Source organism: Monodon monoceros, unplaced genomic scaffold (genome assembly GCF_005190385.1).
Source record: "Monodon monoceros isolate NGI ecotype Baffin Bay Population unplaced genomic scaffold, NGI_Narwhal_1 Super_Scaffold_9, whole genome shotgun sequence".
In the NCBI taxonomy this organism is placed as follows: domain Eukaryota; kingdom Metazoa; phylum Chordata; class Mammalia; order Artiodactyla; family Monodontidae; genus Monodon; species Monodon monoceros.
Genome location: NW_021703786.1, coordinates 17,051,889 through 17,121,693, shown reverse-complemented (window position 1 = coordinate 17,121,693; position 69,805 = coordinate 17,051,889). Strand labels below are relative to the sequence as shown.

Here is a 69,805-nt window from a genome sequence, read left to right as displayed (position 1 = left end):
ACTTTGTTCTTTATCTCCTGCTGCTGGCAGCAGCCTGTGGTGCCTCAGGAAGACTAGATGGCCGTGGGATGCCGCCACAGAGGCAGAGTTAGAGAGATGAGGACTGCGGCCCCAGGCTCAAGATTCAGACGGCACAGGTGCCAGTGCATCAGGGGCCAGTGCAATCGAGAAGCCTGGGAGTGCCTCAAGAGATCAAACACACACACACACACGCACACACGCACACACAGCACAAAGGTGGGAGGTAAGGAGCATTGGGAGATGACCAGGAATCCAGTGGTACCACGTGGGCACACATTCTGGGGCTGGCACTGAGAGCCCACAGCAAGATCAAAGATACCCCCACTCCCAACCCCTCAGAATGAAATCTCAGCCCCAACCCCCAGTCAGGAATCTAGGCAGTCAGAGCTGTGGAATGTGTTGGAGAGCTTACCCCCTTTCCCTAGCTTCAGGGCAGTACCTCCCCTCACTAAATCGATAAATCAAATCCAGACGCAAACCCAGTCTGCCTGATGCCCTAGGAAATGCCCCCGCTTCACACACCAGCTGATCCCGGAAATGGCTCTGGCCCAGCAGGGCTGGCCCAGCTTGCTCCCTCCCTTCAGAAGCCATTACTGGCCCACCAGGAGTCTGAACACAGCACAGACTCTGGGGACAGAGAGGCTCCCCAGGAAGAAGCTGCAAGGAAGAGGAGGGTGAATTGGCTGACCCTTTGCAGTCCTTTTACCATGTAAGACAGTTCTCCCCACCCCTGGTGCATCCCTGTCTCTTAATTGTAAATAAATCAACCAAACACCATTGTCTACGGTTTTTTTGGTTTTGTTCTGTTTTGTTAAAAAAAAAAAAAAAAAAAAAAAAAAAAAAAAAAAAACAAAAAAAGACAAGACATCATGGCCAACTGGTAGGTTCCTAAGTCTCTTTCCATCCAGTCAAGCCAGAAAATGCCCAGTGGGTAGGGAAATATCGGGGAGGAAGGTCCAGGGAAGGAGGTGTGGGGAGGGAGGCAGAGCCACAGACAGCCACTGAAGGATGGAGTCATCCTGGTGACTTCCTGGCTGTGACCACAAATGGCGGAGGAAGCAGGACCCCAGGTAAGTCCCTCACCTCCCAGCATGTGGTTTCCTTTCTCCATCAGGCACATGCAGTCCAGCTGTGCATTCTTTCCTCCTCCCCAGTCACTGCTCAGAGATGGGCCCCACCTCCCCAGCCCTCTGTCCTGCAGGCCTTCCGCCTACCTCTTCCCTCCCCCAAAGCAGGGTCTCAGTTGCCAGGCAACAAAGCTAAGGTGGGCTTGTCCCTGCAGGTCCTTCCCCCTGGAGGGACCCGGGGAGGAAGTAAAGGGGAGCCTGGCAGCCTTTAGCTTTGGAATTGGGTCTCAGTCGGTCTCCTAACCACTGAGTCATCTGCTACCCCACACTTTCCCTATGGCCTCCACCCTCTGACTAGTTTGAGGGGAGGGACAACGGTCAAGGTACATGTCTATTTTCCTCCCCTCACTATGGGACTGGGACTTTTCTTCTCCTACAGACTTGTGCTCACCTTATAGGAGGTGGCCTCACATGTCTAAATCAGAGGGAGTCAAAATAAGAGCCCGCAGGGCTGAACACTAGAGCTGACATGTAGTATGTGGTCAAGAAGTGTTTATAGATGGCTGAAGGGCTGAATGAATCCAGGATCAATTTGGAAACATACCAGGGCTCTCTCAGGCTATCTAAGCCCAAAGGACACCCCTAGGCTTCGGCTCACCCCAAGGGCACACCCATGCTCATAAGCACACACGCACACACACAAACACACCCCAAGGGAAACTTCTGGGCCAGAAGCAGGGCCAGGACTCAGACCCAGGCTCCAGGTCAGCTCTGCAGCCTCCAGGGGAGGGGGCAGCAGGGGGCAGTGAGCCCCCCGCCTGCTGACAGGCCTCACTCGCGGAAGCTGTCAGCCAATTGATGGCAGTCCAGCTCCCCCTTCGGCTCCAGGCCCCCCGGAAGCTTCACTCCCGTCTTCCGGTCCACACACCAGCACTTGCCGCGCTGCCCATCCAGGGCCGGGTGGCACTGCCAAGACAAGGGTGTGAGAGGTCAGATCTCAGGCAGCTGGCCCCGGTCCCAGCCCAGCCCCCAAGTCAGACAGTGGCTCCAAGATGGACTCTTGAGGGCACAGGCTTTCTTGAACATGGGTCCTCTGAGCTCACTGGAGTAAAGCTGGCCAAGAAGGAAAGGTCCAGACAGTTTTGGTGCAGAAGGTCCCGAAGCCAGGGTCCTGAGGAAGTTCTGTAGCCTCTACCTGGAGGGGAGACTGGATCCATGGAGCTGAAAGGTGCAGGTGGATTTGAAAGGCTAGGGTTCAGGTTGGAGAAGTCTTTAATTTGTGTTCTGATTGTGTTTTACTTTGGGTTCTGATTGTGTTGGGACTCTAAGAATAGGATTATGGTTAAGACTGTGATTATCCACATTGAAGTTAGTGTAGGATCAGCATGGGAGTTGCAGTTGAACTGGGAATTATGACTCAAACTTGAGTGGGGTGAGGCTTAGAGCCCAGGTCAGAAATGGAATTGGGATAGAGACAGAGGTCAAGGTCAGAACAATGAAAGCAGTTGGGCTAAAGTTTGGGTCGGGATTAGACGGGGGAAGAGGAAAAGTAGGGGGTAAAGGTGTATTTCAGAGTCAGGGTTAGAGTTGGAGTGAAGGTTGTCTCAAGGGTCAGAACTGGCCTGAAGATAAAGGGTCAAGTGTCAGAATTTTCAGTGGGATAAAAACCGGGGGGAAGGAAACACATAAACGTGTATACACAAAGAGTGAACCCTAACGTAAACTATGGACTTTAGTTAATAACTAATGATCAATTTTAGTTCCTCAGTTGTAACAAATGTACCACACTCATGTTAATAGGAGAGGCTGGGGGTGGGAAAGTAGATGGGAACTCCGTACTTCCTGCTCGGTTTTTCTGTAAACTTAAAACTGCTCTAAAAAATAAAGTCTATTGATTTTTTTAACGGGGAGGGGGGACAGTTTTTAAAAATTGGAACAAGGGGGAATTCCCTGGAGGTCCAGTGGTTAGGACTCTGCTTTCACTGCCGGAGGGCCCAGGTTGGGGAACTGAGATCCCACAAGCCGCACGGCGTGGTCAAAAAAAAGGAAAAAGAAAAATTGGGACAAGGATAAAATTGGTATTGGGATAAAGGCTGGAGGGAGGTTTGGCGTTGGTTTGGCGGGGAGACCTTTGTGGTCCTCCTCCATTGCACACCTCTTCATAACCTCCTCATGCCATCCTGGGGTGTGCAGACTCGGGGGCAGCCTTTCTTCTCCTAGCTAGGCCCCTCCTGGCTGAGTGGTGGTCCACCTTGTGGATTCGTCTGTAGAGCACGGAGTGGGAGGACGTGTGTGCCTACACCCACAAGGGCTGGAGGAGATCCAGGCCACACCCAGCACGAGGCACCCCACCCAGTGTCCTGCCCAGATATGCCACCCTTCTGAGTGAGCCCGACTGAGACAGGCCAGAGATGGGGCTGGAGCAGGCCAACCTCGTTGACCATCCCAGCGTCCTGGGGGCTTGTCAGAAGAGCCCATGTTCTAAGGGAGTAAGGAGGTACAGAGGTTTCTGCATTCCTGTCTTGTCTCCTGCCTTGTCCTTCCTCTGCGGCACCCAAAGTTCCCATCTCCAGCTGTCAGGTCTGGCTTCACCTCCAGCCTGGCTGAACCCCAGGTGGTTTGGCGGCTCAGCTTGGGGGAAGGGGCAGGCTGAGTTTCCTCCTCAACTCTTCAAGACCTAGCCCCTCCATTCCCAGATGAAACCTCAGCCATCAGGAGTTCCCTGGCAGTCCGGTGGTTAGGACTTCACGCTTTCACTGCGAGGGCCTGGGCTCGATCCCTGGCCAGGGAACTAAGATCCCACAGGCCACACGTGGAAACCTCAGACATCCAGGGACAAAGGAGAACTCACAGGAGTGGAGGAAGGAGAGTGAGAGAGGGCTGGAGGCAGAGGTTGGCAGGAGTGCCAGGTCTGCATCACAGATGGTGACTACACAGGTCATAGAAATAAGCCTGGACGGGGAGGCAGGGTAACTGGTCTACCTTTAACTCGCTCCGTGGCTCTGGGCCGGCCTCTACCCCTCCCTGGGCCTCAGTCTCCTCACCTGCAAAATGAGCTGAGGTCCTGAGGTTGGGGGAGGGTTTGGGGAGGGTCCAAGGGGTTAGGTTTGGGTTGAGGCGCTCCCCCCTTCCTGAGACCTCCATCCTGGACATCCTGGAGCTGAGGCCGGGCCAAGTCGGCGGAGATGGAGACCCACCTGCTTGGGGTGGAAGTTGCCGTTGCGGTCGCAGTTGGGAATGGGGATGATGTAGAGGTCCTCGTGGGTGCGGCTCTGCGAGGCGGCCAGCCGCTCCAGGGCCCGGTGCAGCTCACTCTGGCAGGAGCCCTGGGGCTGGAGGAGGGGGGAGGATGAAACTGCTCAGCAGAAGGGAGAGAGGCAGGAGGACCGGGGCTGGGGGTCAAATCAGGACTGAGGGCTCTGAAAGGAGGGTTAAGGCCTGGAAGCTGAGCAGGGCCCAACGAGGTAAAAGGAGGAGCTCGGGCTCAGGGGACACTGGCGAGCAGAACAGAGGGACATTGAAGAGAGGACCTTGAGCCAAAGGGCTTCTAAAAAGGAGGGCTATGATGTGAAGGGAACTTGTGGGGAAAGGAAATCTATGGTGAAGGACAGGAAGGGGATAATTTCTAAACAGGAGTGACGGATGAAATCATATAATTAACAACTTGTAAGACCCAGGCATGGATCCATCAGAAACACCCATCAGAAAGGACATTAGCCAGACCCTGGAGCAGGGTCCCAAGGCTCCCTGCTATGGCCAGCATGAACCCTTTAGCTCCTGAGAAGCTCTGGGGTGGGGAATCCCTGGGAAGGGCCAAGAAACATCAGGAGGCTTGGGGCCGCTGCTGTTCACCAACCAGTACGGAAGTGTCTCAGTGTTTAACAATAACTTCAGCTACCCCAGTGTCTAGAACTGGTGAGCAGGAAAGGAATTTCAAGAGGAGGAGTGAGGACTTTCTGGGCCCTGATGATGCATACTAGGTGCCTCCTGCACACAGCAGACACCTAAAGAATGTTTGCTGAATGGACATTGTCCAGATCTGGTGATGGTGGTGCTGTGTGTGTGCCTATGCACATGCGCGTTTGGTCAGAGATCCTCACCACAGGCCGGGCTTCCTCCCGAGGGACCCCGATGACCTTCATCTTGCCCCCACTGGTGCTCCGGTCTCGAATTTTGGCGAAGTGCTTCTGCAGGCACCTGCGGTCATGGGCGCTGCAGGGGCTGAAGCTGTTATTGGGGTGATCACCCTCGTCCTTGTCTGCAATCAGGCCAAGATGGGGAAAGGTCAGCGATGGGAAAGGACAAGGCAGCACAGCAACCCAGCCTCCCACCTGCTTTCTCCTTCTTAGGGATTCTCCAGCCTGGCGCTGGGGAAGAGCAGGGGCTCTGGGGGTTGCAAAGAAATGAAAGCAGCACCCCGGTTTCTTCCCCACTCCCCAGGATCTCCTCAGGAGAATATTCCTCTTGAAGTCCTTGATTTGTCCCTCACTCCACCCAGTCCAGCCCTCAGATGAGTCACCAGCTGCAGCTGCCCAGACAGCAGGAGGGTCCCCTGGGCCCTGCAGGGAGGTCTCAGGCAGGCAGGGGGCCCCACACCGAATCTCATCCCGCTTGCATTCAGCTCTTCCTACCATCCCCCTCTCGGTCTGCTCTTTCTTCCTCTCTCCTTTCCTACTCTTTTCAGCATCTCGCTGAGCCAGCCAGGGGATCCCCAGGGCTGTCGGCTCTGCTGACCCTCTTCCAAATGGCCAGAATCAAAGTTTCCATGAGTGATGAGAAATCTGGCCCAAAAACTCTCTCCATTGGCTGCACAGGAGAAGTGGGAGTGGGTGTGTATGCCTGCATATGTGTGTGTGTGTGTGTGTGTGTGTGTGTGTGCGTGTGTCTGAGACACTGTGTGGCTCCAGGACCAAGAGAACACCCTCACACATCCCTTCAGCCCCCACCCCCACCCCAAAGTCTCCCATCCTTACATTTCAGACCCCATCCAAAGTGCATATCTGTTGCCCAGAGCCAGGGCACTGGGGACGCGGAGATGGGGGTGGTGAGGCTGAACCGCCACACTTTCCCTGGGCTCTCCTAAAGGCTCTATCCGAACTCCAGAAAGACCCCATCCAGAAGTCCCAGAATTGTAACCGCTGCTCCTCCATCCAGGCGGCCAAAACCAGAACACAGGGCTGAGCTGGACAAAGAGATCGCAAGATCCCTCTGCAGATCAGAGCCACCTCTGAAATGCTCGGGTTTGGCAACTTGCTGCCGGCCTGAGTGCAGAGCCCCTGCCAGCATTCCAGATGTTGGCAGCAGGACAGAAGGTTACATCTGGTTTGCATCAGGATTTTTTTTCCTGAGGAGTTAGCAGGTTCCTCCATGCATGGCAGCAGTCCCAGAGCTGCCTCTGGGTTAAATGGTATTTTTCTGCAGAGCCAAAGTTAGTTGGGGGGTTAGTTCTCTTTTTATTCTTCTAGTTCTGGGGGTCCAGGGGGAAGCACGTGGATAAAGGGAAACCAGGCAAGGAGGAATCTAGACCCCCAGAAAGTCTTTGTCAAGATTCCACACCAAAGGTTATGTATAAAATTCAGTCACCGAGGATGGGAAGAGGTTTTGTCACTGATGCAGGGCTGGCTTAGAAAAAAGCAACAGAGGGAAGGAATAAATGAAGCAGATAGATATAATCCCTCCTTCTGCCTATTTAACATCCCAAGAAGGACAGTCTGGAGGGGACTTCTGTCCCAAATGATCAAGTTCCCGAAGGTCAACCAAGGAGAAGCCACTACAGCAAGATTTCCCGGCTGGTGTGGGCAGCAAAAGAAGGGGCAGATCAATTTCAGAAGACCAGGATTGTGCAAAGCGGGCCATAGGAAGATAGACCCCAAGCCCCCAGGCAGGAACCAGAGAGAAGACCTGAGATCCAAGCTCTTCCCTGAAGACCTTCCCAAGGAAGCTTCTGGCTAAGAAGGCCCAGGCTGGCCAGTGACCACCCCCCGCCATCACCACGTCCGCCTTGCCCAAAGCCACAAGACTAGTGGATGGGGTCACAGCACTGCAGGTGTGTAGGCTGGAGCTGGGGATTGGAGAGAAAGGAAATAGAAGACCTAAAAGAATTGATAGATTTGTCTTGGAACCACAGAAGCGGAGCGAGCTTAGAACAAAGGGGGCCACCATTCTACCTGGAAAGGCTCTAAGGATCCCAGGGGCTCATTTGACAAAACCCACGACACTACCTTGAGGGCCCCCTTCAACCGGAAAGGTTTTGTTGTTCTTCCTTCGAGTTTGCTTTCTTTTCATGACCATAAAGGAAAGCACGGCTGTGCACAGTGACACTTGTCCCTCTTGGTAAGTGGCCAGATGTTCTTAGGTTCCCTAGGAAGAGTTTTCTAATGCATGGGGCTGCATCAGGAGATAGAGTTCTGCCCTGGAGGTGTGGCACGTCAGGGTGGCAGAGGTCTCAAGGACCCGGAGAGATATGCCGTAGAAATTCGACTACTTTCCAACATTGTGTTTCTATGAGTCAAGTTCACAAAAACACTCGGGGGAGGGATTTTTTTTTTTTTTAACATCTTTATTGGAGTATAATTGCTTTACAATGGTGTGTTAGTTTCTGCTCTATAACAAAGTGAATCAGCTATACATAAACATATATCCCCATATCTCCTCCCTCTTGCCTCTCCCTCTCACCCTCCCTATCCCACCCCTCTAGGTGGACACAAAGCACTGAGCTGATCTCCCTGTGCTACACGGGGGATTATTAAAGGATATTTGGAAAGATCATCCCTTAATTTAGGAAGTGCCATGAAGGAAGACAACTGGGTCCACTCACTGAACCCCGGGGACGCGTAGGGCATAGGGCGAGCTTGGAAACATAGCTCATGTTCTTGTATCAGGAAGGCTCCCGTCACATGGGACATTATCAGCAGGCAGCCTGCCCGGCCTCCCCCACCTTGGTTTCCCCACCAGCTTGTGTCTCAGCTTAGAGTAGAACACGGCAGGCAGGGAGAGTGGCTCCGTACTGCCTCTCTCAGGGGCAGGGGTACACAGACTATGTCCCTATCTGCCAGCTCAGACACAGACAGGCTGGGACTCAAGGATCACAACCATACACAAACAATCACGTGTCCAGACACACACTGGTCCACGCGTGCACACCCACATGCACCCAGGCGCCCTGACCCTGCCCTGGCCACAGCACAGTGACTGTACCCCGGCTGTTGACTTTCCACTTAATCTGTAACTTCTTTTTGCCCAGTCTTGTTTAACTGGCAGACTGAGACCCCACCCCAGGATCCACCCTAGGCACTAGGCTTGGGAGGGTGAGGGTCATAGCCCTGAGTCTCTAAAAAAACCGTTCACCTCCCCATCTCTAAAACTGGCTAAATTCTTGCTACTTCCCTGCTCATGCAGGGGGTCCATCCTTCTCGTGCTGCTCACCCAGGTGGCGCCCTCTGGAAAAATCGCAATCCTGGTGGGTTCCCCTCTGCGCGGGAGCCGAGTCAAACCTGCCCGCCCCCCACCAAAGGTCGGACCTCCCGTCATCTGAAAGGCTTGTTTGGGAGGCGGGGCTTCCAAGGTAGGCCAGGTCACCTCCTCTTGCCCCGCTGGAGCTAGGCCAATGACATCCAGCCACAGGGGAAAGCTTGGTCTTTGCTCCAGCCACAGAGGAAGGGCAGGGACCCAGAGAAAGAAGAGGTTTCACAGCTTTGCCACAAATGGCTGCAAAGTTCATGGTCAAAGCTAGAAGATTTCCTCTTCCTTGCTGCCTGATTTCATCCTCATGATTTCCCTTCAACTCCAGCCCCCACTCCCCTCAAGACGCCCAGGGTGAGGCTGTGAGGTAGGTGGGCCCAGCCAACCAGACACGATCTGGAGGGTCACCCACCTGCCCTACAACAAAGGCCTTTTCCTCCTTCCCCTGCACTCTGGCTGGAGAAGCCAAGACCACCCATGCTGGGTACCAGGCTTCTCTTTGAGGTCTGGCTCAAGGGGTGTCCCCCTCACCCTTGTGCCATGCTGCTGGCCTCAGACTAAAGAGTCAGAGAAGGACAGCTGGCCCTTCCACCCTACCCCCTCCGCTCCTCTGCATGTCCCCCCAGCTTTGCTCACTTGCCCTGCTGTCCCCCAAAGCCCCAGCATCAGAGGAGAAGTTAAGCTTCAACTTAAATCCATTCGGCTTCCTCTTCATCACCATCCTCATCACTGCTCCAGTACTGAACTCTTCCTCCACGCCAGATGCCCCAGCCCTGCAAGATAGGTCCCACTGTCCCCCCTTTTTATAGATGAGGAAAAGAAGCAGTCTGGCTAGAGGAAAGGAGAAGAACTTATCTCTGCAGCTCCTATGTCTTTAAATGGAAAGACTCCTGATACCCGAGGCACCAATAATTCTGGCTTTGCCAAAACTAAAGAAAAAATGTTAAGCAGCCATGCCCCCCCTTCCCCCCTCCCCCAAGGCACAGAATTTCTGGGAAGGCCCTGTTCCCATGACATGACTGGATTCCCAGTACTGAAGTAGGGGGGACAATATTTGCTGTGTTGACTAAAAATTAACCCAGGCTGCATGTTCCCTAACCCTGTCCCAGAGGGACCCAGAGCACAGTTTAGGATCTCCCCAGTCCAAACGCTAATCTTCCCACTGTCCACTCCCCCAGATTCCACAAGTCGAGGGTCAGTACACTGAATCAGGATTGTGGACTTCTGACACACGAGTCCCACCCCGCCCCCACCTCTGGCAGCCTGAGCTGTGTTAATCCACAACCTTTTCTGGCTTGGAAAGCTGGGACAGGGGGTCACGGCAGAGGGCACAGGGGAGGGCGTTAGCCAGGAGAGGGATGGGGGAGACCTGCCCCAGGAGCAAAGAGTGGGCCTCTGGACCATAGCAGGCCAAGGCAGGGGGCAAGGTGAGTAACTGCTCTCCCCAGTCTCCTGCTGAAGCTCAGCCCCAAGAGGAAAAGGCAGGAAGAAGAGCGTGATTGACCTCTCTGCCCAACTATTCCCCAGGCAAGAAGGCCCTTGGGCTTCCCTGGTGGCGCAGTGGTTGAGAGTCCGCCTGCCGATGCAGGGGACACGGGTTCGTGCCCCGGTCCGGGAGGATCCCACATGCCGCGGAGCGGCTGGGCCCGTGAGCCACGGCCGCTGAGCCTGCGCGTCCGGAGCCTGTGCTCCGCAACAGGAGAGGCTGCGGCGGTGAGAGGCCCGCGTACAGCAAAAAAAAAAAAAAGAAGGCCCAAGCTTTGGGACGCAGGAGGGACAGTAGCCTATCGACAGCGGAAGGCTCAGGAGGACAGCCGGGAGAGGGGCCGAGCCCTGGCCGCCTGGTCTCACCAGACACCCTGCAGGGCTACTGCACAACTCTAGGAGGCGCCTTTCACGTGGTGCAGTGTGGCCCGGGCCGTGGCAGGGGTACTTCTGAGATGACTGGGAGGTAAGAGGGCATGGACACAGCTTGCTGAGTAGGTACCTAGTTTCCCCAGGGCCCCCCAGACCTCCCCTTCCCCTCTCCCGATATCTGCCTGCACTGCAAGGGTGGAGGCCAAGGCAAGGAGACCTTGGGCCCTGTAATCCAAAAGGAGCCTAAAGCTGCCTTTCGAGGCTGGTGTACACGATGTTCACAGGACACTCACAAACTGTTCACACCATGCCTCCCCAGCTCCTAGGGGAACAGTTCCTTCCACTTCAGGACGGGGTGTTCCTACCCAGCCAGGGAAGAAGGGGCTCCCAAGACCCACTGAGGGCTCTTCTGTCCCACGTCCAAGTTGGTGAGAGAGGAGGGGCTCACCAGCCATCCTAATCTGGTGCCAGATACCCGCTGGCCGGTGGAGGGTGGAGGCACGAAGCCAACGGCACCCGTTATACCCGGGGAGCCCAAGGGCTCAGCCCTCACTCCCAGTCTGGTCCTGTACCAGTACCCCTCCTCTCCCACTAGCACTGGCATCTCTGCTCCAGGATCAGTGACTTACACCCTCAGAAACCCCCCACCCCCGCTTCCCAGATGTGCTGGGTGTCAGGCTGGCATTTCTCCTAGAATGTTTTCTGCTGACCTATCTCTCGCTGCCCAGGGGCAGGAAGGGCAGAGAGGCCCGAGGCCCAGACCCCTGGGGTCCACCTCCTTCCTGTTTTCCCTGCATCCTGCTCTCCTCTGGCTAACAAGCTGCAGAGCGTTGAGGAAGTGGAGCGGTCTGGGACCCAGGGCAGGAAGCTTGGGGCCGGAGTCCCAGCATCCGGACTGCAACAATGGAAGCTTCAAGCACCAGGAAAAGAGACAGAAACAGACAGAGGCACAGGGAGAGCAAAACAGAGTCGGAGAGGGAACAAGAAACAGAGGCAGAGGTAGAGAAAGGCAGACAGAGATTCTGAAAGCAACAGAGAAAGACAGGAACAAAGACAGAAAGAGAAACGGTGACAGAGTCAAGAGAATGAGCAACGGAAAGAGACTGAGACGAAAGTGAGCAAAGCAGGGCAACAAAAACAGGAAAAGGAATAGAATAAAGAGAAAGAAACTGATAACGGGCAGGAGATATTGAGGAAAGGAGAATCTGAGAATGTTGTTAGTGAAACTAGAGATTGAGAGATGCAGCAGGAAAGAACAAAAGAATAAAGAGAAAGAAGGAGAGAGACAGAAAGACTATAAGGGAGAAACTGAAAGTCTCCCTGAGAAATAGAGAAAGTGTAAGAATGAGTTTAGGGCCAGAGACCTTCTAAACCTCTCTCTCCCTTTCTCTCTCACCCCACCCCCACCCCCCGCCCATCCCTCCGCTCTCTACTGCCTGTCCCGTTAGGTTTCTGCAGCTCTGGGCTGGGAGCCAAGACTTGCTTCTCTTCTGCCACCTCAAATGGCACCTGCCAGGAGAAAGGAGCAGGGTGCCTGTGTACCAGGGCAGGAGGAGGTGCCCAGGCCTGGCAGAGAGACCCCTGTCTTCCCAATACCTCTCAAAAAGCTAGGTGAGCCGGCCTGGGGCTTTGAGGAAGGGCCACTCTGATGCCCCTCACCACCAAAGCCACTCTAATTTACATGTCCCACTCCACCCCACCTCAGTGTCAAAAGCTCGAGCCCTGGCTTCGCAGACCCCTGGGGCCTCCACTTGTGTCCAGGGTGAGGGGAGGTCCCTGGATCAGGAACAGAAAGCCTCCACTGCCACCAACCCCATCCTCCAGGTATATGGCCCTAGACTGCTCACTTGCAGGCTGTGGGCTGGGCCAGGTCACTTAATTTTCCACTCTTGCCCCAGCAGCCAGGACTACCATTGAGACCTCTCTTCCCAAATAGGCACCCTTGAGATGGAGGGATGGGACAGAGTCCTCTTTGATGGTGGCAACAGGCTACTAGGGACTTGACAGCAGTTTCCTTGGCTGACCCTGTCCCGTGCCAGTCGGGCCCTGCCACATACCTGCCTTCTGCTCAGCTCACAGGGGATTTTCAAGAGCCTTTCAGGCCAACCCGAATGGGGAAGGGGCTTCTGGGAGGGGAGGACCCCAGGGAGGGCGTGCAAGGGCTGGGGCACCTTACCAGAGGGCTGCAGGCTTTCCTGGATAGCCTCGATCTCTGCCAGTTCCATACACACGCCTTGCCCGTGCACCAGCGTGTGCAGGGGCTTCTCCACGCCCCGGGGCGGGTAGCAGCGCAGGCCGGAGCCGCAGCGGGGGGTGTACACCCCGCAGGGCATCCCCTTGCCCAGGGCGCAAGTGGCGCAACAGCCGCAGCCCGGCTCTCGCACCAGCTCCTCGCAGCCCACGGGGGGGCGGCAGCGCGCCAGCTTCTCCTCGGAGCAGGGCGGGCAGTGGATGGCTTCGTCGCCCAGGCTCGGCCCGGGCCCGGCGGCCAGCAGCAGCGCGGCCACGAGGCACAGGGGCAGCATGACCGGGCGAGGACGGGGCACGGGCGGACAGCGGGGGACACGGAGGCAGCTCCCGGCGCGCCTGGAGGACCCGACCCGGAGGGCGCGGGGACACGGGGCGGCTCCGCTGGCGGACAAGGACGAAGCCGAGGAAGTCAGCAAGCGGGCCGGAGGGGAGCGAGCCTGGCGCTGCGCCGCATCCTCGGCCCGGCCCAGGCGGCTGGCTGTAGGGGGGCAGGGGGCTGAGCTGCTGCCCGGGACCGGCTCCCCCGGACTTTATACCGGCCCCTGGCCACACCCCCAGCGCCTTCCCGGGGGGGGAGGGGGGAGGGAGCAGGGGGGAGGGGAGGGGGCCCAGGGAGAGGGAGGAGGAGGGGCGGCGGTTAGGGGGAGGGGGCCCTGTCCTAAGTCGTCGCTGCTGCCGCCGCCGCCGCTACTACATCTGAAAGTCCTTTTCTGCCGCAGGAGAAGGCGGCGCAGTTTGGAAGCCACGGCAGGCGCCGAGAGCGCTTCTGAACCGGAGCCCGGGAGGGCAGCGAAGGGCGAGCGAAAGCGAAGGGGCGGCTCCGTGGCCCCCTCCCCCGACCTGGGAAGATTCTCCCCGGACTCCACTGAGATGGCCCCGCAGTCCCCCCGCACTGAGAGCGCGGCGACCTCCTAGCCTGGACTCCCAGCTCCGGGGATTCAGTCTCCCTGGCCAGAGTCCTTCCCACCCCACTCCAGTGCTTCCAGTCCCAGCCGCTGGAGACCAAGTCTGGTGAGGAGGGGAAAGGGGGCCCAGAAGGGCCTAATGGCCCTAAGAGGTTGAAAGGCTCTCTCCCCACTTGCCCCTTCCAACCTGCCCCTGCCCCCAATCTCCCCAGGGTTCATTTGGGCCCCTGTCCCCTCTGCCTTACACAGGATGGCATCAGCAGAACTCGCACCGGGAGAGGGAGGTGCCAAGACGCTTGCTCCTTCCTGGATGTTTGCTTCTACTGCCCAGACCCACTCCCAGAGGGATATCAGCTGAGGAGATTGCCACTCTCAAGTGCACATTGCGCATTGCACACCTCCAGGGGGCACCATTTCTCCGGTAGTCATCGTAGACTTGTATAGCTGTTGTGACTGCTTTCCAGCAGATGGCACTCAAGCGTTTTGAGAAAGGGATGCCTTTTTCTAATGCACCCAGCAGTGCTATTGGGCTAGTGTCAGGGGTGGCTAGGCCCTCTGTGAGATCCTGTTGGTGCCTGTATCCCCTACCCTTTGCCTCAGTCTTGCTGGGATTAGGAGGGGTTCTAGAGTAGCACGTGGAGAGGGGACTCCTCTCCTAGGTGGTCTCTCAGGTCCCCCAGGGTTTACCCATCCTCCCCCACAAAACCTTCTGCTATCCTGGAGCTGATTTCAGGGTAACGGCGCCTGTCCAGGCATACCTGGTGACCTACTGTGGATTTGTTTGGCTTGGCCTAGAAAGCTGCAGGGCGGCCAAGCTGAAGTGCATATCAGAGACCCTCTTCCTGCTTCCTCTCCCAGCGCAGGGGTTTTTTCAATCTCACAGGGATTGGGCCCTCTCCTACTTTCTGCAAGTACAAACTGTCCAGGTGAGAGGAGGAAGAGGGGCTAGAAGCTGGACCTGCAGGGGCAGAACCAAAAGTTGCAAACTGACGGCACCTACTGGCAACCATAAAGACTGCAGGAGGGCTGGGGAGTCATGGCCGAAGACAAGATTCTGGGATTCTCTCCGCGCCGTCTCATGGACTACTGGGGTCTCTTCTGCCCCATCTGCCTTGGAGAAGGGTAAAGAGAACCAGGATCCTCAAGTCCCTGGGGAAAGCCTGGCCTGTCCCTGATTCAGAAAACTGCCCCCAGCCCCCTCCCCGTCCTTCACCATCAATGGACCCAGTTCTGCCACAAATTTATTGTGTGAACTTGGACACCACCCCTTGGAGCTCGAATGTCCCTAACTGCAATGGAGGTAGGTCATCTCCACCTAGCCTAGCTTTTGAAGCTCTTGTGAGAATAAAATGGGACCAGGAAGAATAGTTCTGATCCCAATGCCAGACTTGTCTTCTAGAAACCGCAGACCTGGGAGGCATAAAGGTACTGGGACATGGAGGAAGGAGGGCAGAACTGGCGAAGAAGCATGAATGCAGGTGAGTGTAGGCAATCTGGACAGATTTCCAGGTGAGACAGATGCCCACACTGCTACCCCAGCAGCCCCCCCAATCCATCCTCGGGCTCACCCCCATCACCATCTAGGATAATTCCTGGGAGGCAGGAAAATGAACACGAGGAGGCCTCCCCACCATTCATGCAACCCACCTTTACTGAGCACCTGTTGTGTGCAGGCTTTGTGCTACATCCAGGGGATCCAGACACAGCCGAGACCACTGTCCGCCCTCAGGGAGCTTACTGCCTAGTGAGGGGAGACAGACATATGAATAAAATAAGTGCAGGTGCCCTGGGGGTGTTTATAGGGGGCAGGGTGGGCCAGAGGCACAAATGGTCAGTTCGACGTCCAGAGCGTGGAAAGACTTCATGGAGGAGGTGACCCTTGAGCCAACAACGGTCTTCCATGCTAGAGGAACAAACACAGGTAGCATCAGGCTAACCTGGATTCTATCCCAGTTTTGCCACCAAGGTCACCGGGGAACCTGAAACAAGTTACTGTCTGAGCTTCACTGAGCTTCACTTTTTTTTTCTTTTTTTTTTTAAACATCTTTATTGGAGTATAATTGCTTTGCAGTGGTGTGTTAGTTTCTGCTTTATAACAAAGTGAATCAGCTATACGTATACATATATCCCCATATCTCCTCCCTGTGGCATCTCCCTCCCCCCCTCCCTATCCCACCTCTCTAGGTGGTCACAAAGTACCGAGCTGATCTCCCCGTGCTACACGGCTGCTTCCCACTAGCTATCTATCTTACATTTGGTAGTATATATAAGTCCATGTCACTGTCTCACTTCGTCCCAGCTTACCCTTCCCCCTCCCTGTGTCCTCAAGTCCATTCTCTACGTCTGCGTCTTTATTCCTGTCCTTACCTGGAAAATGGTAAGAAAGAAAAACGGGTTGGGAGGGAAGAGAGAGAAAGAAAGAGTGGCGCGTGCAGTACCCAGCAAACAGTAGGCACCAAATGTTTGCTCCCTCCTGTCCCTCCCTGGTGGAAACTAACTTCTCCACGTGGCTGGAGATCCCTCGGTGGCAGGATCTGTGTATCCCCCACCAGACCAGAAGTTCCCAGTGGACTGGGTTTAGTATCTCCTCCTCCTCTGGCTTGCTGGTGTCTGCGAGAGGCTGTATATAAAGGGCATGGGATTTGGAGTCCCTGGACCTGGGTTCATGTAGCAGCACAGCCACTTAAGAGCTTTGTTACACTAGAAACTAACATAACATTGTAAATTAACTATACTTCAATTTTTTTAAAAAAAGAGTTTTGTGACTTTGGACACACACTTAACGTCTTGAAGGGTCATTTTCATCCTCTGTTAAAAGAGGGAGAGAGAGAATAATTGGGCTTGCCCCACAGGATGATCGCAAGAAAAAGTGAGATAATGGAAGAGAAAGGGCTTTGGAACCCGAGGAGTGAGAAGCAGGTGCTGCGTATTGGCTTTCTCCACCTGACCGCTGTCTATTTGACGACAGGGAGCCCCCCAGAGGCAGAAACCTGGTTCTGCCTCTCTGTGGTCCTCCCCAGCCCAGGGCTCTACGGGTAAAAGAAACTCTTCCTTCCCCTCAGCATCCCTGTCTGTCCCTCACCTCCTGGACACCCAGGGGGGCCAGGAAGATGCTCCTAATGGAGGGGTGAAAAGCCTCGCTCCCTTCAGCCTCTCCCACCCCACACCCTCACTGGCTTGTTGCTTAGAAAGAGTCTCACTAGCTCCCTTGTTAGGTCAGTATCAAATGTCTACTGGGCTCCAGCTGGGCTTCTTAGATAATCAATAAGAAAAAGAGCTCTATTCCCAAGGGAAAGACACAGTCCTGTCCTCAGGGAAACACCCGATCTGATGGGCTTGCCCCAGGGAGCATCTCATAGGATGGGGTAGGCAAAATGTACATAATAATGAAGATTAACATTTAATGAGCGTGGACCTCACACTGGACATGTTCTAAGTGCTTCACTATGTCCCCTTCACAACAACCTCATGAAGTAGTTAGTCACTATCATTATCCTCTTTTTAAGATAGGGAAAGTGAGGCACAGAGAGGTATGCAACTTACTCAAGATCACACAGCAAGTAAGTGGAAGATCAGGGATGTGAACCCAGGCAGCCTGGCTCCAGGGTCTGTATGATTAACCCTTATGTTTTACTGCCTTCCAAAACAGCTGGTCGGAAGCATTGTAAACAAATGCCAAGAGCAAAAGACTATGGTGCAGCATGCAAGCTGATCAGAGCAGAGGGGACATTGACGTGGGATGGGGCCCCAGGCCTCCCCATAACTTTGGCTTCCCAGCCCCTGTCTGGCTGCCCTGGACTGTGCACTGTGCCCACACCAAATAGGGAGCTCAGCTTCCCTCCATGTTGGCTGATGTCCAAGCCCCCGATACAACATCCTTCGTAGTCGCCCCAGGTGTGGGCTGAGCAATGGCACCTCAGTATGGCTGCCTCCTTGCCCACCAGTGCTCCACACTTGGCGAGACCAGATCAGGAGAGCAAGGATCTCCACAAAGACTCCACAGCACAGAGGGAGGTCTGGTCCAGAGGACAGAGCCTGAGTCCTTCCCACAGGTCATGCAGCTCCAGAAGTGAACACCCAGGCAGGGGAGAGAGTGCGGAAAGGAGAGCCCATCTGCCGTTGGGCTGGCCGGGATCCAGTTTCATATCTCCAGTCCACCCTGCTCTGCTGCTTGCAAGCTTTGTGGCCACTTGCCCTTCCTCGGCTTCAGTTTTACCATCTGTAAAATGGGGGGAGGGGAACTCATTGAATTGTGAAGTCCTTTCCAGCTGGAGCAGTCTAGGAATCTAGAACCTCTGGAGTTCTTTTACATGGTCCTAGGCCCGGTGTTGGCATGGCTTCCAACCCTCCAGAGTTTGCACTGTTTCCAGGCTTACTGGCACTGGCAGAATCTCTGTCTCATTGCTCAAAGCCTGCACAGCAGATGAGCCAAGTGAATGATGCTGGGCTCTTTGAGAGCTCTGTCACCACCCAGAGAGGTGATAAGGCTCACCCAAAGGCACACGGCGAGTAAGTAATCCGGCCAAGGCTTAAGCGAGATACAGTTACTGCCTGCTACAGACTTAACCACCTGCGCCATGCTACCCCTGCTGCCAGAGCATCGCCAGCAAGCCATGGGTTCAAGACTCAGGGAAGGTGGAGATGGGGGCAGTGGGCGGGGGAGAAAAAGCACATGCTACCTGGGCGAATCTATTCAGAAGACACTTGCAAAAGTAGAGACACAGAGGCAACTCCGGGCCAAGAGAGACAGATGTTAGGGTGGGAAAATCATCCTCCCTGCCTCCCCTGACACCTGTTAAGAGCAAGGTGTCTGCTTGCCAGGTGCCTCTTGGCCTGATAGCTCAGAAGCTCAGAATCAGAGCAGACCCCGAGTCCTTTCCGCACACTCCCTGGAAGACTCCAAGCCCTGCCTCTTACTCCCCTGGCCCTGGAGAAAGAGTGCTACCTACCCCTTAGAAAATCCCAAAGAGACTCTACCAAGGGACTGGTGACCCCACAGAATCGCCCCCAAAAGAGCTCTAGGATTAGAGACCCCACAGAGGAGTCCTCAGATTCAGTAAAACCCAAGAGACAGGGCCTGGGTTCCAGAGAGATCCCAACACTCACACACACAGGGGCCCGATTCCCCAGCTGCATGCGTCGCCCTCTCCCTACCAGCACTAGGAGTTCACAAATAGCCCCAGTCGCACCTTCTGCTTAGTCCCAGACCTCTCTTCTGGCCCCATCACCCCACGTCCAGAGCCAAGAGCTCTGGTCCCTCACATCAGGCTTGATGTCTCACCCTTTCTTTCCTCCCCACCCCTGCCCACTTCACCCCAGCCTTCCTCTTCTCCCCAACCAGGAGAACATCCTGGTCAGAGGAGCTTCCCAAGCTTGGTAACCAACATCCCAACACCACTGGGGAAAAGTGAGGAAGACACACACCCCCCCCCAGGACAAGTGAGTAGACTGCAAGAAAGGAAGGGGGAAAGGAGTAACTATGACCTCCATTCCCTCATCTGCAAAATAGGGATGATAACCATACCAGCCTCGTAAGGTTGTTACAAGACGCTGTACAGAGTGCTTCCTTCTGGTTATACCTCATTTAATAAATACATATGGAGGGCTTCCCTGGTAGCGCAGTGGTTGGGAGTCCGCCTGCCGATGCAGGGGACGCGGGTTCGTGCCCCGGTCCGGGAAGATCCCACATGGCGTGAAGCGGCTGGGCCCGTGAGCCATGGCCGCTGAGCCTGCGCGTCCGGAGCCTGTGCTCCGCAATGGGAGAGGCTACAACAGTGAGAGGCCTACGTACCGCAAAAAAGAATAAAATTAAAATAAATAAATACGTATGGAAAAACATAATGGAATACTACTACATATCCTCCACCAGACTTGGTAACGATTTTAAATATTGACAGTACCAGAATGTGGAGTAAGGGGATTCTCGTACAATGCTGGCAAGAAAACAAACTTGTACAACCACTTGGAAGCAACCAACAATCCCACCCTGAGAATACACCCAATAGAAAAGTCTGTGTGTGTTTATTTGTGTGTATTCCAAAACACACGTATAAGAGTATTCATAGCGGCATTATTCAGCCAAACGTTGGAATCAATAGTAGAATAGATAAATCTATAATTGAATAAACTATCGCTACATCCAACAACATAGAGGAATCACACATTAAACAGATTAATACTGTATGATTCTCTTACTCAGAAGCAGGCAAAGCTAGTCTATGGTTTTAGAAATCAGGTTACTTTTGGTGAGAAGGGTGGGAATAATCGCCGGAAGGGGTCTCATGGGGTACAGGTAATGTTCATTATTTAGTTACATAGTGTATTAACTATGTGAATGTTCACTGAGCTAAACGTTTCTTGTTCCTGCACTTTTCTGTATGTTACACTTTAATGTTTTTAAGAAAAAACTTTTTTGTTTATTTTTTTAAAGAGCCCTAGCTCTCAAGTCATCCTGCCTGGACTGGATTTCTGGCAGTAGATTTAGAATAAGGTAGCACATCTCTCTGTGCCTGGGTGCCCTCATCTTTCATATTAATCACCCGTCATGTTATATAGGGTGGCTATAGTGATTAAATGAATGAATCTGTGTCAAATGCTTACAATGATGCCTGCTCCTTATTAAGTGTCCAATGAGTGTTAGTTATTAGCCATGACCAGCCAGGTTAGTGAGGTGAAGAGCCTGAAACCAAAGCGCCGGCACTGAACTCTGGATTTGCCATTTCCTGGCCCTGTGACTTCAGCCAAATGACATCCTCCCTCTTATCCTTAAACGCTCTCTGTTGTAAAAGAGGAATAACACCAGCCCAGCCTGATAGAGAGCTGTGCGGGAACCTACAGAGACTATCTATGTAAAGCAGTCAGCGCAGTGCCAGGCACAGATACATATTAGCCATGATGATGACTGATCACCATGGCAACCCTATAAACCCATTTTATAGATGGGGCTCCAGGTAGTCAAAAGACTGGATTAAGGTCTCATGGAACTAAACGTGATTTAAATCCTTTTGGGGGATGATAGAGCTCCACCTGGCACCCCCGCCACATCCCCTCTTTCACATAACCCCCATCCTCTTCTCTCCTAAAGCCTGTATTCCTCCCACTCTCACCCCTCAGCCCTCACTGTTCCCAGAGGCTTGATATTTGGAGCCAGTAATCCTCAATACCTGTGCAGTCTGTTCCTCACCCTTACCCAGTCACGATGATCTAAAGAGCAGCAGAAGCTGGTCCCAAAGCCAGGGGAAAACCAGACAGCCCGTAATGGAGACGAGCTTTGCCCTCAGGTTGGGGTGCACAAGCTATAGGTCAGAGAGCTCTCGCAGTCAGAGCTAGGGGTTCAAATCCCAGCTGCGCCCTGATTAACCGTGCACTGTGGGCTTGTCTCTTCACTATGATGGTCCTCAGTTTCCTCATCTGTAAAATGAGGATGCCAGTCCCTACTTCACTCTGTAGGGCTATCAGGAGTATCAAATGAGGCTATCCGTATAAGTGAAAGGACATATATCCCAGAACACAGGTTACAAATTAGTAGCTCAATGTTTTGTCAAATCACGCTGACATTCAGCCTCTACTCAGGCTCCCCCCACCAGCAAACAAACAAGCAAGTATGCATTAGGAGAGGGAGGGAAGGGCCTGGAGCCCAGAGAGATGAGATGGATGCGGGTAGAGGTACACAGCACCACACCCCAGCCTACTCCTCCCTTTCAGGGTCCCACCCCAATGCCCCCTGCAATTCTGACACCTAGTCCGATGTGTGGGTTTTCCAACACCATCAAGACATTCTACAACACTAGCTTGGTGTCCTACAATTTAACTCAATTCTCACTGTCTACCTGGAGATGGCATCAGATCCCACAGGTTAAGGCCTCAGTCCAACAATACCACCCCCCCTCACCTTCAGATGCCAATCACAAGCTCAGGTTGTCACCTGGGCTTCTGACTGACCAGCTTTATATAAGAAGTTCCAATGACGCCCCGCCTTGGGTTCGATTAATTTGCTGGGGCACCTCACAGAACTCAGAGAAACGTTTTACTTACTAGATTACTGGTTTATTATAAAAGGATATAACTCAGGAACAACCAGATGGAAGAGAGGCATAGGGCAAGGTATGGGGAAAGGTGGGTGGAGCTTCTCCTACCCAGCCACCCTCTTAGCTCTCTGAGTGTTCGTGATGCAGGAGCTCTCCAAATCCCATCCTTCTGGGTTTTTATGGAGGCTTCATTACATGGGCATGATTGATTAAATCATTGGTGATTGAACTCAATCTCCGGCACTTCTCTCTTCCAAGGTCAGGGTTGGGACCAAAATTTCTAAACCTCTGATAACTTTCTACTCCCATCAGGGCTCCTGGCTTAGCCCCATTGCCTTCCCCTACAAAAAGTCCCTCACCCCAAATATATACCCTCCCCTTCTGTGGTTCACCTCCACCCTTCCTGCCTCTCCTTCCACATACAGGATGGAATTAGGCTTCCTGGTCCCCCTGGCTGCCAGTAGTTTCCAGAACCCCCAGGACATCAGGGATACCCTGGCCATGAAGACTCCCAGGACCACCCTGGATACCTAGGGACTGGGACTGGTGGGCTCCCAGGAACTGCAGGGCAGCCCTGGCTGTCCAAGGCTGCCAAGCCCACATGGGCTCCCATGGAGGTCAGGGACTGGTGGGGGACCCTCTGGGCAAGAGTTTCCTCCAGGCCAGACAAGTCAGCCAGGTCCACTCACCTTGGCTCCCAGTCTCCTCCATCCTGAGCCCGCCTGCAACTCCCTCAACACCCTTTTTAACTTCTTTCTGGGGACTGCTCACTTATCGCTGAGTTTTAGCCATCATTTTTCTAGTTGTCCTATTGCCATGAGTAGAATGTGAGTTACTGGACATCGGCAACTGGGCCTTTCTCTCCTCCTCTTCCCCCTGTTTCTTTACTTTCTCCCTCCCTCCTTTTCTTTAGCACCTCACCTCCATCCTTCCCTACAACCTTTCCCATAACAAATGCTGCTCACATGTAAGACACTGTGTCCGACGCATCCCTGTGTGGTCTTAGACTGGCATGTAATAGATGCTCAGGAATATCTACTGTTGGTTCACTGACCCTCTACCCTACCTCCCCTCTCTCCCACCTATCTCTCTCCCTTTGGGGGTCTTTCCCCAGGACTGAAGAGCTCATCTCATCCTGTGTCCTACCCCCCTTCCCAGTGCAGGGCCAAAGAGCAGAGGGAGGCTCTATGGATGCCCTAGGTTTGTCCCATAGGCTTGGAGGGGCCTCCTGGAGCCCCAGGTCCATCTGGAAATGTCATCTATGCTCAGTTGGATCTCCCTGAGAGGACAGGACAGAGGACCCCTCCTTCATGGCTGCTGTCCCCTCTTTCTCTCTTATTTCCTCTTCCTCCCTGAAGCAATGTTCTCAAATCTGCCTTTCAGATCTCACCATCCGCTGTTAGAGATTAATTGGCTTTGAGGAGGCAGTGTATGTAGTAGAACATCAATAGTCTGGGAATTGTGTGATCTTAGACATCTCACTTCTCATATGTCAGTGAAGCCTGTGAAAGTATTTTTTTCCCCTCAGAATAAATGATTCCAGATGCTCCCTTCATCCTCTCTTCTCTCATTTGTTTGCTCAAAATTTGTCCTTTGCAATACCCTGCCGTTCCCCTCATTCCTTCATCTGCTCCACCTCTTTCCGAGTGGCATCAGTGGACACCCTCCTCCCTACTGCCAGTACCCCCATCACTACCCCCCAACACACACCTTCTGTATTCAGGTAGCCCCAAGAAAAGGAGGTAGGAGGGTGTCTACAGAGACCCCGTGGGACTGCCCTGGCTCTGCTTCCAGAGGACAGACCTAACCTGAGTCCCACCTCTCTGCTGAGTGCACGTGAGGCATGTGGATAGAGGAGCACCACACCTAAGCACCCCACCTTAGAGCACACCTCACCCCATCCTTAGAGGTGCCCAGGTTCGATCCCTGGTCAGGGAACTAAGATCCTGCAAGCTGAGTGGCGAGGCCAAGAAAAAAAGCAATCTGGGAAGAACAGAGTAGCTGAGAGAACCGTAGGAGGAGGAGGGCTTGTGAATGAGATTGCTGGGCCTGCTGACTCTTTATCCACTTTCCAGTTAGGAGTAGGATTCATTCGCTCTAGTGGAGAATTCCTCGCCTTTTCACCTCATGGGGATGCAGACTTACTCAGGAAAAGTCTCTCCTGGGACACTTGCAGCTGACCCCTTCTGCCTCTTCTGGGTTTATCTTTCCTGCAACTCCCTCACTGGGGAGAGAGTCCAGGCCCAGATGCTCCAGGACAGTCCCAGTGTCCCCAACGGCAGCCCAGCCAACATCAGTAATAGATACTGAGCTTTCCACTGAATCCCCGGAGGATGGAGCAAACTGTTGGTACAGTGGGCCCTAACTTCCAGTTGGGGGCGCAAGCAGAGGCATTTCCCTTCACTTTAGTGTTTGACTTTGCCAGGCCAGCCCTCCAGAGTCCTGCGCTCCTGAAACAGGGGTTTTGCTGCTGGTATGCTGCCCCCATGTGGACAATGAGAGTACTGATAGTACCGTTAGCGGAGAGCCTCCTGGGGAATAATGGGCATCGTCCAAGGTGCTGAGGATTCCAAAGACGCAGGCAGTCCCTGCCTTCAGAAGTGCTTGTGGTCTGAACACGGAGCCCTGCAGGTAAACACACCGCGGTCAGTGCTGCATAATAGAGAGAAATGCCCCGGATGCCAAGAAAACAGAGGAGCCAGAGTGGTTAGGAAGAGCTTCAAGGGAGGAGACTTTGGAACTAAGTCTTGAAAGGTAAGTAGAAATTCACAGTCTTGAGGAAGTCACCCTCCAAGCCTCAGTTTTCTCAGTTTAAAAGGTTTTTGTAAAGATCGGGGGGGGGGGAATTATGTAAGGTGCTTATTATAGTATCTAGTACATAACCCGCACTCAGAAATTTACATATATCCGATTTATTCTAAGGAACTGGCTCCGATTATGGGAGTTGACAAGTCTGCAATCTGTAGGGCAGACCGGCAGGCTGGAGACTCTTGCAGGATTTCTATGTTACAGTCTTGAGGCAGAATTCTTTCTGGGAAACCTGTTTTCTGCTCTTAAGGCCTTCAACTGATCAGATGAGGCCCACTGGAATTATAAAGGGTTAATCCTTTTACTTAAGGTCAACTGATTGTAGATGATGCTAATTACATCTACAAAATACCTTCACAGCAATATCTAGACTAGAGTTTGACCAAACACCGGATACCCTAGCCTAGCCAAGTTGACACAGAAAATTAACCATCACAGACATCATTCCAAGCAGAGGCTACTCCAGACAGGGGCTATATTACATTTCCCCACTTGATTAGGCTTTTTTTTTTTTTTTTTTGCAGTACACAAGCCTCTCACTGCTGTGGCCTCTCCCGTCGTGGAGCACAGGCTCCGGACACACAGGCTCAGCGGCCATGGCTCACGGGCCCAGCCGCTCTGCAGCATGTGGGATCCTCCCGGACCGGGTCTCGAACCCGTGTCCCCTGCATCGGCAGGCGGACTGTCAACCACTGCGCCACCAGAGAAGCCCTGATTGGGCTTTTTGAAAAATCACTCTGTTAAATGAGTAAAACGTAAGTGTTTAAATAATACTAGACTTGAATCTGATAAATAATTTATAGCACAATTCATAGAAATGTAAACTCCAGTGGGCTTGAGCTCTGGTGCAGCTCCAGGCTGGGCACTGGCGGGGGAGGGGAAGACAAAGATGCAGACATACCCTGATTTAAACCAACTCAATGCACAAAAAGTTATATTTGCAATCACACAGTGTTAAAACAAGAAGGGCTCTCCCGCTTAAAAATCATTTGCCCAGGGTTTTTGTTTGTTCATTTTTGTTCGTTTGTTTTTTTAATGTAAGTAGTGGATCATCATTTTCAAATGAAATCTTGCACAGAATCTTACACAGGACATAGAAGATGAAAATGGAGCTTCTCTGGGTTGGAGAACCTGGGCCTCACCTCCTCTAACCAACCTCCCCATTCTCACCATCACCTCTCTAAGACTGAGGAAGGCATAGGCTTCAGTTTACAGGTGGGGAAACTGAGACCTAGAGAGAGGAGATGTGCCCAAGGTCATGCAACTAGTGACGACACAGCTGAGCTAGGACTTCCCACCACTACACACTGTCCCTCAATTTGGTCCAAACATTGAGTTTTTCCGCAGAGTCTTCACCACTGGGTTCAATCAACTGCAAGTTCCCCCCGTATATTGAAAACCTCTCTATCTACGAAGCTCACATTCTCACATAAACTTGTATAGTCAGGTATGCCATGTCTTCACTGAGGTGCGGAAAAGGGACAGCAGTGAGAAGGGTGTAGGGCATGGAGGAAAACAAACACTTAGAAAGCCATGTGGCAAAAGGTAATGAAACAGAGAATTACCCAGACCCATGATTACTGAGGGAAATCTTTTAAATTTTGCTTATTTAAGCTAACTTGTCACATTATAAAAATAATATGTCTAGAATTTAAAATTTTTCACATAGGATAGAAGGGAAAACATGAACAGTTTTCCTTTGCCTCCATGTTTACAATTCCTTCCAGATGTTTTTCAATGCATACATAAACATTTACCCAAACGGGATTATGCCCTACACACTATTCTTTACCTCACTTTTTAAAACTTAACAATATATCTTAGTGATATTTCCATATCAGTACACCTAGATCAACTTCATTCTAGAGGAAAGAAACACTGCCCTTCCAAGGGGAGTTCCCAGTGGGAGGATGGAGACCCCTCCCCCACTGAGTGGAGAGACAGGAAACGCACAACACCCAGAAGAAATACTGATGAAAGGAACTCATCTGCATATGCAAATGTACTCCAAAGGTCTTGAGGGAGCCTCAGTAAAAAAAGATGGCCTGAGAAGATTCTCTGGAGACTCCTTGGAAGAGGGAAATTTTGAATTGGTTTTGGAAGAATGGATTTGTTAAAATGGACCAGGATTTGGGAGGAAGGTCTTGAAAAGGAGTAGAGGTAATAACTGCTAACATGTTTTGAGCACTTACTAATTTGCCAAGCAATGCACTAAGGGCTTTGCCTGTGTTACCCACCCTGTGGGGAGGTACTCTCATTATCCCCATTTTAGATGAAGAAGTGGAGGTACAGTGAGCCTGAGTGACTCGCCCAAGGTCATACACCCAGCAAATCAGGAATCTGACTCAGTTACTCAACTTCGCCCCTACAGGTGGGTGTAAAGAAGGGGGCAAGGTCCAGAGAATCTAGTTTGGGCCCCTGCGGAATTGGGGGAAGGAGGGGTCGGGGGAGGATGAGGGTGGTGGCAGCCCCCTCTCTCCTTGGAACTGACCCCCAATCCCTTCTTGCCTCCCAGGACTAGAGGCTAGCAGGCACCTAGAACTCTCTCTTTGTGGACGATGCCTCCCAGGCCACCTGTCCCAGACTCCCGTCTTCCCCCTCTCCTACCTCAAGTCCTGCAGGACCCTCTGTGATAGGCTCTGGAAAGGAGGAGGGGCTGAAAGAGAAATAGCTTGTGTCCCGAAGAGAAGCCCACCCCCACTGCCCCACCCCACCACAAGACCATCCTGGGCTGGAGGACTGGAAGGTTGTCTTAGGTGCTTCCATATCTCATTTAGCCCTCTGTACCTTTGATAAAGGATAATGACATGGGGAAATTGAGGCTCAGGGAGATTTCTGACTCAGGCATGTATGACTCCAAATTCCTTTTGACTCCCCAGTTCTGCTTCAGGGCCTTTGGAACAAAGACCCACACAGTCAGGATCAGGCTAAACTGCAGGGATATTTAAAGCTGGGTACCAGAAAATAGGGCTGGAGCTGCTTATTAAATTCCCATCGCCTCATCCCCACATGGGTCTTGCAGGGAATTGCAGGCTGGGATGAGCTACAAGGTGGAGGCCAAGAGGCAGAGGCTGGATTGCCATCCTTGGGGAAGGATGCCCACCTACCCTTACTACCTGGGGCCTCTGTGTTCCAAGAGGTAGAAGGCATGGCTGGTCTCTGTCAGGGTCACCCTGTGTCTTGGGGAAGCTGCAGAGAATGACAGGCTGGCCCCAGAGCCTAGGACCTGCTCAGCCTTCCAGATGGGCAGAAGCTACTGGATGTGGATGGGCTTCCCTACAACTGCTCTGAGACCCTGGTGGTCCTGTGCATTGAGGCTGCCTTTCTTCATTCTTTTTTTTTTTTTTTTTACGGTACGCGGGCCTCTCACTGCTGTGGCCTCTCCCGTTGCGGAGCACAGGCTCCGGACGTGCAGGCTCAGCGGCCATGGCTCACGGGCCCAGCCCCTCTGCGGCATGTGGGATCGTCCTGGACCGGGGCACGAACCAGAGTCCCCTGCATCGGCAGGCGAACTCTCAACCACTGCGCCACCAGGGAAGCCTGAGGCTGCCTTTCTGTATCCGTACAGAGCAGGTGTTGAGCAGGGTGGAGCTGAAAACACTCAGAAACTACCAGAGGCCAGGAGATCAATAGGACAGGGACCAGAGAAATGCCAAAGCTCCATTCCTTTGGCTTTTCCAATTACCCTAGTCTGTGGGCCACTTCCATCCCTGACTTCCTGTCACAACACACCCCCTCCTCACTGGCCCTCCCTGGGGCTTTGCCAGCAGAGTGGGCATTGGATACTCTGCGGTGATTTAACAATTGGTTGACCTGATTTCTTTTCGAAGGAAAAAAAAGAAGGATTAAATCCACAAATTGTCATGCCAACCTAAGGAAAATCCCTGCTTCCTGATTCTGACACTGTTAGTTTACTATTCTAAACACCTTATGTTTATGTCCTGTAATACTCACACCACTCTGCGGTAACAGTTATTTTTCTTTTCTTTTTTGAGAGGAGGAAAAGAAAACACCGAGAAGCCTGCCTCCATCAAGACCACACAACTGGCAAATTGCTGAGTTGGGATTGAAACTAGGGGAATAATGATTGGAAGGAGGTGGTCCTGATGGGTTCGTAGTCACTCTAATTGTGCAGTTATTTTTTCTAGCATCTTGTAAGGGCAACGACTTTTTTTTTTTTTTTTTTGTCATTTTAGCCTTGTGGATTGAGGAGGACAGAAGAAACCCATTCAAACATTTAGACGTCAGAGTAAACACTTCGGTCTTTGGCATTTCCTCGTCAAATCTGGACTGCAGGGCTCAGGGAATTTAAATCAGAGGAGAGCAAAAGTAACAAGTACGAGGGCATCCTGCTGGCCGTCTGAGGGAAAAGTTATGGTCTTAGAATGGCTCCTAAACCATCCTCAACTCCTGAGGTGGTGACTATAAATTATTCCCTTTGATTGACCAGTCGCAGCCCCACGCCTCTCTTCCCCGGGGCCTGGAATGCTGCTCTCTCTTCTGTGTGGCCTCTCTATGCCCTTCTATTATACGAAAACCCACCAACTATACAGCTTTTGTTTCTTCAAAAATAAATTTGGGGGACTTCCCTAGTGGCGCAGTGGTTAAAAATCTGCCTGCCAATGCAGGGGACATGGGTTCGAGCCCGGGTCCGGGACGATCCCACATGCCGCGGAGCAACTAAGCCCATGTGCCACAACTACTGAGCCTGCGCTCTAGAGACCGCAAGCCACAACTACTGAGCCCGGGTGCCACAACTAATGAAGCCCGCGCGCCTAGAGCCCGTGCTCTGCAGCAAGAGAACACCGAGACTGCGCACTGCAACGAAGAGTAGCCCCCGCTCGCTGCAACTACAGAAAGCCCATGCGTAGCAATGAAGACCCAACGCAGCCAAATAAATAAATTTATTAAATAAATAAATAAAGTTGGGGGGTGGGGGGACGGAGTTTGAGGCAGACGCCAGAGCCTGTTCGCTGAACTGAACCAAATCACGGGGTGTCTGTCCAGAAAGCCGGCGCTGTTTCCTCAGGAAACGGAGCTAGGACTCCCGTTCTTCTCGCTAAAAAAAAAAAAAAAAAAACCCTCAGGATGGAGGACGGTTTTTAGATTTCAGTGGTCTGAAAGACGTTAGCAGCTCCTCAGGTATACATACCCTCCACTTTTCTCTTTTTACCCCAGCTCGGACCTCAGAAAAACCCCTCCCACTTCCACAGCGGATCTCCTCAGAGTTACACACGGAGAACAAGCCAGCCCCCGTCATTGGCTAGATTCCCTGTCCGTCTCTCGGCTACGATTCCGAGTGGTGCCTTTTGAATGTCCTCTAGTCCCGCTTCCCTTGCCTAATTGGTTCATTCGAACGGGCCCCCGGCCAGCTCAGTCATTCATTGGTGAATATAAAAGGACAGCTCTGATTGGCTTTTCTGATCGGTGCCAGTGAGAGCGCCTCAGGGATTGGCTTACCTGGTTTGGGCGGGCTAGCGGAACGCTCAAACCGGAGTGGAAGCGCTCTCTTAACCGACGAACGTCTGTGGAGAAGAGGTTTGCTCCGTGATTGTCTCAATTTGCTCCGGCTTAGTCGCTTGCAGGGTTCTCGAGCCGTCCTTCACGACCGTCACCATGGAGATGTCGCCACTGCAGGTACGGCTCGCGGAAGGGTCGCGTCGCGGGGCCTCAACGCGGTCCGGCATCCCTTCGGCTGCCTGTGAGAGAGGGAGGCGCCTGGGCTGTGGTCCGGCAGAGGCTGACTGGGAGCCGGTGTTCCGCGTCGATCCGGGTCCCCTGGGCTCGGCGTGATCGCGAATAGGCTGAAACCCCTTTCTCGTGCTAATAGTGAAGTATTATCGGCTAACCTGGCTTCTAGGGTGTGCAGTTGTGTTTTTACTGTGCCTAGGAATTCACTTAGTCCTGGAGTAGATCGGTGGGATCATGGTCCGCGTGGGGCTTTAAGCGGCACAGACGGATGCTCTCCTCTTCTACCTGGGGCTGAAAATGGGATTGAACGCCCCTGACCTTGGAAGGTGCAGAGCAAGGCACAGGGTTCCCACCGTGCTGCCGGCAGCCCCGAGGTGCTCAAAATACATCCCTCCAGTGTTCAAAACGTTAACGTGCCCAAAGGATGGGACCCATAGCCTCGCAAACTGCTGCTGCTGCTGCTGAACTAGAATCTATTATTTGCCTGGGACCTAGTAGGCACTCAGTAAATATGTGTGGAGTAGGTGAAAGAAGGGGGTGTATGCTGTTGATGGCGTCTAACACGTAAAAATATTTCCATGTCAGACACACTTGGCAAAATAATATGTCAATTTAAACGGACGCCTGGGAACCTGGCTGCAGTAACTTAAACTGCCATGTTTGTACAAAACGATGTCAGCTCCACTGATAACTACTAAAAGGCTGTGATTTGTTTTAGTGTGTGTAAGCAGATCGCTATGATAGGTGTTTTGTTTATGGTTTCTGATAAACCCGTGACTCAAAATACCTCCTCTTCAATTTTTAAAAAATTGTCAGCCTGTAAGTGACAATATGCAAGTCAACAAAACAAAGAAAAATGAAGATGCTAAGAAAAGACTGTCTATTGAAAGAATCTACCAAAAGAAAACACAACTGGAACATATTCTGCTCCGCCCAGACACCTACATTGGCTCTGTGGAATCAGTGACCCAGGTAAAACCAAGCTAATTAAATGCAGTTACTAAGTAGTTAAAATGTGTACTTTTCCAGGTTAATTTTCTGTACTTCATTTACTTGGAGTGTCACTGGAACTGACCTAATCTATCATGTATATTATCCTACTAATCCAGAAGACTTTACAGTAATCATGATGGTAAAATAGAATAAATATATGGTCAAAGTAACCATATTTCTTTGCCTTATTTCCAGCAAATGTGGGTTTACGATGAAGATATTGGCATTAACTGTAGGGAAGTCACTTTTGTTCCTGGTTTGTACAAAATCTTTGATGAGATTCTAGGTGAGTGTATTCTTTTTTTTTTTAAACATCTTTATTAGAATATAATTGCTTAACAAGGTTGTGTTAGTTTCTGCTGTATAACAAAGTGAATCAGCTATATGCAGGCGAGTATATTCTTTAATACAAAGGTCCACTGGTCAGATCCTTTCTAAGAAGTTTCATTCCCAGCAAACCCTCTGTAGCCAGAAATCCTATCTTTTCAAACAACAGTTGGCAAAGGTGAGGCAGTCTCCTGGAATCTAGGAAGTTGACTTCTTTCCTAGAAACAGGCCTATGAATAAAACTTGCTAAGTGAACCTCATTAATGTTATTCCTGTGCTGCTTGCGATTTTTTTCTTTTTGTGTCTTAGAGTTAAAGGATGTTTTTTAAAATACTTTAATTTTTTACCAATGTGTATTTTATCTTCTTTCAGTCAATGCTGCAGACAACAAACAAAGGGACCCAAAAATGTCTTGTATTAGAGTCACAGTTGACCCGTAAGTCTCTTGCTTAGTCTTTTGTTTTTTATAGCTCATTGTTACTGTTAGCTGCATTTACTTTGATTTATAGTAAAGTTGGCTTTTTTTAATTTTTTTATTTATTTTTCTTTTTTTTTTAGGAGTTTATTAATTAATTAATTAATTTTTGCTGTGTTGGGTCTTCGTTTCTGTGCGAGGGCTTTCTCTAGTTGTGGCAAGCGGGGGCCACTCTTCATCGCGGTGCGCGGGCCTCTCACTGTCGCGGCCTCTCTTGTTGCGGAGCACAGGCTCCAGACACGCAGGCTCAGTAGCTGTGGCCCACGGGCCTAGTTGCTCTGCGGCATGTGGGATCTTCCCAGACCAGGGCTCGAACCCGTGTCCCCTGCATTAGCAGGCAGATTCTCAACCACTGCGCCACCAGGAAAGCCCCCTGGCTTTTTTTGAAATGGGAGTTTGCAAAAGTGCAGAAAGGTAGAAGGCTAAAATGAACAATCTATGATACCTACAATCGAGATCCAACAGTTATCAACACTTTGCCATATTTGCTCCATCTATATTTTTTCTGAATCATTTCAAAATAAATTACAGACATTATGACACTTCATCCCTAAATATTTTAGTAAGCATCTCCACTAACTGCTCTAAGTATTCTGGAGTCTATAGCTGCAACTTTTTCTCATGATGCTATTCAAATAGTAAACCAGCAGGTGGTGATAGAGAATAATTTGATCTAACATTTCTGCTTATAAATGTCCCCCTTTGTGGGTAGTCAGGGTGTTGCTTCCCCTTGTTATTAGCCTGATGAGTTATAACATAAACTATACTTTAGACTCTTTTTGGGAAACGTGTTAATGATGTACTCAAATGCTCCTAAGGACTTGATATCATAGTCTTTTAAAAGTGTTAAGCTAGATTTAGTTAGTCTTTTTTGTAGATAATACTCAGTACTATTTGTAATAAGAACCATAGTTTGTTTCCGGTTATAACTAAAATATATTATCTTCTGAGAATTAAAATAACTAAGAGATAAGTAAGTCCAAATAAATTTTTAGCATTTTATTAGCGAGCAGGGAAGTTTACAATTAATCATGTCCTTTCATATTTGTTTTGCAATGTACTTTGTTGGGTGGGAAAGCTAAGGGTGCTGGGACAGTACAGATGATCCCCTTAAAAGTGATATAATAATATTGTTTCCAAATTTTGTCCTTTTCTTTCCATTGGGCATAAATCATTTCCCTTTGTTTATCCTAACATTTTAAAATTTCCTATTTTTTCAATATTATCAGTGTCTGCTCAGGTGTTGGAAAAGGATTGATTTTTTTTTTTTCTCTGGGCTCCTATTTCAGGAGTGTTAGGAACTAAGCATGCCGACGTTCAAAAGGTATATATGAAAAAGCGTCATAAAGAAATTGAGACTTGTGAACTCATGTATTTTAGAGATAATAATATTTAAATATTAAAAAATATTAAGCACTAATTTAATATCTGTTTTATAAAAAAATTTTTCACTCTTCTTTTCTTAGGGAGAATAATTTAATTAGTATATGGAATAATGGAAAAGGTATTCCTGTTGTTGAACACAAAGTTGAGAAGATGTATGTCCCAGCTCTCATCTTTGGACAGCTCCTAACTTCTAGTAACTATGATGATGAAGAAAAGAAAGTAACGGGTAGAGTATTGAGGAAAATAAAAAACATATTTGTTGCTGAAAAAAAATACATCTTTTAAATGACTGTCTGTGGCATAAAGGTTAAAAGCATGGAAATAAATCTCTGTAATTGAATAACATTGCCAGTGATTAAGAAATAAAGCTGTTAATGAGATAAGAACAATTAAATAGTGTTTTACATTTATTTGCCCAGGTGGTCGAAATGGCTATGGAGCCAAATTGTGTAACATATTCAGTACCAAATTTACTGTGGAAACAGCCAGTAGAGAATACAAGAAAATGTTCAAACAGGCAAGTAAATAGGTATCTTGTGCCTTGATTATAAATTGTACTATAGCAATTTATATTGGTATTAATGGTTTAACATAATTATAAGCTATTACATCATGGGAAATTATTCATAAACATATATTGGGGGGTGGGGGGATTTTTGGTTTTTGTTTGTTTGGGAGGGTTTTTTAGGACTTGTAAATTTGTGTTATTTAGCTCTAGTTTGTGAGATTACTTGAATTTTTTCTCTCTCCTCTATTCTTTATTTCCATAGACATGGAGGGATAACATGGGGAGAGCTGGTGAGATGGAACTCAAGCCCTTTAGTGGAGAAGATTATACATGTATTACCTTCCACCCTGATTTGTCTAAGTTTAAAATGCAAAGCCTAGACAAAGATATTGTTGCACTGATGGTTAGAAGAGCATATGATATTGCTGGATCCACTAAAGATGTCAAGGTCTTTCTCAATGGAAATAAGCTTCCAGTAAGTACTTTCCTGGGTGTGGGCAATGAGGGACTATTGTGATCATTGTCAAAGGCAATGCTGATTTTTTTTTTCCATCCCATATATTTTTCTTAACCACTTCTCAAATATGTTCCTGTAAAGAAAACATTATGCTACATTTTTTTAAATCAGTTAGCTCATTTTAAGTTCACTAAAGTCTTTCTCAAAGAATCTCCCAAATAAATCCTTTTGCGTCTTTTAATGACCATCCTCTTATGCCCATCAGTGAACACCATTTCATTAGTTTTGAAAAATCTTTACAATCTACTTTTTAATTTACTTTAAATAAATTTTTCATACTATCATTTTTAATTCCTGTTTAGATAAAAGGATTCCGTAGCTATGTAGATATGTATCTGAAGGATAAGGTAGATGAAACTGGCAATCCACTGAAAATTATCCATGAACAAGTAAACCCCAGGTGGGAAGTGTGTTTAACAATGAGTGAAAAAGGCTTTCAGCAAATCAGCTTTGTCAACAGCATTGCTACTTCCAAGGTAATTTTATTTTTGAATTATTAATCATGATTTACCTTTACATATAAGAATTATTGTTTAAATTTATAAAATGAACTTGAATATTTGGCTACCTTGGCGTAAAGGAAGCTAAATTAGATTTTTTTTAATGTTTTATTATTATAATTTTGCAGGTAATGAATTTACAGTTTGCTATTTTTCCTCATTAGGGTGGCAGACATGTTGATTATGTAGCTGATCAGATTGTGACTAAACTTGTTGATGTGGTGAAGAAAAAGAACAAGGGTGGTGTTGCAGTAAAAGCACATCAGGTATGATACTTTAACACAGTGTTCTTTTTCTAAAGTCAAGAAATAAGAGAAAGGCTATAAATAAAGCAAGGCATGAGTAAGGTTTTAGTGATTTATTATCAACTTTTACTGCAGGTAAAAAATCACATGTGGATTTTTGTGAATGCCTTAATTGAAAACCCAACCTTCGACTCCCAGACAAAAGAGAACATGACTTTACAAGTCAAGAGCTTTGGATCAACGTGCCAGTTGAGTGAAAAATTCATCAAAGCTGTGAGTACTTAGAGGAAAATAAAAAATAGAAGCACCTTCCTTTATTTTCCATTGCCCTTCTCACCCCTTTATTTCTCAGCAGAAATAAAGCTTCCTCCCAAGTCTTCTCACTCTGAAAAGGAAATAAAAAAACAACTCTTACCTCTTACCAGGTCTTACCAAGCCCTTAATTACCATCTGTACACCATCTATATCTACCCATTACATGTCACCAGTTTAGATCACTTCTGAATTTAACCCATCTAACTGCTTACCAAGCGTTGAATGCCTAAAGTTGCTCTCAGTGGACACATCCAAAACTGAATTAGTTCTCTCCGTACTAACTGATCGCCATACAAGGAACTCCCCCACCCCCAGAAAACAAAACTATTTCCTGTTTTAGTCAAAGGCCCCAACTAACCACTAGGTTGCATAAATCTAAATCCAAATTCCTTAATTTGGCCTGCAAGACCCTGCCATTTCCAACCTCATCTCAGTACCACTTTTCCTACATTATCTAAGCTTCACTTCTACTGGCTTTAAATTACTCAAAAGCAGAGTACTCTTCCCCTCCTTAGAGCTTTTTCACATTTCAGGCAGAGGATTACTCTGCCTGAAATGCTTTACACTTGGCTATTTTAAGTCTTTTTTTTTTTTTTTTAATATTTATTTATTTATTTATGCATGCTGTGCCGGGTCTTAGTTGTGGCACGTGGGATCTTCATTGCAGTATGCGGGATCTTCATTGCAGCATGCGGAATCTTTAGTTGCAGCATGCGGACTTCTTAGGTGCGGCATGCAGACTCTAGATGCAGCATGTATGCAGGATCTAGTTCCCTGACCAGGGATCGAACCCAAGGCCCCTGCATTGGGAGCACAGAGTCTTACCCAGTGGACCAAAGGGAAGTCCCCAACTACTTTAGGTCTTAAATGTCATTTCCTCAGGAAAACTTTTACTTTCTACTTCTTTCCCTAAGTTTGTTCCCATATAACACTGGACATGCATTACTATATGTAACATGCTTTTCACTTATCTGTAACACCTGTCACACTTGTAATTTCTCATTTTATTTCTGTCTTCCTCGTAGTAAACTAAACTCCTTGAGGACAAGGACCATGTCTAATTTGTTTTAACCAATAGATCTCCACATGCAGCTCAGTGCCTGGCACAATATAAGTATGTAGTCAGTAAATATTTATTGAATGAATGAACCCAAAGGAAGCAGCTCCCTCAGTAGTGGTAACCTGAGGCAGGAAGATGTGCCACCCTCTATCCAGACATTACTTTTCTACCTCTTTTCATCTTTGAATTCTTTTTATTTTTGTGTGAGCTCATTTGTACTCCAGATTTCTGACAGAACTCTTCTTCCCTAACATGAATCCTCTCATTTTCAGGCAATTGGCTGTGGTATTGTAGAAAGCATACTAAACTGGGTGAAATTTAAGGCCCAAGTCCAGTTAAACAAGAAGTGTTCAGCTGTAAAACATAACAGAATCAAAGGAATTCCCAAACTTGATGATGCCAATGATGCAGGTACACATTTAATAATGTTTCCAAACTTTAAATATTGTAGTTCAGTTATTTGTTTTATTCATTAACAGCATACTGTGGGTATTTTTCCCTTGACACTTAATACTCAATGGAATATTTGTACTTTGTTAAGAATCAACCAGTTCCCTGTTATTGAACACTTGGGTCATTTCAATTTTTAGCTGTTAAAAGTAGTGTTGAGATGATTATTTTGGGGTATAAAACAAGAATGTTTATACAGTAATCTATTACCTAATGTAGAGGAGAAAAAAGTCTTCTCAACCTTCTTAGGTCCCTGGCTATCTCTGAAAATTAAACTGACAAAGACAGATTAACAGGAAAAAAGCATGTGAATTTATTTAATATGATTTTTTGTGACACCAGAAAATTGTAAGGAAATGCAGACCCAAAGAAATGGTTAAACCTAAGTGGTTTTATGTTAGCTTTGATGAAGAATGGAAAGTTGTGGAAAGATATGATAGGATAATGATTATGAGCTAAGTATAGTAAACTTGGGGAAACTTAGCAAGGCTTTTTCATTCAGATTCTTCTTGGTGACCCTCAATCTTGGATTAGAATATTCCTTTCCACCAGGTATAAAGAGGGCATCTCCTCATGAGGGTCTTACGACATGCTTCAGGGGCGAAGTTTAACGGGGAGGTCAGGAGATCTTTCTGCTTCTACCATTTTCTCAAAATTCCCTCAGCTTGAGATATTCAGTATGCCAAGGTGCCATATCTTGGGGTAGCATGTCTTAAACCTCATCACCAACAAATATATTAAATGTAATATGATTAAATGAATGTTTAGCAACAGTATAATTGTCATGAGAAATTAGTCTAAGAAACTTAAGACTTTATTAACTTACAAACTTAAGCTAAACTATGTATCTAATTACTTAGCTCCATTTGACTCCTCAGCCAACTTGTTATGAATTGTAAATTATTTGTGTTTTATCACATGTCTGAGTTAGTATATTTGAGGTTGAACTAAATGTGCTAATATTAATTTGTTTATTTTAGGAGGTCGAAACTCCACTGAGTGTACACTTATCCTGACAGAGGGAGACTCAGCTAAAACTTTGGCTGTTTCAGGCCTTGGTGTGGTTGGGAGAGACAAGTACGGGGTTTTCCCTCTTAGAGGAAAAATGCTTAATGTTCGAGAAGCTTCTCATAAACAGGTAGAATATATAAAAACTATCTTCAGAATCTAAATCTAATTTTATAATGCAGGACTTCATGCTTGTATTTCATTCCTTTATTGGGCATTTTGAAATACATCTTGGATATTTTTTTGTTATTTTAGGAAATTGGGTACACTGTAGCATATCTTAACAGATCTTTCTGCTTACGGACGTATAGGCTAGTAACTCAAAATACTGGAGTTCAAGAAAACCCAAGCAACATATACTGTTGTAATTCTTTGTTCTTTTAAAGTTTATAAACAAAATAGTACTTTTTTGGCTATACATCCATTTCAGATAATGGAAAATGCTGAAATTAACAATATAATCAAGATTGTGGGTCTTCAGTACAAGAAAAACTATGAAGATGAAGATTCATTGAAGACTCTGCGTTATGGGAAGATAATGATTATGACAGATCAGGTCAGATTTGTTATCAAATATTTTAAATTTTAAATTTTATTTATTTATTTATTTATTTTTGGCTGTGTTGGGTCTTCATTGCTGTGCGCTGGCTTTCTCTAGTTGCAGCAAGCAGGGGCTACTCTTCGTTGCAGTGCACAGGCTTCTCATTGCGTTGGCTTCTTTTGTTGCGGAACACGGGCTCTAGGCATGCGGGCTTCAGTAGTTGTGGCACACGGGCTCAGTAGTTGTGGTGCACGGGCTTAGTTGCTCCGCGGTACGTGGGATCTTCCAGGACCAGGGTTCGAACCCGTGTCCCCTGCATTGGCAGGCGGATTCTTAACCACTGTACCACCAGGGAAGCCCGATAGCAAATATTTTAGATTGTTAACCTAAATTAAACACATCTTATTGTTGCATTGCTTTTCTGCCATGAAAGGAAATTACTTAACTGGAGCTTTGTTCATTATTTTTAATCCACATCTAATTAGATATATTATGTTTGTATTTTATGTATATTACATATATAAGTTAAGTGAGTCTGAATTTGAATAGCCTTTTTTTTAATCCCCATAGAAAAAATTTTGAGAAATTACCAGTAAGTCGATCATAATCTTTTTAGTTTCTAAACAATTCTTTTGTGTTTTGGCTTTCCAAATATTTCTAGGACCAAGACGGTTCCCATATCAAAGGCTTGCTGATTAATTTCATCCATCATAACTGGCCCTCTCTTCTGCACCATCGTTTTCTGGAGGAATTTATCACTCCCATTGTAAAGGTATACTAATTTCTAAGATACCATAATGGATATTTTAAGGCCCTTCTCCTCAACCCTGGATACACATATAACCCCAGTGATGTATGATGGTATGCAGGGGACCCAGAAGTGTGGAAAGCCACAGCAATGTGTTTTTTACCTCAGGTGTCCAAAAACAAGCAAGAAGTGGCATTCTATAGCCTTCCTGAGTTTGAAGAATGGAAGAGTTCTACACCAAATCATAAAAAATGGAAAGTCAAGTATTACAAAGGTTTGAAATGAAACTCACATAGAACTTCTCATTTTGTTATATACCATTGTACAATATTATATGGAGTAACTTGGTGTTCTTGGTTTTGTAGGTTTGGGCACCAGCACATCAAAAGAAGCTAAAGAGTACTTTGCAGATATGAAAAGACATCGTATCCAATTCAAATATTCAGGTCCTGAAGATGATGCTGCAATCAGCCTGGTGAGTTTGAGTGTATTTCATACATACCTTCTAGTTTTAGAAGTCAATGCTTCAACTATTCAATTGAAACATTTAAATTTTCATATAATAAAATGTTTTATAAAATAGATTGTTTTTAGTAAGCATATCCCAAAGAAAGGAGCCAGATATTTTGGAAACTGAGTTTTTGTTGTTTATTTGTTAACTTTTTATAGAAGAAATATTTTGGAACCTATTCGTGCCAGTGACATCTTTTTCATCTTCTAATTTGTAGGCCTTTAGCAAAAAACAGATAGATGATCGAAAGGAATGGTTAACTCATTTCATGGAAGATAGAAGGCAACGAAAGTTACTTGGCCTTCCTGAGGTAAAAAAAAAGTTAAATATATCTCACAAAATGTACTATTTATTACCTTTAGAATTGACATTATAGCAAATTAAAGTTACTGAATAATAAGTACCTCAGTTAAAAAGTTAATGGATAACTATTTATAAATATCCTTATTCTTATTTAGACTGCTGCATAAATGTATTGGACCTGAAAGAAACTACAGAGTCAATGCACTTTTTTCCTGATTGTGCAGCAATTAAATTCATTTTGTCTTTAAAACCTATAAAATACTTCATAATTCTTTGCTTTTGCGGGAGTTAACAATTATCATAGAAGTGATAATGCTAACATGTGTCTTTGTTTTATTTTTGTATTAAGCATTGTTAAGACCAGTGATATTTTTTATTTTAAACTAGATCATGTAATATTCTCTTTGGTTCCTCAGGATTACTTATATGGGCAAACTACCACATATCTGACATATAATGACTTCATAAATAAGGAACTTATCCTGTTCTCAAATTCTGATAATGAGAGGTCTATCCCATCTATGGTGGATGGTGAGTTCTATTTTTATCATAAGATGGGAATCAATGCCCCGAAATGGTTAATTTGAGGATATTAATATTTGTACTTCTTTCATTTTAAAGGTTTGAAGCCAGGTCAGAGAAAGGTTTTGTTTACATGTTTCAAACGGAATGACAAGCGAGAGGTGAAGGTTGCCCAGTTAGCTGGGTCAGTAGCTGAGATGTCCTCTTATCATCATGGTGAGGTAAACACATAATCTATAATGTTTCCAGAAAGCATTATAGCAGAAATACCTGCAAAGTCATTCTCCAAACAGTTGATGAAAGTATAAGCTATACATCCATAGTAGAGAACAATGTGGTGAAATATATCAAACTATAAAATTGCTTATTTTTTGACCTAACAAATCTGTTTATAAAAATAATGTTCCTGTAAGGATACTATAATAGATCAAAAGATATGCAAGGATCTGTGCTCAAAGAGATTTAGTGATGTTTGCTATAACTTTGTTATGCCAAAATTTAGACATGGAAAGTGTCCATCAATTGGAAAATTATTATAAATTATGACACATCTATGAATGGAATCAGTGATATAACTTAAGTAAATCTATATGTACTAACATTGAAGAATGTCCATGTTCTATTGTCAGGTGAGGGAAAAGAAAAAAGAGGCAGAATAATACTTGAAGGATATACTCCAAATTGTTAACTTTGGTTATCGCTGGGAATTGGAAAGGGCAACTTTCCAATTTTTCATATATGTCTAAATTGTTTGACTTTATATCAATACAAACATACACCTGTTCATTTTTTATTTTGTAATTGAAATTGCTTTTTTTGCATTTATTATGTAAAACAGTTTTAAAGAATTAGATTGCCTATAAGTTTCTAGAACTTTAAAGGTAATGATTGTCTTGCTTGTTGCTTCAGTCAAAATATAGCAGGTACTCAAAAAGTGTTCACATAATAAACATTTGTTGAATGCTTAGTATGTACCAAGTATACAAAGATAAATCATACATGTTCTCTACCTTTAAGTTATAATCACAGTTTAACCAGAGGATTATATCACACACACACACACACACACACACACACACACACACACCCGTATAGAATAGTGATACATGCTAGAATAGAAATGAGCAAAGTGTTTCACACAAAGGAGGAAATATTTCATTCTGCTGAGGGTGAATAGAGGAGCTATACCTTCAAGGTTGAGTAGGACTTGATAGAAATTACTGGAAGGCAAGATCCCTGAACTTGGAGCCAGAATTCTTAGGTTTAGGGTACTACTCCTGCCATGTATTTATCTGGGAAAAGCCAATAAATATCTACACTTCATAAAACCTTACAGGATTATAGTGAAACACACTCATGATAACAAACACGTTATTATCGAGAGACTACAGATTAGATTAATGAATCTTTTCCCCCCACCCACAGATGTCACTAATGATGACCATTATCAATTTGGCTCAGAACTTTGTGGGTAGCAATAATCTGAACCTCTTGCAGCCCATTGGTCAGTTTGGTACCAGGCTGCATGGTGGCAAGGATTCTGCTAGTCCTCGATACATCTTCACAATGCTCAGGTGGGTATGCTTCCGATTTTTTTGTGAATTGCCATTTCCAGTCTTGAAGTATTGTGGGATTTAGTTGACCAAAAATAGAAAAATCCAGTTAATCGGAAAATAGATTTTTGATGCAGATGCTTGGATTATTAATTGCTTGAAACTAGCTCTTTAAAGTTTAACTACGCTACCCTTTGCAAAGAGTAGAAAGTCAAAATTCTATTTCAGTTTGATAGCTTAGCCTTTGTATCCCTTAGAAGTATCGTTTCCTTGCCAAACTATAAATGTTTTTACTCCCATTTCTTTTATTTTATTCTCTTTCTCCATATAGAGCTGTGGTTCTCAACCAGGGTAGATTTTACCCTTCAGGGGACATGTGGCAATGTCTGGAGACATTTTTGATTGTCATGACTAGGGAGCTATGCCACTGAGGCCAGGGATATTGCTAAACACTCTGTAATGCACAGGGCGGCACCCCCACGGCAAAGAACAAAGATGGCAGTAGTGCCAAGGTTGGGAAACCCTGTAGAGTTTGAGCCGGAGTAAAGAAGAACTTGATTCTTCTTAAATACCACAAGTTGAAATTTTACTTCCTTTACAAGTCTATGGAAAGTACATTATGAGTGGTCAGTTTTCACCTGTCATCTTATTCAACTTTTCAACAGCATAGGGTACGGTAATCACTCCATCCTTGAAAGTCTTCTTTCATTATTTGTCCTCCAAGACACCAGACTGTTGGTTCTCCTCCCTATTAGTCTTCACTGGGTCATTCTCATCTTCCCAACCTCCAAATACTGGCCTGCCCTAGGGCTCCTTCATCAGACCTCTTTCCACTAACTATACTGCCTTCCCATCCATGGATGGTACCTCATACATCCAGTCTCATAGCTCCAGCCCTACCCTCTAAATTTCATGTCCCCTCTCAACATTTACCACCTGGATGTCTAATAAGTATCTCAAACGTTAAATTCAAAACCATATCCTTAGTCCCCTTCTCAGTAAATGGAAAGCCATCCTTCTAATTCTCAGGCTCAAAATTTGGAGTTACCTTTGACTCCTTTTCTCCACACTTGCATCCCTGTGGGCTCCACATTGGAAAAATACTAAGCCACCCCATTCATTATATTCATACAGACTATTATAGTCTACCATTCTTCTTTCTTTTGACAGCCAATTGATTTTTTAAAATAGGTTACTCTGGTTCAGAACCTTCCAACTTCTTCATTCAGAGAAAAACTAAAGCCCTATTTTAGCAAACCAGACCCTATATGATATGTGCTCCCACTCCCCATGTCTTTTGATTCCATCTCCTACTATCTCTGCTTCAAACACACCTGGCCTCTTTGCCTATAGTCAAACATGCCTTCAGGGCCTCTGACTTACTGGTCCCTCTGCTTGCAGTACTCTTTCTCTCAGTTTCTTCTCTGCTCAAATGTTATCCTATCAGAAAGTGCTTACCATTCCTTAGCATCCCCTCAATCAATCTTAGCTACTTTATTTTTCTATTTAGCATTTACCGTACCGCCTGACAAAATGCCTGTACTAGAATATCTCCCTGTACTGAGCTCCTTAAAGACTGAGGCTTTGTATCTGCAGTGCCTGGCATGTAGAAAGTACTCAATAAATAATATTGGTAAATGAATATTAGTCAGCAAGTAAAGCCAAAGTAATTTTCATGTATATATCTGAGATAACATATGTTCTTTCCGTGAAAGTTCTGTCAAAGCCAATATTTTTCTAAAATAACATTCTTTGTTTTCTTTAGCCCTTTGGCTCGGTTGTTATTTCCACCAAAAGATGATCACACGTTAAAGTTTTTATATGATGACAACCAACGTGTTGAGCCTGAATGGTACATTCCTATTATACCCATGGTGCTGATAAATGGCGCTGAAGGAATTGGTACTGGGTGGTCCTGCAAAATCCCCAACTTTGATGTTCGTGAAGTTGTGAATAACATCAGACGTTTGATGGATGGAGAAGAACCTTTGCCAATGGTAACTATTCTGTGGTACTAGGAACCTTATTAGTTTTCCTCTGGTTTCAGTTCAGCAGTTGATATGGTCAAAGACACAAATAGAAAATTTATTTCATGCTTAATGTTAGATTTATTGTTTAATGCTGTTGGGATTTGTTTTAGTATCACATTTAGAAAATATTCTTTTTTAAAATACTAATTTAGCTTCCAAGTTACAAGAACTTCAAGGGTACTATTGAAGAGCTGGCTCCAAATCAATATGTGATTAGTGGTGAAATGTCTATTCTTAATTCTACAACCATTGAAATCTCAGAGCTTCCCATCAGAACATGGACCCAGGTAAGTAATTATGGGTTTCTTTTTTGATTTTTGTGATAGGGGAAACATTTTTTATACTGATGTTTGTTGAATATTCAGGAGCCTATGTTTGAGAAACTTACAAAAGGATTCTTTCTTTCTTTAGACATATAAAGAACAGGTTCTAGAACCCATGTTGAATGGCACTGAGAAGACACCCCCTCTGATAACAGATTACAGGGAATACCACACAGACACCACTGTGAAGTTTGTTGTGAAGATGACTGAAGAAAAACTGGCAGAGGCAGAGAGAGTTGGACTACACAAAGTCTTCAAACTCCAAACTAGTCTCACATGCAACTCTATGGTATGTCTTGTTTCATGAGAAATATGTATGTTTCCGTTTATATTAAAGATTAATATCAATTTTAAAAGGATATCTTAGGCTACTTTTACAGTTTCAAAGGATAAAGTCATTTCTCTAAAACGATTAAAGTTTAGCCAATTTATCTGTTGTTGACTCCAATCTTGTTTTTCTTTTCTAGGTGCTTTTTGACCACGTAGGCTGTTTAAAGAAATACGACACAGTGTTGGATATTCTAAGAGACTTCTTTGAACTCAGGCTTAAATATTATGGATTAAGAAAAGAATGGCTTCTAGGAATGCTTGGCGCTGAATCTGCTAAACTGAATAATCAGGCTCGCTTTATCTTAGAGAAAATAGATGGCAAAATAATCATTGGTATGTTTTTGGAACAATAACTTCCTGTACTAAAATTACTATCGTACCTCACTTCCTTTAAACATTTTTGGTGAGAGGGATGATGGAGAGGGCGGGCAAAATCCATTTATTTCCACTGGTTACACGTACAAGTATTTCTTTCAAATACCTAAATTAGCATTTATAGTTTAAAAGAGATAGCTTTTCCTAGATTGAGCATCGTGAGAAATCAAGATTTAGTTAACATTTAGACAGGAAGAGAACAGAGAGCTAGAAGAGGTCCCAGTGTAAACTGATTGATAAAGAGCAGAGATCAGTCTGATAGAAAAACAAAAAAAGGAAGGAGGATTTTAAATGGCTTATATTATAAGTAAATGGTATACTCAAGACTGAAAGTCATGTCTAAGGGAATTTTTTTAAGACATTCTAGAAGCAACTAAATCAGAGTTTAAGTAACCAGGAAGAAAACAGTTTTGACTAAAGCTGGAGGGTTGAAAGAAATGGCTCAGCTCTGGCCAGAGTAAACTAGAAAAGCCAGGTAACTATGGGTTGTAGTAGCAAGTCCCAAAACATGACAACACAAGTTACCAGTGATCACAGGATCATTTTCTGATGGTACATGAAAATGTTTAACTTAGTAGTTACATGTTCATTTTCATGGATATTTTAAAATACAATAATGATGGCATATCAGTCCCCTAATTTCCCAGATGATATTGCTTAAGACAAAGCTAAAATAAGTAATATTGGATATGACTCAAGGAAAAATAAAAAGTAAAGAGTATTTAGTTGACTGGAATTTAGGAAATACTAGAGACTATCCAGTCTTCTTGAGGAGTAAATATAGAGGGCCTAAAAGTGTGACCTATATCAAGTTAATTGATGAAAGGTGGTACTCAAAACCTCACTCTATTATAGCTAGTAACTCTCAGTGTCCCTCAAAGTCTAACAAATTGACTGCAGTAAACTTTGGGAGAGGGGTGCTATAGAAAAAAGGGAACAAATGCATTATAGGGGACTATAATCAAGAGAAATCAATGTCTGAATGGGTGGCACTAAAAACTTGCCCACTCGGGTGTTGAAATTAAAAGACCAGGGAGGAGACTCCCCTGGTGGCGCAGTGGTTAAGAATCCTCCTGCCGGGCTTCCCTGGTGGTGCAGTGGTTGAGAGTCCGCCTGCCGATGCAGGGGACACGGGTTCGTGCCCCGGTCCTGGTAGATCCCACATGCCACCGAGCGGCTGGGCCCGTGAGCCATGGCCGCTGAGCCTGCGCGTCCAGAGCCTGTGCTCCGCAACGGGAGAGGCTCCTCCTGCCAATGCAGGGGACATGGTTTCAAGCCCTGGTCCGGGAAGATCCCACATGCCACGGAGCAACTAAGCCCGTGTGCCACAACTACTGAGCCTGCGCTCTAGAGCTCGCAAGCCACAACTACTGAGCCTGTGTGCCACAACTACTGAAGCCCACGTGCCTAGAGCCTGTGCTCCGCAACAAGAGAAGCCACTGCAATGAGAAGCCTGCGCACCGCGACGAAGAGTAGCCCTGGCTCGCCGCAACTAGAGAAAGCCCATGAGCAGCAGTGAAGACCCAACACAGCCAAAAATAAATAATAAATAAATAAATTTTAAAAATAAATAAATAGAAGACCAGGGAATATAATTGAGGTCAATATTTATCAGAAATAAAGGTTTTGATTGTCTTGTTATTCAAGTTATGATTAAGTCACTACCTCATATATGATTCGACTGCCCCCTTGTGGTAATTTACATTTGTCAGTGGTTTAGGAGCAGACTTGACTATCCACCAGGATGTACAAATTTATGGAAGAAGACAGTTTAATCTCCAGTTTTAATCTTTTCACTTAATATGGTAAAACCTTATCCCTTTCCTAAAATATTGCTCAAAACTACTATCTCTGTTCACATTTGTTTAAACAGAAAACAAGCCTAAGAAAGAATTAATTAAAGTTCTGATTCAAAGAGGTTATGATTCGGATCCTGTGAAGGCTTGGAAAGAAGCCCAGCAAAAGGTAATTTCTTGGTTAGCATTTTCTGTATTATTAAAGGCTACGTATAGTCTAATGTCTATGTTTCACATTTCCTATTAAAGCTACATTTTAATTGCTCCTTTAGGTTCCAGATGAAGAAGAAAATGAAGAGAGTGACAATGAAAAGGAAACTGAAAAGAGTGACTCTGTAACAGATTCTGGACCAACCTTCAACTACCTTCTTGATATGCCTCTTTGGTATCTAACCAAGGAAAAGAAAGATGAACTGTGCAAACTAAGAAATGAAAAAGTGAGTTGTTGATGGATAGTACATGTTGCTTGGTTGTATTCCAATGGTGAAAGTAAATTGTGTGCTTTGGGAAAATGCTGTTTATGCACATAAATTAACTTAATTTTCTGACTGTCTTATGAAGGAGCAAGAGCTAGAAACATTAAAGAGAAAGAGTCCATCAGATTTGTGGAAAGAAGACTTGGCTGCTTTTATTGAAGAGCTGGAGGTATGTAGTTTATAATGCCTGTGTTAGAATTTTTATTAATGAAATAATGTATTCTAGCAATATACCTCTTTGTCAAGAAATTTCACAATTGGCAATAGAAAGAATATAGGAGGCATGGAGATACATTCCAAGATAACACATAAAATAACAGATTGTTAGAAACTAGTTAGAATAAAGTAAATGGTGCCAAGAAACATACTACCTAAAAGTTTTTGGACAAAGAGGGGAAAGGGCAGGAGTTGATTTTTCACCTGTTGGGACTGAGAAGATAAAGAGAATTCAAACACGGAAGAAAACCAGCCCAGTCCCTCAAGTAAACCTGAAAGGACAAAAACAGTTTCCTTCAGGGCTAGCTAATCAGTAGTTTCAGGAGATCCTCTGTTACCAAAATTGCTAATGTGGTTTGTTCTCCAGTATTATCTTAACATAAGAAAAAGTATTTCATAAATTAAGATAAAAGGCCTAACATGTAGATTTATATTATTGTACTTCAGTTTGGATGTCCAGCTTGTAATCGGTTGATTGGATAAATGTACATTACTGGAATCACGTCCTTTCTTATTTCTTAATTGAGTTTACAAAGTGTGCCTTAATGTTGGTGGTATACTTGATAGAACAGCTTATCACAAATTTATGTTAAGATGTAACAAATTGAAATCAGTTTAACCGTTGCCTTTTATTCTGTCCCTATAAAGTGGCATCGATGCTGTAATGTCTTTGTTAGCTTATAAACTTGCTTTCTTTTTTTTTTTTCTTACATCTTTATTGGAGTATAATTGGTTTGCAATGGTGTGTTAGTTTCTGCTTTATAACAAAGTGAATCAGTTATACATATGTTCCCATATCTCTTCCCTAAACTTGCTTTCTTATATCAACCTTTTGTAGGCTGTTGAAGCAAAGGAGAAACAAGATGAACAAATAGGACTTCCTGGGAAAGGTGGGAAAGCAAAGGGGAAAAAAACACAAAGGGCAGAAGTTCTGCCTTCTCCATGTGGAAAAAGAGTCATCCCCCAAGTGACCATAGAGATGAAAGCAGAGGCAGAAAAGAAAATTAAAAAAAAAATTAAGGTAATACTCTTGAAAGCATTATACATAAAAAAACACTTTAAATATTTTTCCACTTAAAATTGAACTAATCATAAAACTTCTAATACCATACTCAGGAATTTATCAACTAATCATAACTTTCCTTTCTTATGAGCCTGATATTTTTAATGTTTAAGTATCTTGAAAAAGTCATACCCATACCCTTCTTTATTCAGAGCTCTTAGCCAAAATACAAAGGAAAAAAATCACTCTTTGACAGTTATATATTTGACCTTATATTATTCCAAATAATAAACGGGCAGAACTTAACCATTTTTGTCTTGCTATCTTTTAGAATGAAAATACTGAAGGAAGCCCTCGAGAGGATGGGATGGAAATAGAAGGCCTAAAACAGAGATTAGAAAAGAAACAGAAAAGAGAACCAGGTATTAAAACATTTTAAGGAAAATTAGTTGAGACTAAATTATGTTTGTTACCTAGTACGTTCCATATAGACGTTCAAAAGTTCTTACTGAGGTACATGAAGAAGGGCTATATCTGAAGTATACTTGAACTTCCCTAACATTGTCCTTGGGATTTGATTTATTTTAGAAGAGATCATTTTGTAATGAAATACTTTGTTGGGATCTAAAGAAAGTGTTCAGTTTATTAGATTTCACTTTCTAGCCAGTTATGAGGTTTTAATATATGTAATATATTCATATGTAAAGCTTCTTGAGGACAGTCACCATATCTTAGTCATGTTGTTTTATCCCTAGAGTTCAACACCATGCCTGGGATATACTTAACACTCACTTAGTAAATTAAATAGAAGTAAAAATTCTGTTAACCATTTGATTATGCCTTTACTGAATATCTACTTTTTTCTAACTTCTTCATTGAGATATTCACATACCAAATTCACTCATTTAAAGTGTACCATTCAGTGGTTTTAGTATACTCAGTTTTAGAACAGTTTCTTGTCCTGGAAAGAAACACTGTACCCAATTACTGGTCACCCCCCATTTTCTCCCAACTCCCCCTCCCTCTAGGCAACCACCAATTTACTTTCTGTGTCTAGATTGCCTATTCTGGACATTTCATTTGAATGGAATCATATAATACGTTCTTCTGTGGCTGGCTTCTTCACTTAGCATGTTTTCAAGGATCATTCATGTAGTAACATGTATCAATACTTCATTCTATTTTGTTGCCAAATAGTTTTTCATTGTATGAATATACCACATTATATTTATTTGTTCACCAGCTGCTAGATATTTGAATTGTTTCCACTTTGGGGCTTTTATATTTCTTTGGCGAAATGTCTATTCACAGATCCTTTGCCCATTTTTTAATTGGGTTATTTATCTTTTTATTGTTGAGTTAGTTGTAAGAGTTCTTTATATTCCAGATGCCAGACCTTTATCAGATATATGATTCTCAAATATTTTCTGCCAGCCTGTGGATTATCTTTTCATTTTCTTGATGGTGTCCTTTGAAGCACAAGTTTTTAATTTTGATGAAGTCTAATTTATCTTTTTTTTTTCTTTTGTTGCTCATGTTTTTGGTGTCATATCTAATCTTTTGCCAAATCCAAGGTGATTAAGATTTACCCCTAGGGTATTCCCTGGCAGTCTAGTGGTTAGGACTCCATGCTTTCATTGCTATGGGCCCGAGTTCAGTTCCTAGTTGGGGAACTAAGATCCCACAAGCTGTGCGGCATGGCGAAAAAGAAGAAAAGAAAAGATTTACCCCTTATTTTCTTCTAAGAGTTTTTAGTTTTAGCTCTTACATTTAGGTAATTTTGAATTAAGTTGTATATGGCATAAGGAAGGGGTCAACTTCATTCTTTTGCATGTGGATATCCAGTTGACCCAGTACCATATATTGAAAAACCTTCTTCCCTGTTGAATTGTTTTCACCATTGCCAAAAATCTATTGACCATAAATATTAAGGTTTATTTATGGATTCTTAACTATTCCATTGATTGATGTATATGTCTATCCTTGAGTATCTACTTTTGATAGATAACGTTCAGTTCTGTGGGGAATACAAAGATGAATAAAACAAATGGAAACATCTTAGTATTAAAAAGAAGTAATAAAAGTATGTTGTGTGTGCTGTGTTGTGGAAAATTATATATTGGCCTTATAATACAGCACATATTTAACTTTAAACCTACCTAGCAATCGATTAGCATATAAAAGCACTGAATCAGATAAGTATTTTGAACGTTCATGTTTCCCATCACTATCTCAAATCTTGTGAGGACACAAGAAGTGGGGAAGCATGGCACTTACCCTCAAGAGGTTTATCAGGAAAGAAAGGTAAAGTAGTACATACTAGCCATTGTAGGGATTTAGAGAAAGGTGAGATCAGTATGGGTACATGTAGATTGCAGAGGCTTTGTGAAAGAGGTAAAACTTGGTTTAGAGTCTTAAAGATTGGGTAAGATTTAGGTATTCTAGACTGGGAGAAGGCAAATGGACATATAATATGCATGGGACGATGAGAAGGCCCCTTAACAGAATGGAAAATAGTAGAAAATAGTTAAACCAGATTATGGAGAGTTAGAAAACCAGGTTGTTGGAGGAGGGTGGATAAGATTAGATTCAACTAGGAGATATGAAATAGGTAGGTGTATGAAGGAAGAATATGAAGAAAGGACTAAGTCAGATCAATAAGGAGTCTGTCCTTATCTTTGGGCCTAGATGAGGGAAATAAATAGCAAAGGATTGGTATGAGAGACATTTGAGGAAAAGAATTAACAAGACTTAGTGACTTTAAACCTCCTTAACTCAGCCATTAAATGCTCCTCGAGGTTCGGGCCCAGCCATTCTGTTCCCTTTGAGCTGTTTCCCTCGCCTTGACTTCAGCAGTAACCTTCTGTTGATCTTGCATCTGTTCTTGTGCCTTTCCCATCTCCACACTACAGTCTGAGAGAACTCTAAAATGCAAATCTGGTCATATTGGTTCCCTGTTTAAAACAAAATCCTTAACAAGACCAGCCACTCTCTTGGGACTTCCCCGGTGGTCCAGTAGTTAGACTCCGCCTTCCAATGCAGGCGGCAGCGCAGGTTCGATCCCCGGTCAGTCAGGGAACTAAGGTCCCACATGCCGCGGGGTGCAGCCAAAGATTTTTAAAAAAAGACCAGCCACTCTCCCTCTGACTTCTGTTTTCCAGCCATAATGGATTTCTTTCAGTTTCCTAAGTGCACTATGTTTTCTCACAGGGCTTTGTACATGTTATTTCCTAAACTGGAATGTTTTGTCATCCAACTCCCTTCAGCTAGTTAACTTAAGCATCTCTTTCTTGGAAAACCCTCTTATTTATATACATATGCATACATACTACATGCCCTATGTAAACATATATACCATGTGGGATTAGATAACCAAACTATAAGCTCCACAGAAAGGGGGACTATGTCCTTTTCTGTTCACCATTCTATTCCCAGTACTAGCACAGAGTTCAATAAATATTTGAAGGATGGATGGATGATAGATGGAGAAAAGTGAGTCAAAGAATATGTAAACATGGTTAATTCCTATCTCCCTTCCAGGTACCAAGACAAAGAAACAAACTACATTGCCATTTAAACCAGTCAAGAAAGCCAAAAAGAGAAACCCCTGGTCTGATTCGGAATCAGATATAGGCAGTAACGAAAGTAATTTTGATGTCCCTCCCCGAGAAAAAGAGCCACGGAGAGCAGCAAGTAAGAAAGAGTGAAGATTTGAATGGGCAATCTATTTCAAGGCACATAATCCCAGAAATTGTTATATCTTAGAGCAGTAATTACATTTTTGAGAAACTAAAACATCTTTTAGAAGGTTAAACTGAAGCTTATATCTTCAGGAAATGTTATATTAATCTGTGGATTAAATATTTCTCCTATTATCCTCTTTGATTCTTTGTATATGTATATTTTTAACAGCAAAAACCAAATTCACAATGGATTTGGATTCAGATGAAGATTTCTCAGATTTTGATGAAAACACTCAAGATGAAGATTGTGTCCCATCAGATGCTAGTCCACCTGGGACCACAACCTCCCCAAAGTAAGCATCCTCTCTAAGAGGGATTTTATCATGATTGTTTTTAATAGCTGATGATATATTCTTTGTTGTTTGACACAGTTAGAATTGGTCATCAGGATTTTTTTATTATTATTATTCTAGACATACTAACAAAGAACTGAAGCCACAGAAAAGTGCCACATCAGGTATGTTAAGTAAAAATACTGAGATGTCTGCTTTACTGGAGCACTGAGGTCCACCCGGCTTCTAACCCGGCCTACATTATCCAAGTCCTGTCTTTGAAAACAAATGTGGGTTCTTGTTAGCATTACATTGATATTGTTCATTAGGTTTAGTTTTGCACGTAAATAGGTTCTACATTTAAACTAAATGTACTAAAGGTAATCATTTGCTTGCCAGGTACTATGCTAGGTGCTAGAGATACAAAAACTTACTGTTCGCTCATGAAGAACTCGGTAATTAGAACAGAGTTATAAAAGTGTGTTTGAAATATTCCAGGAAAGTCACAGACTTTGTGTTTAAATAGAAATTCAGAGCAGGGACAAAAGCAGTAAACAGATTTTCATGTATTGCTTATATGTATTATTTTCCGTTCCATCTGAAGTAACGGACCTTCACGCGGATGATGCCAAGGGTAATGCACCACCTCCTCCAAGCGCTCCTGCTGCTGATTTCCCAGCTGTAACTAAAACCATAAACCCTGTTCCTAAAAAGAATGTGACCGTGAAGAAGACGGCAGCAAAAAGTGAGCCTCAGTCTTTGAGATGGGTTAATATTGGGATTAAGTACTGGCTGCCACAAGTCAGCTTCAACTTTTATTCCCCACATTTACTACAGATATTGAAATCAAGCCTTTACCAAATGAAAACAAATCTTTAGATCTTCATAATCAAAACTGCTAGTCAAAAGGTTTAAAAATAGCATGTTTCTCAAAATGCCAGGTGTTAGTTAGCTCATTTCTATGACAGGGATGGGAGTTAGAAACAGTTGCAAATGTTTAACATGAAGCATATACCTACAAAAAATCATATGCTTAAGAATACTTTGATTCTCTCATGCCTTTCATCTCTGTTAGGTTGTCTTTTCCTATGTTAAATATAAGCAGTCAGCAGGTTGCTAAAGAAGGTTCACTGTGGGAACAATTCAGCTAAGAGTGTCCCTGACAAATTCCTGTGTTCACTTGCAGGTCAGTCTTCCACCTCTACTACAGGGGCCAAAAAAAGGGCTGCACCAAAAGGAACCAAAAAGGATCCAGACTTGGATTCTGATGTCTCTAAAAAGCCTAATCCCCCCAAGACCAAGAGTCACCGCAAAAGGAAGCCGTCCACTTCTGATGATTCCGACTCTAATTTTGAGAAAATGATTTCTAAAGCAGTTACAAGCAAGGTATTTATCCTAGTCAGTCCTTTTGCTGTAGGTATTTTGAAGCACATAACCAAGCTTTGCTCCTAATAATTTGGCACATTTTTAAGGAAATAAATTTAAATCCCATAGTCCGTTAGCCTTTTACTCTGTGTAGTTTAGTTGTAAAAAAGTTAAATACGCCACTAATTAGTCAATGAGAGAGTTGCCTTCGGTCTATTTCTTTCCTTCTTTCTATTTTTTTTTAATTAATTTATTTATTTTTGGCCGCGTTGGGTCTTCATTGCTGCACGTGGGCTTTCTCTAGTTGCCGCGAGCAGGGTCTACTCTTCGTTGTAGTACGCGGGCTTCTCACTGTGGTTCTCTTTCGGAGCACGGGCTCTAGGCACGCAGGCTTCAGTAATTGTGGCACGCGGGCTCAGTAGTCGTGGCTTGCGGGCTCTAGAGCGTAGGCTCAGTAGTTGCGGTGCACAGGCTTTGTTGCCCTGAGGCATGTGGGATCTTCCCGGACCAGGGCTCGAACCTGTGTCCCCTGCATTGGCAGGCGGATTCCCTGTGCCACCAGGGAAGTCCCAATTTCTCACTACTCATTAGAAGGTGGAAAACTCCTTGAGTTGTAGTCTGTTGATATATTTTTTGCATCGAAGTTCTGCTGTCAGGTTGACATTGTACAAACTACTTGGGCTTTTCTCTTTTAGAAACCCAAGGAGGACAGCGATGACTTCCATCTGGACTTAGACTCAGCTGTGGCTTCTCGGGCAAAATCGGGACGGACAAAGAAACCTATAAAGTACCTCGAAGAATCAGATGAAGATGATCTGTTTTAAAATGTGAGGTGATTATTTTAAGTAATTGTCTTATTGAGCTCAAGACTGGTTTTAAATTTGTGAATCTCAGTTTCTTCCCCTCTGAATTTAGTTTGGGGAAGGTAGTTTTAATTCAGAACCATCAAAGTGAAGTAGAGCCCAAGTGTCCCTTATCTTTATATAACACTGTCTAAGTAGTGACCATCTCGTGGGATTGTTTTTTTCTCTGCTTTGTATATGTATTGAGTCTGTTTTCTTTTGCCTTTTAAGTCTGATTTTAGGTTCTTCTGGGCTCTGGAGGCAGTTGTGTGGTCACTTCAGCATAATGTAGCTTGACCACTCATTAAGCTAAAATTGGAGCACTTTCACATAAAAGTTTCTACTCTGCCTACTTCCTGTAAATATGAGATACAGCGTGATGAATTTCTCTGTTTTATCTTAGTTTCACAGATAATTTTCCATCAGATAGAACTTTATGTAGTTCCAGTACCAAATACTTCTCGCTCAGCCTTTTATGTGCTGAATTTTTAAGCAGTGAAAAATTGTTCATATTCTTCATATCTTTTTGAATAAGCTGAAGAAAAACACCATGGCTGTGTCTATATAACCTCAACACAGTCAATTGGATGAAGAAAATTAGACCCTAAGTTGAGATTATCTCAACTCTTGACTTGTCCCCTCTGGCTGCCTGTGAGTCTGAATCTCCCAAGGAACAAATTTCTAGGAGGCACTAGATTGCAGAAGAGTCGGGGACAGCATTCTCTCAAAGATCTTATATGTTATATTGATGCCATACTCAGCAGCGAGCTGTTACATCCAGTTTGAGGAAATCTCCATAATTTTCAACTTGTAAACTTTTTAAGACCTTCCTGCATTCGTTATATGTGTGTGAGTTGAGTGGTGTTATCAATGTTTTTCGTAAATATTTACTATGTTTTTTCTATTTAGCTTAATTCCAACAATTTTGTGCTTCAATAAAATGTTGTAGATATTGCAACCCATGATTGTTGCCCATTTTTCCCCCTGCACCACACTCTTTTCCTTGGTCTAAAATATATCCTACTTCACTATTCACTGTAAAATGGTTTTGAGAACTATTCTGATCATTTTCTGATGTGCCTGCTCCTGGCCAAAGTGATAGTTCTGAGAGAGAGGCACCATGACCTAACTGGGGCCAACCAGGTTTATTCCTGAGATTTTTAAACATGGGTGCTAAATTCACCTCTTCCACACTCAAAAGGCATTGGTCCTACATCAATAAATAACTTTAAATATAAACTTATTTTTTTTAATGATTCCCTACTTTAACAATATTTTGATAAACTAGTCAACTGCTTGATGATATCAATAAGTTATATTGGGGCAACTGGCTAATCATTTAGGGGAAAAAAATTTAGAAAAATCTAACCCCTTCCTCCCATCTTACCAGAAAGTTAAGTTCAAATAGACTTTTTTTTTTTTTTTTGGTGACACCATGTGGCACGTGGGATCTTATTTCCCCGACCGGGGATAGAACCCATGCCCCCTGCATTGGGAGCATTGGAGTCTTGCTCACTCTGCCAGGGAAGTCCCTCAAATAGACTGAATATCAAAAACAAAACTAAAGAAGTACTAGAAGAAAAGTAGTCTTGAGTTACAGAGGGATAGCCTAAACATATCCCCAAGGGTGGTGTTGACAAAGATAGGGAAAATGAGCCCTTTCACTAGAACCTGGACGAAAAGGTCAAACTCTTTGTCCCAGCAATTCTCACTTTAAGAAATTTAGTTCAGGAGAATTGGACATGTGCAAAAAGCTATGTAAATACACACAAATGCAAGTTCAAGTAACAAAAGATATCAGTATCCTGGTTACAACATAATTTTACAAAATGCTACCATTGGGGGAAAGTAGGCAAAGTGTACAAGGGATCTCTGTATTATTTCTCACAACTACATGTAAATCTGTAATTATTGCAAAAAAAAGCCACATACAAATATGCCTATTAAAGTTTCTGTAATAGGGCTTCCGTGGTGGCACAGTGGTTAAGAGTCCCCGTGCCGATGCAGGGGACGCGGGTTCGTGCCCCGGTCCGGGAGGACCCCACATGCCGCGGAGCGGCTGGGCCCGTGAGCCATGGCTGCTGAGCCTGCGCGTCCGGAGCCTGTGCTCTGCAACGGGAGAGGCAACAACAGTGAGAGGCTCGCGTACCGCAAAAAAAAAAAAAAAAAATTTCTGTAATAATAAAATTGAAAGTAAACTAAATGTCCAACAAGAGACATCTGGCAAAACAATTGGTTTAAACAAATTATGGTACAATGAGGAATACCAGGTGCTCATTAAGAATGATCATGCATATTATTTATTGACATAAAAAGGTATTTAGGACATTGCTGAGTGAAGAAAGCAGGTTACAAGTCAAAGGTGAAATCCCTGTCTGTTATGTATGCATTTGTTTACAAAATAAATGGTGGGACAAAAGCATATAAACCTTCTTTGGAAAGGAAAAAAATCAGAAATGTTTCCCTCTCGAAACTAGAAGTTCTCTCCTGATCAGTAATGCACTTGCTAACTGAAACAAGTGAATTCAGTCCTTGACTCTTCATTCCTTAAGCCACTGACATTCTAGGAGTTAAAAATTTTAGCGCTAATAAACTTCGTGGTTATACACATTTACACCCTTTATAGAATGTAGTTATTCCTTACACATATGCAACATTGCTTAGATAAATACATATTACATCAACTATAAATTACAAAAGAATGGCTATTGAGAAAATAAGGGATTCAAAAATTAGTTGATAAGTGATACAATAAGTTTTCTAAGCCTTTTTGTTTAGGCTACATTGCATCCCTCTCTTCCTCCTGCAGTGGAATTTTTAAAAATGATTTCTGGCCATTTTTCCTGAAACCCAAACACATAGCAAATCTGCGTTTGTTTTTTGGCTGTGCCTCGCAGCTTACGGGATCTTAGTTCTCCGACCAGGGATTGAACCCAGGCCCTCGGCAGCGAGAGCGCAGAGTCCTAACCACTGGACCACCAGGGAATTCCCACATAGAAAATTTTTTAATTAACTTTTTTTCCTACAGTAATGGATGTTTGTTCTTGCCTGCCTCAGTAATAACACTTTTGGAAAATTATTGTCTGAAAAATGAAACGTTTGTGTCCAAAAGAGTTCATTGAAGCATTGTTTACACTGGTGAAAAACCGGGAACAGCACAGATGTCCCACAATAGAAGAACTAATTAAGCTGGCACATCCTTACTTACCATGTATTATAGAATCAGTTAAAAGTCATGTTTTCCCAAAATATTTGGTAGCACAGGAAAGTTCTCATTCTGTTAGGAAGAGGGCGGAAAAGATACGAAACTCATATAATTTGTCAAAACTCAATTATAAAATGGTGCATTTTACTGTGTGTAAATTAGATCACAATAAAGTAGGGAGGAAAAGCTATCTTTCAGACAGTATGAGGCTCAAATATAAACCAGTGCTTCTCAAACCTGTGTTTCAAATCCCTTAGGGATCTTGTTAAACTGCAGATTCTGATTCAGTAGGTCTGGGGTGAGGCCTGAAATTGTACTACTAACAAGTTCCCAAGTGATGTCAATACTACTGGTTGGAGACCCTGCTTGGAACAGCAGAGGTGTAAACTCTGGACCAGTGCTTCTCTGCGTGTGGCCTCTGGACTGACTGTGGCAGCAAGACCGGAGAGTTGGTTAGAAATTCTTATTATCGGGCCCACCCCAGAACTACTGACTTAAAAGCACTTGTATTAACAAGCACTCCAGCTAATCCTGATGGACACTAAAGTTCGAGAATGCAATATGCATTGAAAGGCCTTATTGCAAGTTGCAGCAAAATGCCAGTTGCTTTCCTCTGGATAATGAGATTCGGGTGATTTTTGTTTTCTTCTTCGTATCTTCCTATAGCTTACAAAAATAGTGATGTTACATGTTTTCTTTCAAAATGAAAATAACTTTTAATTTTTTTTCTGGTTATAAAAGTAATATATGGGTTCCAGTTCTAACATGATGCTGAACTGGTACCACTCCAGGAGTTGCCCTCAGGTGTTTTTCACTCATGGGCTGCCTCCTTGCAAATCTGAGCAGGCTGTATTGAAAAACCCTGTGATGGTTAATTGTATGTGTCAACTTGACTGAGTTAAGGCATGCCCAGATAGGTGCTAAAATATTACTTCTGAGTGTGTCTGTGAGGGTGTCTCTGGCAAAGATTAGCATGTAACTCAGTAGACTGAGTTAAGATGATTCCCACCAATGCGGGTGGGATCATCCAATCCACTGAGGACCTGAATAGAACAAAAAGGTGGAGGGAGGGTGAATTCGCTCTAAGCTGAGGCGTCTATCTTCTGCCCTTGGACGTCAGTGCTCCTGGGTCTCAGGCCTTCAGACTCAAACTGAATTACACCCCCAGCTTTCCCAATTCTCCAGTTTGCGGATGGCAGATCGTGGGACTTCCCAGCCTCCATAACTGTGAGCTAATTCCTATAACAAATTATATATATATATATGTATATGTATATATATATACCTCCTGTTGGTTCTGTTTTTCTCCAAAGTCCATTTTGGTACCTAAAGAACCCAGGATGACCTAGGATAGTGGATGCGGCAGCCTTGGTTCTGAATGCTGCAGAGAAGATCACACGGACCTGTAAAGAAATCCAGATCGAAACTACGAGGGACTTCCCTGGTGGCACAGTGGTTAAGAATCCACCTGTCAATGCAGGGGACACAGGTTCAGTTCCTGGTCCGGGAAGATCCCACATGCTGCGGAGCAACTAAGCCCGTGCACCACAATTACTGAGCCTACGCTCTAGAGCCCATGAGCCACAACTACTGAGCCTGCGTGCCACAACTACTGAAGCCCACTCTCCTAGAGGCCATGCTCCGTAACAAGAGAAGCCACCACAATAAGAAGCCCGCGCACCGCAACGAAGAGTAGACCTGCTCGCCGCAACTAGAGAAAGCCCACACACAGCAACGAAGACCCAACACAGCCAAAAATAAATAAATAAAATTTATTTTTAAGAAAACAAAAGGGCTTCCCTGGTGGCACAGTGGTGAGAGTCCGCCTGCCCATGCAGGGGACACGGGTTCGTGCCCCGGTCCGGGAAGATCCCACGTGCCGCGGAGCGGCTGGGCCCGTGAGCCATGGCCGCTGAGCCTGCGCGTCCGGAGCCTGTGCTCCGCAACGGGAGAGGCCGCAACAGTGAGAGGCCCATGTACCGCAAAAAAAAAAAGAACTACAATGAGGTATCACACCGGTCATAATGGCCATCATCAAAAAGTCTACAGCCATCCAGACTGAGGGAGACCCGGAAACTTAGGGCCACATGAGATACAGCCACGGCCGCATCGGCAAACACCGGAAGCACCCGGGAGGCCGCGGTAATGCTGGTGGCATGCATCACCACAGGATCAACTTCCACAAATATCACCCAGGATACTTTGGGAAAGTTGTTATCTGGCATTACCACTTAAAGAGGAACCAGAGCTTCTGCCCAGCTCTCAACCGTGATAAATTGTGGAACCTTGGTCGGTGAGCAGACACAGGTAAATGTTGTCAAGAACAAGACGAGCTGCTCCTATCATTGATGTGGTGCCATCAGGCTACTATCAATACAAAGTTCTGAGGAAGGGAAAGCTCCCAAAGCAGCCTGCATCGTAAAGGTCAAATTCTTCAGCGGAAGAGTTGAGAAGATTAAGGGTGTGGGTGGGGCATGTGTCCTAGTAGCTTGAAGCCACCTGGTGGAAGATTCATTAAATGTTAACAACTGCTTAAAAAAAAAAAGTCTACAAATAATAAATGCTGGAGAGAGCGTGGAGAAAAGGGAGCCCTCCTACACTGTTGGTGGGAATGTAAATTGGTGCAGCCACTATGGAGAACATTATGGACGTTCCTTAAAAAACTAAAACTAGAACTACCATATGATCCAGCAATCCCACTCCTGGGCATATACCCTGAGAAAACCATAATTCAAAAATATACATGCACCCCAATGTTCATAGCAGCACTATTTACAATAGCCAGGTCATGGAAGCAACCTAAATGTCCATCAACAGAAGAATGGATAAAGAAGATGTGGCACATATATACAATGGAATATTACTCAGCCATAAAAAAGAACAAAATAATGCCATTTGCAGCAACATGGATGGACCTAGAGATTGTCGTACTGAGTAGAGTCAGACACAGAAAGACAAATACCATATGATATCACTTATATGTGGAACCTAAAAAAAGGGAACAAATGAACTTTATAAAACAGAAGTAGAGTCTCAGATGTAGAAAACAAACATGGTTACCAGGGGATAAGGAGGAGGTGGGGGAGGGATAAACTGGGAGATTGGGACTGACATATACACACTACTATATAAAATAGATAACTAATAATAACCTGCTGTGCTCTGTAATGACCTCCATAGGAAAAGAACCTTAAAAAATAAAAGTCTACAAATAATAAATGCTGGAGAGGGTGTGGCGAAAAGGAAATCCTCCTACACTGTTGGTGGGAATGTAAATTGGTGCAGCCACTGTGGAAAACAGTATGGAGGTTCCTTAAAAAACTAAAAATAGAGTTACCATGTGATCCAGCAATCCCACTCCTGGGCATATATCCAGAAAAGATCCAAGCACCACAATGTTCATTGCAGGACTATTTACAATAGCCAAGACGTGGAAACAACCTAAGTGTCCTTCGACAGATGAATGCATAAAGAAGATGTGGTATATATACACAATGGAATACTACTTAGCCATAAAAAAGAATGAAATAATGCCATTTGCAGCAACATGGATGGACCTAGAGATTATCATACTAAGTGAAGTAAGTCAGAAAGAGAAAGACAAATATTATATGATATCACTTATACGTATAATCTAAAAAATAGTACAAATGAACTTATTTACAAAACAGAAACAGACTCACAGACATAGAAAACAAAGGGGAGGGTTACCAAAGGGGAGGGGGGAGGGATAAATTAGGAGTATAGGATTAACAGATACACACTACCATATATAAACTAGATAAACAACAAGGATTTACTGTAAGCACAAGGAACTATATTCAATATCTTGTAATAACCCATAATGGAAGAGAAGTTTTAGAAAGAAATATATATATATATATATATATATATATATATATATCTGAATCACTTTGCTGTACACCGGAAACTTACACAATATTGTAAATCAACTATACATCAATTAAAACTTTTTTTAAATACAAGCAAAAAAAAAAAAGATCACATGAAGATCCTCCTTTCTTTACTTAGGAATCATTCACTTGATCCTCTTTCATTAGAGAGACTGACTTTTCCAGTCTGGCCCTAAAGACAGTAATAGAACACAGTCGTGTGCATCACAACGAGAAGAGATCAATCTTGAATATGCTGTGTCTGCTGGAACAGTTAAAACCAACAAAGAGCAGCTCCTCACTGGCCTATTATAATGCCATGGAAGGCACTGAACTCCCTTGCGGTAAGTCGATTCTTGCAGTGTGTATTTCTTATTCCCGGCCCTGTTTATGAATGAACTAGTGATAGTAGACACACTCACACCTAGGGAACATTGGTGTCACTACACTGCCTTATACTTAAGAGTAACGTGTGCACACATGGTCATGCGGCAATAAATGACAACACTGTAGAACAGTTTTATGCAACAACATGCTTCCTACAAGTAGAATATGTGTTACAACAATGTCAAGAGTATTTAATTTAAAAATAATGAATGAGGAGAATTGTTGAGTTTTGCCGACCCCTTCAGTTGTAAGGAATTAAAATGCTAAAAATTGGTGGGCACAAGTTCGCTTCGGGTACCACCAGAAAGCCTCCATGCAGCCTCCACCTGACCTACTGATAGGCACTCTCATTAGTGACAATTTACCTGTGGAAAATGAGGAGACAGTTTGCCAAGCCTCTGAGCTGTGGCTAGAGTTGAACACAGAATCACCTTCACGATATTTCTCAACCACATCAAAGTGGATGCTCTTGGAATGACTAAAGAGGAGATGACGATTTCCATTAAAGCATCTTCTGAGGAGACTTGTAGTCTCCTGATAATGACATCTCGAGAGCAGGCAGTCAAGTTGCTCTGAAAAACAAAAAGGAATCAGTAAAAACAAGCCAACTCCAAGCTGCCTTCAGATCTGCAATTACTTTTACTGGCCCGATGCACAGCAAGATTTCCAAAGACCCTTGGCCATTTAAGCGATCAAAGCCCTAGAAGAGACCAGAGTGTCCAACGGACCAGAAGCGTCCTCATCTTCTTGGGGCAGAGGAGCTCTGCACCTTCCGCAATCCTCTCACCCCATTTCATTCATTCTGTTGCCCCACACATATTTACTGATCTTCTACTAAGTGCCAGGAACTGTTCTAGGTGTTGGGGGCAAGACAGTGTATAAAGCACCAAAAATCCCTGCCCTCATGGAGCTTACACGCTAACGGAGGAGATGGATGCTACACAGGATAAATAAGAAAAATATAAAGTATGTTATGAAGTGGTCAGTGCAAAGGAAATAAAGCTAAGAAAGGGGATAGAGGTCAGGGGTTAAATTCCAGTTAGGGCAGCAAGGAAAGGGCTCACTAAAAGGCAGTATTTATGTAAAGACTTTTTTAAATGTTAGAGGGACACGGGAGAGGAAATACAGCCGTGTGTTGATGATGTCACGAGTATTAATTTACCAGGTGCCAACATGCGTGTGCCTGCATGTGTGTGTTCGTGTGTGATGGACATGCATGGGAAGTGGCTCCACAGCCTGACGGGTCAGGGTGAGGTGTCTGGGACAGAGACTGAACGTGGACCAGGGCAGGACAGGCTCTGAGCCCAGCCCCAGACCTCACGTTTGGCCAAGAACAGGGCCACGTGCCGCCAGCTCTGGGCAACAACAGCGACACCTCCTCCCAGGCTGGACGGCGCTATCTGGGAAGAAGGATGGGCCCCGGAGATTGTAGAGTCTCCTGTGTCTGGCCCTGTGGTATCAGGGACTGGGGACAGCACAGGGTGACCATGGGCTCCATGTCCCCCACCCCCCAAGCCCAGCCCACCACCTCTGCCACTTTCCACTCTCCACAGGCAGATGGGTCTGGTCTGATGAGGACTTTTCCAGGCTGGGCTGGTGGCCTGACCCGGCAGTGGCCATGCGTCCAGGGCAGGGACCATTCCAGGGGAGATGAGGTATGTCCCTGAGCCCCCGTGGCCGGGGGGCAGGGGGCAGGGAGCAGCTTTAGCCAGAAGTAGGTGGAGGCTGGGAATGGGGAGGTCAGCAGTGCCCTCACATCACATCCTGTTTTTGGAATGGGCCCCAGCATGTTCTTTCCTTTGGACTTGGTCCAGGCCAGTGTCTCCCCACCCAGGCCCAGTCCCAAGGGAACCCCAGCACTACCAAGCATTAACCTAGGGTTTTTCCAGGCTGGGCCAGGCCCCTGAGCCAGCGTGGGTGAAGGATACCTTTCCCACCCCTTCTTGAAATCGTGCCAGGGGTCCCCATCGGCCCCCATAGCTGAAGAGGAGAGAAAGTGTCACAGAAGAGGAGTCCTGGCACGGCACCCAACCAGCCCCACACAAAGCCCTGGGGACTGTTAGGCCCTGGGACACCACCTGGGAAGCCCAGCCAGGCTGGAAAGGGGACAGTTCCACGATGTGCTTAAGAACACGGTCTCCGAACCAGTGAGGCTGGGCGTGCGGCCCGGAGCCGCTCTTTCTTGCCGCGTGAGTGTACCAAGTGGCTTAGCACTCTGAGTCTCAGCCGCCCTGCTGCCGGCTCACCAGGAGGGCTAAGCGAGCTAACTTGCGTGATAAGTGGGGCGCAGGGCCTGGCCCGGAGCAGTTGCACAGGTGGACGAGTGGAACGGTGTGGGTTGGGCAGACTCCTGAAAAGGCAGAGAGAACAAACAAGTGCTCAACCTGGGAGTGTCCCCTCCCTGGCCGCTCAGGTCACCATTGGTCATCCTAACTCCCCTCCCCTATGGGACAGCTTCTCCTGCCACCTAGAGCAGTAGGTGACTCAGTTCAGAGCCTTATGGGGGAAAAGAAGCCTTGCTTTCTATTTATTTTTTGCATTATGAAATGACACACTCATTACAGTAAATCTGGAAATTACAGAAAAGCAGGAAGGAAGCAAAAGTTTTTATCTAAGCCCCAAAGCCAGACACTCTTGATACTTCAAGGTTTTTCCAAAAGGGAATTTCTTCCAGGCTCGGGCTTTTTTGTTCTCTGTAACATGGCTGGGACCTTAGCATTAAGACGCAGAGCCGGAAGGGAGCTTGGAGGTCAGCCGGCCCAGGCTCCCCAGCTGACAAGCCAGGAGACTCTGGCCCAGAAGAGCTGAGTGACTGGTCCAAGGTTAGCAGTGGCAGAGCTAGAAGGAGAGTTACCAGGTGTCTGCTGCCTCTTAAAATACCAGTGCCTCCGGGCTTCCCTGGTGGCGCAGTGGTTGAGAATCTGCCTGCCAATGCAGGGCACACGGGTTCGGGCCCTGGTCTGGGAGGATACCACATGCCGCGGAGCAACTGGGCCCGTGGGCCACAACTACTGAACCTGCGCGTCTGGAGCCTGTGCTCCGCAACAACAGAGGCCGCAATAGTGAGAGGCCCGCGCACCGCGATGAAGAGTGGCCCCTGCTCGCCACAACTAGAGAAAGCCCTCGCACAGAAACGAAGACCCAACACAGCCATAAATTAATTAATTAATTAATTAAAAAAAATACCAGTGCCTCCAACACCGGAGCAAACCTCGCTCCAGCCCTGAAGACGGGACAGTCACTTGATAGTGGACCTAGACCTTCCAGTTTGGGGGAATTTATTGGTGATTGGCAATAGAGGGAGCTCTGGGGCTTCCCTGGTGGCACAGTGGTTAAGAATCCGCCTGCCAATGCAGGGGACACAGGTTCGAGCCCTGGTCCAGGAAGATCCCACATGCCACAGAACAACTAAACCCATGCGCCACAACTACTGAGTCTGTGCTCTAGAGCCCGTGAGCCACAACTCCTGAAGCCCGCGAGCCACAACTACTGAAGCCCGCGTGCCTAGAGCCCATGCTTGGCAACAAGAGAAGCCACCGCAATGAGAAGCCTGCACACCGCAACCAAGAGTAGCCCCAGCTCGCTGCAACTAAAGAAAGCCCGCGCACAGCAACAAAGACCCAACGCAGCCAAAAATAAATAAATTTATTTTAAAAAGAGAGAGAGGCAGCTCTGGTTAACCCCTTCCCTCATTTCCAGCTGGGGACACAGCCGTGGGGTGGGGGCGGGTGAGGGGATGGAAAGGAAGGTTGGCAGAGCCCAGCAAGGGGTGTGGCCCTGGGTCTGTTCTCAGGGGTGGAGCCAGCCAACAGGGTCACCCTGTCCCTTTAAGAGAAGGGGAGAGCTAGCCCCTCTCAGCCATCCTGTCTTGTCATCCATCCCGGCAAAATCCGAAAGGGAAAATGAAAGAGGGACCAGGAGGAACAGGTCCCAGCCATCTCCCAAGGTCCTTTACTCGGCTTTAACATCCCAGCGTCAGCTACAGGGCGAGTGGTTACGTACGGGTGAGAGTCTGGGGGCATCAGGGGCCTGTGGGACCTGTGAGGGGTGGGGGGAGTTGGGGGGTTCTCGGGAGATATGGGAGGCTGGAAACAGAGGGACACCAGGGAGGAGATGGGAGAAGGTGGGCCGGCATTCCTGCCACACTGGGCTCAGATGGCAGGGGGCACCTAGGACATTGGGTAGAGTTATGGAAGTGGGGTTACCTTTGTGTCCGCTCCTAATTTTGAGAGCAGTTCACTGCAGTAAAAAGGGCAGGAAAATGGGCGGAGAAAGAAGGAGGTGGGTCCTTCTGGGTTTGCTGGCTCCACTTCTCCCAGGGGTACCAAATTGGGTCCGACGGAGAGCTGGGTTTGGGGCACCACTCTTGCCCACAGAAAGCATCCTTGAGCACATGAGGGCGCTGCTGGGTTCCCGCTTCTAAATGCAGTCAGAGGCAGTTGGAGGGGGCGGGGGGGCTGATCTCCAAGGCCCTTTCCCACCAACCTGGACTCTGGAGGAGCAAAGGGTCCAACCCAGCAGGCCCATGGGTGTCTGACTAGAGCACCAAAGTGGAGCTCCTCCCCAGCGCCCATAGTGGAGAATCACCCAACCCCTCCCGCCCCCGCCCCCCTTGCTAAGCCCTTTGTTCCCACAAAGTCCCTGTTAAACCCAGGCCTGGCTGACCCCGTGGCTCACCTCGAAGTTAGAGGAGGTCCAACTGACTCAACCCCGACGGGCACGGAGGGCTGGGGATCCCGATCCTTCAGCCTCTGACTGCCCGCCCCGCGGCCATCCCCAGCGCCATGGGGGAGTGGGCGTTCCTCGGCTCGCTGCTGGACGCCGTGCAGCTGCAGTCGCCGCTCGTGGGCCGCCTGTGGCTGGTGGTCATGCTGATCTTCCGCATCCTGGTGCTGGCCACGGTGGGCGGCGCCGTGTTCGAGGACGAGCAGGAGGAGTTCGTGTGCAACACGCTGCAGCCGGGCTGTCGCCAGACCTGCTACGACCGCGCCTTCCCCGTCTCCCACTACCGCTTCTGGCTCTTCCACATCCTGCTGCTGTCGGCGCCCCCGGTGCTCTTCGTCATCTACTCTGTGCACCGGGCCAGCAAGGAGCCGGGCGGCGCGGCCGGCGGGGCGGGGTCGCTGGGGACCCCGGGGGGCCGCCGCGCGCGCCGCTGCTACCTGCTGAGCGTGGCGCTGCGCCTGCTGGCCGAGCTGGCCTTCCTGGCGGGCCAGGCGCTGCTCTACGGCTTCCGCGTGGCCCCGCACTTCGTGTGCGCCGGTGCCCCGTGCCCACACACGGTGGACTGCTTCGTGAGCCGGCCCACCGAAAAGACCGTCTTCGTGATCTTCTACTTCGCCGTGGGGCTGCTCTCGGCGCTGCTCAGCGTGGCCGAGCTGGGCCACCTGCTCTGGAAGGGCCGCCCGCGCGCCGGCCACTGTCGCCAGGAGGCCGAGCGCGACAACCGCTGCAACCGCGCGCACGAGGAGGCCCAGCAGCTGCTCCCTCCGCCGCCGCCCGCCCTGCCCGCCAGGCGCCCGGGCCCCGACCCCTACGCCCCGCCCTCCTATGCTCACCGGGCGCCGGCCTGCGACAGCGAGGGCGGCAGCGGCCGCAGCAAGGCATCGCTGGCCACCGTCCGCCAGGACCTGGCCATCTAGAGCTACCTGGGGCGGGGGTGAGGTCAGAGGCCAGACCCCACCACCCCGGAGCGAGAAGCAGCTCTGCAGCAACTGTTCGCAGGGTCCCCTGCCCAGCAGATGACACACAGGGGGCATGGCCCGCCGGGCAGCATCCGCAGCTCCCAGCCAAGCTGGGGACATCTAATGAACTAAGGCCGGTCCTTGGTGCCGTCATCCAGGCAGAAAGGAAGGAGGCTGGGGGGGGGGGGCTGAGAGAAAGTGGACAAGAGGAGGGCAGAGCTAGTGCAAAGTGGAGGGTCCTGTGGAGCCCGGGTTGTTTTACTGGGGACAAAAACAACGGTGATACCAGCATCCCTGGGGGCCTCTCCTTGTTCAGACTGAAGCGTGGCCTCTGTGTGGGCCCTCTGTGTATGTACACACACATGTACACATACATACGGTGTGAGCTGTGGGTACCCAAGCACACGTAAAACCTGTGTGAGCTCTTTGCGTGTGTGTTCATGCATGCATATATCCTGGGGGAGCTCTGGTTGTGCACGCGTGTGCATAAGCACATGTCCATCCTCTGCAGGCTCTCTGCGCGTGTGTGGGCCTACCCTGTGTGCGTTCTGCGTATGTGCATGCATCTGTGCGCCCTGTGTGAGCTGTGTGTGTGACCTCTGACACGCACTGTGCGAGTGGCCAGGATCCAGTGCCAGCAGCAGCCACGGTGGCTCCCTCCCTACCTGCAGGGGTGTCACAGGATGATCTGCCCTCCTGAAGGATCCCACACAGGAAGGGAGCGGGAGGGGAGGCCTCAGTCTGGGCACCATCTACACTCTCAACCTTGTGGCCTGGGCAAGGTGGCTGGGCCCGCCTTTCATGGAGATAGAGTGGGGGTGGGCAGTGGGGTCAGAGGGCAGGACTGTTTTCTAGCTTCCCCCTCTTCACCCTGCCGCTGTTACCCCAGTCCATAAACATCCTCAGAAGAAACCTCCCCCAGAACGTGTGCTCCTGGCCCTGCATTTTCCTGCAGCCATCACCCGCTTCCCCTCCTCCCTCCCACCGCAGCCCCACCCCCGGGGAAATACAAGGATCTGTCTACGTGTCTGCCTCCTTTTCCCCTCCTATCTCTCCTCTGCCCACATCTTCTTCCTCCTTCACCGCCCCAGTGGGGATGCTCTCCGTAAGCAGCCAGCAGCAAACTGAAAACTCCAGGGGCCACCATCTAACCACACCTCCGGGGCTCCACCAGACCCTGCTGAGCAGGCTGCCAGCGCCACAGTCTTCCATGTCCCCGGTTGCTTCCTCTCTGTCCTCCTTTTTCCTTCACGCCTCTTCCTCAGCTTTCCTGCCTGGCTCCACACAGCAGCTGGAGGAGTCTTTCTAAATAGCTCCCCTACTTACGTCCTTGGGGCTCCCCCATCCTCAGGGTAAGTCCAGCACCTGAACGAGACTTTTGAAGCCCTGCACGTCTGGCCCTGCTTCATCAGGCCCCCTCCCCTTGGCTTCTCCAAGGTCACCATGCCCCAAACCATACCGAGTTTTCTGTTCCTACCAAGCATGGTACCCAATCTTGCTTCTAAGTGTTTCAACATGCCGTTCCTTTGCCTGGAGCGGCCTCCCTCTCTGCACCGCCCCCTTCCGCTAGCTAATTAATGCCTACCTGCCTTTTGGTCTCACCTGGGAAGAAACTAGATGGCTTCCTTTACAGACAGCCCAACCCCCAAACCAGAGCTGGAGGCCCCAAGGCAGCACTACTGCTGGATGCATAGCTCTCTCCTCCTCACAGGCCCATAGTAGGTGCTCAGTAAACTTGGTCTGGATGAGGAACTGGTGGTGTTCCCCAGGCCCAAGCACTTATCCACGCTCACGATGTGTGCCACCGTCCCCCCAC

General features: G+C 46.4%; 3 protein-coding genes, 1 long non-coding RNA gene and 1 pseudogene across 6 annotated transcripts; 4 read left to right on the top strand and 1 right to left on the bottom strand.

Moving 5' to 3' along the window:
- Window positions 1-869: 869 nt before the first annotated feature.
- IGFBP4 (insulin like growth factor binding protein 4) lies at window positions 870-13,212 on the bottom strand. Of its 2 annotated transcripts, XM_029211371.1 has the most exons (4): window positions 12,583-13,212; window positions 5,189-5,346; window positions 4,286-4,420; window positions 1,629-2,054 (listed from the first exon to the last, which is right to left on the bottom strand). In XM_029211371.1, the coding sequence occupies exons 1-4, from the start codon at window positions 12,929-12,931 to the stop codon at window positions 1,920-1,922; spliced, it is 777 nt and encodes a 258-aa protein (XP_029067204.1). In that variant the 5' UTR covers window positions 12,932-13,212; the 3' UTR covers window positions 1,629-1,919. The 2 variants fall into 2 exon arrangements, with proteins under 2 accessions (XP_029067203.1, XP_029067204.1); XM_029211370.1 differs by lacking the exon at window positions 12,583-13,212 and having other exon boundaries at window positions 870-2,054; window positions 5,189-6,002.
- LOC114888818 lies at window positions 7,886-20,149 on the top strand. Of its 2 annotated transcripts, XR_003791891.1 has the most exons (5): window positions 7,886-10,500; window positions 13,376-13,667; window positions 13,811-14,861; window positions 14,961-15,039; window positions 17,211-20,149. It is a non-coding gene; the product is annotated as an uncharacterized LOC114888818 (long non-coding RNA). The 2 variants fall into 2 exon arrangements; XR_003791890.1 differs by having other exon boundaries at window positions 13,811-15,039.
- Window positions 20,150-29,894: 9,745 nt separating this feature from the next.
- On the top strand, window positions 29,895-55,776 carry TOP2A (DNA topoisomerase II alpha). The gene is made up of 35 exons (XM_029213308.1): window positions 29,895-30,033; window positions 30,904-31,059; window positions 31,276-31,366; window positions 31,780-31,843; window positions 33,349-33,494; window positions 33,688-33,785; window positions 34,039-34,251; window positions 34,596-34,769; window positions 34,958-35,059; window positions 35,174-35,311; window positions 36,686-36,824; window positions 37,844-38,001; window positions 38,302-38,427; window positions 39,074-39,184; window positions 39,329-39,434; window positions 39,526-39,635; window positions 39,889-39,981; window positions 40,391-40,505; window positions 40,596-40,717; window positions 41,922-42,070; window positions 43,815-44,046; window positions 44,232-44,366; window positions 44,491-44,691; window positions 44,870-45,065; window positions 46,981-47,072; window positions 47,176-47,340; window positions 47,465-47,548; window positions 48,434-48,616; window positions 48,930-49,020; window positions 52,139-52,291; window positions 52,511-52,634; window positions 52,755-52,798; window positions 53,218-53,358; window positions 53,800-53,999; window positions 54,674-55,776. The coding sequence occupies exons 1-35, from the start codon at window positions 30,013-30,015 to the stop codon at window positions 54,800-54,802; spliced, it is 4,602 nt and encodes a 1,533-aa protein (XP_029069141.1). The 5' UTR covers window positions 29,895-30,012; the 3' UTR covers window positions 54,803-55,776.
- A 3,014-nt stretch (window positions 55,777-58,790) lies between these two features.
- LOC114888960 lies at window positions 58,791-60,518 on the top strand (annotated as a pseudogene).
- A 6,571-nt stretch (window positions 60,519-67,089) lies between these two features.
- On the top strand, window positions 67,090-67,947 carry GJD3 (gap junction protein delta 3). Its single transcript, XM_029210748.1, has one exon. It carries the CDS (start codon window positions 67,090-67,092, stop codon window positions 67,945-67,947), a length of 858 nt encoding a protein of 285 aa, XP_029066581.1.
- The last annotated feature ends 1,858 nt before the right edge of the window (window positions 67,948-69,805 follow it).

What these genes read in the sequence shown, in the direction of transcription:
- GJD3 (XM_029210748.1), top strand. Translation starts at nt 67,090, where the DNA reads ATGGGGGAGTGGGCGTTCCTCGGCTCGCTGCTGGACGCCGTGCAGCTG.
- TOP2A (XM_029213308.1), top strand. Translation starts at nt 30,013, where the DNA reads ATGGAGATGTCGCCACTGCAG. An exon ending in CCATCAGAACATGGACCCAG is followed by an intron (nt 44,367 to 44,490) that starts GTAAGTAATTAT and finishes TTCTTTCTTTAG; the next exon opens with ACATATAAAGAACAGGTTCT. An exon ending in GTCTCACATGCAACTCTATG is followed by an intron (nt 44,692 to 44,869) that starts GTATGTCTTGTT and finishes TTTCTTTTCTAG; the next exon opens with GTGCTTTTTGACCACGTAGG.
- IGFBP4 (XM_029211370.1), bottom strand. Translation starts at nt 5,722, where the DNA reads ATGGTAGGAAGAGCTGAATGCAAGCGGGATGAGATTCGGTGTGGGGCC. An exon ending in GGGAGGAAGCCCGGCCTGTG is followed by an intron (nt 4,421 to 5,188) that starts GTGAGGATCTCT and finishes CCCCTCCTCCAG; the next exon opens with CCCCAGGGCTCCTGCCAGAG. An exon ending in GCAACTTCCACCCCAAGCAG is followed by an intron (nt 2,055 to 4,285) that starts GTGGGTCTCCAT and finishes TTGTCTTGGCAG; the next exon opens with TGCCACCCGGCCCTGGATGG.